The sequence below is a fragment of the Rhinopithecus roxellana genome, chromosome 8 (genome assembly GCF_007565055.1).
Source record: "Rhinopithecus roxellana isolate Shanxi Qingling chromosome 8, ASM756505v1, whole genome shotgun sequence".
NCBI classification, from domain to species: Eukaryota; Metazoa; Chordata; class Mammalia; order Primates; family Cercopithecidae; genus Rhinopithecus; species Rhinopithecus roxellana.
Genome location: NC_044556.1, coordinates 121,201,121 through 121,264,911, shown reverse-complemented (window position 1 = coordinate 121,264,911; position 63,791 = coordinate 121,201,121). Strand labels below are relative to the sequence as shown.

The window sequence follows — 63,791 nt, the reverse complement described above, 5'->3', positions numbered from 1 at the left end:
AATCAAAGTTAAGACAAATACAATTCCTTAACTCATAACTGCCTGCTCCACTCAAAGCATCAAAGTTCCCCTACCTACACAGGGCGTCTCCACAGATGCCTGTCACTCTAAGGTGTGAGTGTGTTTGTTTTTTAATGCCACGCATTAAAGAAAGTAATTCCCTCTGTTCCTTACACCTTGAGGTTATTATTTTTCTTTTTCTGAGAACACACCTTCAGAATGAAAGCAGTGAAAGTAGAGTTGGAGGGAGAAACACACCTATATAAGGCCAATTATTATGCTTGAAAGGAGTTTTCTAGTGCCAGTAGTGGTGATTCAGTGACTCACATATCTACCACCTGAGGACTGGAGGAAATAGCAGCCACTTTTATGTTTTTCTTTTTTAGAATTTCTTTAAACATCTTTATAGCTTGATAAACATTTGTGACAAAGCCTGCAACTGTAAGTTAGAAACTATCATATCTATCATATCACTTAGAATTCTATCTTGAGTTTGCCTAAGGGGTTTGTATTTAATACAGAAGATATTACATGGTATCATATATATATTTTATTTTTTCTAAAAAAAAGGATACATGTGCAGAATGCGCAGGTTCGTTACATAGGTATACATGTGCCATGGTGGTTTGCTGCATCAATTGACTCATCGCCTAAGTTCCCTCCCCTAACTCCTCACCCCCAACAGGCCCTGGTGTGTGTTGCTCCCCTCTCTGTGTCCATGGTTTCTTATTGTTCAACTCCCACTTATGAGACAGAACAAATGGTATTTGGTTCTCTGTTCCTGTGTTAGTTTGCTGAGGATGATGGCTTTCAGCATCATCCATGTCCCTGCAAACGATATGATCTTATTCCTTTTTATGACTGCATAGTATCCCATGGTGTATACATGCCACATTTACATTCCCACCAACAATATAAAAGCATTCCTGTTTCTCCACAGCCTCGCCAGTACATATTATTTCTTGACTTTTTAATAAATGCCATTCTGACTAGTGTGAGATGGTATCTCATTGTAGTTTTGATCTGTACTTCTCTAATGATCAGTGATGTGGAGATTATTTTCATGCTTGTGGCTCCATAAATGTCTTCTTTAGAGAAATGTCTGTTCATATCCTTTGCCCACTTTTTGATGGAATTGTTTGTTTTTCTCTTGTAAGTTTGTTTAAGTTTCTTGTAGATTCTGGATATTAGATCTTTGTCAGATGGGTAGATTGCAGAAATTTTCTCCCATTCTGTAGGTTGCCTGTTCATGCTGATAATAGTTTCTTTTGTTGTGCAGAAGCTCTTTAGTTTAATTAGATCCCATTTGTCAATTTTGGCTTTTGCTGCAACTGCTTTTGGTGTTTTTATCATGAAGTCTTTGCCCATGCCTATGTCCTGTATGATATTGCCTAGGTTTTCTTCTAGGATTTTTGCAGTTTGTGGTTTTACATTTGAGTCTTTAATCCAACTTGAGTTAATTTTTGTATAAGGCATAAGAAGGGGTCCAGTTTCTGTTTTCTGCATATGGTTAGCCAGTTTTCCCAGCACCGTTTACTGAATAGGAGATCCTTTCCCCATTGCTTGTTGTTGGCAGGTTTGTCGAAGGTAAGATGGTTGTAGATGTGTGGTGTTATTTCTGAGGTCTCTGTTCTGCTCCATTGATCTATATATCTGTTTTGGTACTAATACCATGTTGTTTTGGTTACTGTAGCCTTGCAGTATAGTTTGAGGTCAGGTAGTGTTTCCTCCAGCTTTGTTGTTTTTGCTTAGGATTGTCTTGGCTATACCAGGTCTTTGATTCCATATAAAATTTAAAATAGTTATTTTGATTCTGTAAAGAATATCAATGGTAGTTTGATGGGAATAGCACTCAATCTGTAAATTACTTTGGGCGGTGTGGCCATTTTCACGATAGTGATTCCTCCTATCCATGAGGATGGAATGCTTTTCCATTTGTTTGTGTCCTCTCTTATTTCCTTGAGTAGTAGTTTGTAGTTCTCCCTGAAGAGGTCTTTTACATCCCTTGTTAGCTGTATTCCTAGGTATTTTATTCTCTTTGTAGCAATTGGGAATGGGAGTTCATTCATGATTTGCCTCCCTGATTGTCTATTGTTGGCGTAAAGGCATGCTTGAGATTTTTGCACATTGATTTTGTATCCTGACACTACTGAAGTTGCTTATCAGTTTAAAGAGTTTTTGGGCTGAGATGATGAGTTTTCTAAATGTACAATTATGCCATCTACAAACAGAGACAATTTGACTTCCTCTCTCCCTATTCAAATGTGCTCTATTTCTTTCTCTTGCCTGATTGCCCTGGCCAGAACTTCCAATACTCAGTTGAGTAGGAGTGGTGAGAGAGGGCACTCTTGTCTTGTACTAGTTTTCAAAGGGAAAGGTTCCATCTTTTACCCATTCAATATGATATTGACTGTGGGTTTGTCATAAATAGCTCTTATTATTTTGAAATATGTTCCATCAATACCTCATTTATTGAGAGTTTTAGCTTGAAGAGATGTTGAATTTTATCAAAGGCTTTTTCTGCATCTATTGAGATAATCATATGGTTTTGTCTTTGATTCTGTTTATGTGATGGATTACCTTTATTGATTTGCATATGTTGAACCAGCACTGCATCCCAGGGATGAAGCTAGCTTGATCATGGTGGATAAGTTTTTTGATGTGTTGTTGGATTCAGCTTGCCAGTATTTTATTGAGGATTTTTGCATCGATGTTCATCAAGGATATTGGCCTGAAGTTTTCTTTTTTTGTTGTGTCTCTGATAGGTTTTAGTATCAGGATGATGCTGACCTCAAAATATGGGTTGGGGAAGAGTACTTCCTTTTCAATTGTTTTGAATAGTTTCAGAAGGAATGGTACCAGCTCCTCTTTGTATTTCTAGTAGAATTCAGCTGTGGATCTATTCGGTCCTGGGCTTTTTTTTTGGTTAGAAGCTATTAATTACTGCCTCAATTTCAGAACTTGTTATTAGACTATTCAAGGATTCAACTTCTTCCTGGTTTATTCTTAGGAGGGTGTATGTGTCCAGGAATTTGTCAATTTCTTCTAGATTTTCTAATGTTTTTGTGTAGAGGTGTTTGTAGTATTCTCTAATGGTAGTTTGTGTTTCTGTGGGGTCCGTGGTGATATCCCCTTTATCATTTTTTTATTGTGTCTATTTGATTTTCCTCTCTTTTCTTCTTTATTAGTCCAGCTAGCAGTCTATCTACTTTGTTAATGTTTTCAAAAAACTAGCTCCTGAATTCATTGATTTTTTTGAAGGATTTTTTTTTTTTTGTGTGTGTGTGTATCTGCATCTCCTTCAGTTCTTCTCTGATCTTAGTTATTTCTTGTATTCTGCTAGCTTTTGAATTAGTTTGTTCTTGCCTTTCTAGCTCTTCTAATTGTGATATTAGCGTGTTGATTTAAGATCTTTCAACTTTCTGATGTGGGCATTTAGTGCTATAAATTCTCCTCTTAATACTGCTTTAGCTGTGTTCCAGAGATTCTGATACGTTTTCTCTTTGAGCTCATTGGTTTTAAATAACTTCTTGATTTCTGCCTTAATTTCATTATCTACCCAGGAGTCATTCAGGAGCGCATTGTTGAATTTCCATGTAATTGTGTAGTTCAGTGAGTTTCTTAATTCTGAGTTCTAATTTGATTGCACTTTGGTTTGAGAGACTGTTATGATTTCAATTCTTTTGCATTTGCTGAGGGGTGTTTTACTTCCAATTATGTGGTCTATTTTAGAATAATTGCCATGTGGCACTGAGAAGAATGTATATTCTGTTGATTTGGGGTAGAGAGTTCTTTAGACGTCTACTAGGTCCACTTGATCCAGAGCTGAGTTTAAGTCCTGGATATCCTTGCTAATTTTCTGTCTTGTTGGTCTGTCTAATACTGACAGTAGGGTGTTAAACTCTCCCACTATTATTGTATGGGAGTCTAAGTCTGTTTGTAGGTCTTTAAGAACTTGTTTTATGAATCTGGGTGCTCCTGTATTGGGTGCATATATATTTAGAATAGTTAGATTTCTGTTGAATTTTTCCCTTTACCATTATGTAATTCCCTTCTTTATCTTTTTTGATCTTTATTGGTTTAAAGTCTGTTTTGTTAGAGACTAGGATTGCAATCCCTGCTTTTTTTCACTTTTCATTTGCTTGGTAAATTTTCCCTGATCCCTTTATATTGAGCCTGTGTATGTCTTTCCATGTGAGATGGGTCTCCTGAATATAGTACACAAATGGGTCTTGACTCTTTCTCCAATTTGCCACTCTGTGTCTTTCAACTGGGGCATTTAGCCCATTTACATTTAAGGCTAGTATTGTTATGTGTGAATTTGATCCTGTCATTATGCTGCTATTTGGTTATTTTGCACACTAATTGATGCAGTCTCTTCATAGTGTCATTGATCTTTATATTTTGGTTTGTTTTTGCATTGGTTGGTACTGGTTTCTCCTTTCCATATTTAGTGCTTCTTTCAGGTGCTCTTGCAGGGGAGCCCTGGTGGTAACAAAATCCCTCAGCATTTGTTTGTCTGGAAAGGATTTTATTTCTCCTTTGCTTATGAAGCTTAGTTTGGCTGGCTATGAAATTCTCGGTTGCAAATTCGTTTCTTTAAGAATGTTAAATATTGGTCCCCAATCTCTTTTGGCTTGTAGAGTTTCTGCTAAGAGGTCCACTGTTAGTCTGATGGGATTCTCTTTGTAGGTGATCTGGCCTTTCTCTCTTGTTGCCCTTAACAGTTTTTCCTCCATTCTGACCTTGGAGAATCTGACGATTATGTGTCTTGGGGTTGGTCTTCTCGTGGAGTATCTTTGTGGTGTTCTCTGTATTTCCTGAATTTGCATGTTGTCCTGTCTTGCTAGGTTGGGTAAGTTCTCTGGGATAATATCCTGAAGTGTCTTTTCCAGCTTATTTCCATTCTCCTCGTCTCCCTCTGGTCCTTCAGTAAATCATAGGTTTGCTCTTTTTATGAAGACCCATTTTTTTGAGGCTTTGTTGATTCATTTTCATTCTTTTTCTCTGGACTTGCCTGCATGCCTTATTTCAGCAAGGCGGTCTTCAAACTCTGATGTCCTTTCTCCTGCTTCATCGATGCAGCTATTGATACTTGTGTATGCTTCATGAAGTTCTCATCCTATGTTTTTCAGCTCCATCAGATGGTTCCTGTTCCTCTCTAAACTGGTTATTCTAGTTAGCAATTCCTCTAATGTTTTACGAAAGTTCTTAGTTTCTTTGCATTGGGTTAGAACATGCTCCTTTAGTTCAGTGTGGTTTTTTGTTACCCATCTTCTGAAGCCTAATTCTGTCAATTCATCCATCTTATCTTCTGTCCAGTTCTGTGCCCTTGATGGAGAGACTCTGTGATTATTTGGAGGAGAAGAGGCACTCTGGCCTTTTGGGTTTTCAGCATATTTTTGTTGATTATTTCTCATATTTGTGCATTTGTCTAGTTTTGGTCTTTGAGGCCACTGACCCTTGAATGGGCTTTTTGTTGTTGTTGTTGTTGATTCTGTTGTTGTGGCTTTCTGCTTGTTTGTTTTTCTTTCAGTGGTCAGGCCTCTCTTCTGTAGGGCTGCTGCAGTTTGCTGGGGGTTCACTTCAGGTCGCTGATTCGCTTCTGTGCCTAGAGATGTCACTCAAGGAGACTGGAAAACAGCAAATATGGGTGCCTGCTCCTTCATCTGGGACCTCTGACCTCTAGGGGAATCAACCTGATGCCAATAGGATTGCTTCTGTATAGGGTGTCTGACAATTGCTGTTGGAGAGTCTCACTCGTGTGGGTGGCATGGAGAACAGGATCCCTTTAATGAAGCATTTTTTCTCTTGGTGGAGGGGGTTGTGCCTCACTGGGGGAAACCCACTAGTCTGGACTGCGTGGATTCCTCGGAACTACCAGGAAGAAAGGCTAAGTCTTCTGGTCTGCAGAAACTGTGGCCCTATCTCCCCCTGGTGGCTAAGGCCCAGGGGAATCCGCGTTCTGTCCCTGAGCCTCTGGCTGGAGTTGTTGGGGTTCCTGCAAGGAAGCCCCACCGATTGAAGAAGGATGGGTCAGGGTCAGGCCTGAAGAGGCACTCTGGCTGCAGACTGCCACAGCTGATGTGTTGGGCTGTGGGGGCCAAGTCTTGGGACCAAGCTGTCCAGCCTCCCTGGCTCCAGCAGGGGAAAAGCACAGCCTGGAGCTATAGAGATGGGTGCTGCCCTTCCCCCACCCAGGGAGCTCAGTGTGTTAGGCAGTTGTGAGTCCCAGTGCTGGCTGCTGCCCCTCCCACAAGGAGCTCAAATGGTTTAGACAGCAGGCAGCTGCAGCCATGATGCTGATTGCCCCTCCCTCTGGGAGCTTGGTAGGCTTAAGCAGATTCCAGCTGCAAGGCTGTTAACAGTCTGCATGTTCTGGGGTTGGGATGCTAGACCCAGGTAATGTGGGTTCATAAGTGAAATTTTTTGATCCTTGGATTGCACAGTTCCGTGGGAAAAGCACAGTTTCCCCAGCTGGGTAGCACACTCACTGCCCCCCTTGGCTGGGCAGAGGGGGCTCCCTGACCCCAAGTGGCTCTCAGGTGGGCCGCCACACCACACTGTTCTTCCTTCTCTCAGTGGGTCAAACCAGCATCCTAATCAGTTCTGGTGAGAGAAGCTGGATACCTTGGTTGCCAGTGAAGGATTCACATGCTTATTATGGGTTTTTCGATGGTAGCCTTCAAATGCCACTGTTTCTAGTTGTCCATCTTGGCCCCGTCCCCTTGGTATATTTAAAATAGTATAGTATAGTGGAGTGAAGCAGACAGGATACTAGTGAGGAATCAAAGTTCCTTAACACCCTTATCTGTAGAGGGGGTTAATCATTTTTGCTTTGCCTAACCCATATTGTCATGGTGGGGATCAGGTAGGATAAAATTTGTAGAAGTTCTTTGTAAATAGTTGCAGAACTCAATTAACTAAAGCTCAAAAGTTTGCATTTATCTTTTTCTTGTGCATTTTTGTATTCCCAGACATAGCACAGTGCCTGACATGTAGTAGATGCTTCATACATGTTTAATAAATGAATAAACTGCAAGCCATATGTCCTTGATTGAAGAGGATATCTAGGTCTTTCTATGATACTATGAGTCTTGTAAAAGTAAGAACTCCAAGCTGGTCTCTTATATGATACAGAATTTTTATCAACTTTTCTAAGGCTTAGGCAACCTTAGGACTTTTTTTGAGATTCATGTAACTTGGATGGCAGCTGGGATCTCCCAGAAATTTACATGCTGTAAATTTCACAGCTCTCCCCATGACTTCTGCTTACTACTTCATGGCTTTCTCCATGTCTGCATTGGCCTCAGATTGTGCTGTTATTGTTTTGCCTCACACCAATCTATGTATAGAGCTTAGCTCCTTTTCAATTCCACAAAAAGTCCACCTCCACTGCATTTTTTTTGTGTTTAATAACTTTACTGAATATTCAAAGGGCCACAGGGAGATGTCACATTGAACCTACACAGCATTCTGTTATCCCACTCTCTCTATTCTTTCTTTTTGTTCTTAATTTCTTTCCTTCATTCCTCTTCTAAATTACTTGAACATTCTTTCTGTTATCCTGAGGAATGCAGTTCTGCCCCAAACAAGGTCCTTCAAAGTATCTACTTTTTTCTTCAGGCACTTATGAGGATATTTTTACTGAACAAATGCAGTTCCCTTTTTTATACAGATGCCTGAATACCTAAATCATTACAATATTTATTAATGTGGACACAAACAAATTAAAACCATTCTTTGAGGGGGAAACAGGGTCTCACTCTCTTGTCCAGGCTGGAGTGCAGTGGAGCAAGCATGGCTTACTACAGCCTTGGCCTCCCTGGGCTCAGGTGATCCTCTTACCTCAGCCTTACAACTAGCTGTGACTACAGTCATGCACCACCACACCCATCTTAAAATCATTTCTGAAATTTACTTGACAATTTGTAGTTCATCAACTTTTCAATATTGTTGAGGATCACTTGTAATTTTTGTATATAAAGAGGGAACAAAACGTTAACATAATATTTCATCTGGGATATAAGACACACACTGAAGAATGCAGAGATAAAACATGATTTAAAAAAACAGTTTAACCATCCTATATGACAGCATTTACCACAGGGCTGAGAGTCAGACAGTCCTGGCAGTAAAACCCATCTGGGCCCACTTGTAAGTCATATAACTTGGGAAAGTTGTTTACTCTGTGTATTAGTTCATTTTTACACTGCTATAAAGATACTACCTGAGACTGGGTAATGTATAAAGGTTTAATTAAGTCACAGTTCCACATGGCTGGGGAAACCTCAGGAAACCTACAATCCAGGCAGAGGGTGAAGGGGAAGCAAGGCACATCTTACATGGTAGCAGGATACATGGTGGCAGGAAAGAGAGATAATGGGGGAACCAGCCCCCAGTATTTCAATGTAGGTTCTTTTCTATTTTCCCTAAGTGTTGGCAGGTCTGAGAAATAAAGAGAAAGAATACAAAGAGAGAAATTTTACAGCTGGGTCTCCGGGGGTGACATCACATGTTGGCAGGTTCCATGATGCCCACCTGAGCTGCAAAACCAGCAAGTTTTTATTAGGAATTTCAAAAGGGGAGGGGTGTATGAATAGGGAGTGGGTCACAGAGATCACATGCTTCATAGGGCAATAAAAGATCACAAGGCAAATGGCAGAGCAAGATCATAAGGCCAGGACAAAATTAGAATTACTGATGAGGTTCCACGTCCCACTGGGCACGCATTGTCATCAATAAGCATAGTAACAGGAAACAGGGTTTGAGAGCAGACAACCGGTCTGACTAGAATTCGTCAGGCTGGAATTTCCTAATCCTAGCAAGCCTGAGGACACTGCAGGAGACCGGCATATTTCATCCCTTATCTTCAACTGCATAAGACAGACACTCCCAGAGCGGCCATTTTAGAGACCTCCCCCCAGGAATGCATTCCTTTCCCAGGGTTATTCCTTGCTGGGAAAAGAATTAAGCGATATTTCTCCTGTTCACTTTCTGTAAGAAGAGAAATATGACACTGTTCTTCCTGGCCCTGCAGGCAATCAGACCTTATGGTTATCTCCCTTGTTCCCTGAAAATCGCTGTTGTTTTGTTCTTTTTTAGGATGCTCAGATTTCATATTGTTCAAGCACACATGTTTTACAAACAATTTGTACAGTTAACACAATCATCACAGGGTCCTGAGGCAACATACATCCTCAGTTTACAAAGATGACAGGATTAAGGGATTAAAGTGAAGACAGGCATAGGAAATTATAAGAGTATTTATTGGGGAAGTGATCAATGTCCATTAAATCGTCACAATTTATGTTCTTCTGCCATGGCTTCAGCCGGTCCCTCCATTTGGGGTCCCTGACTTCCCACAACAGAGAGAGAAGGGTGAAGCACCAGACACTTATGAAACAACAAGATCTTGTGAGAACTCGCTCACTCTCACAAAAATAGCATCGGGGAACCATCCCCATGATCCAATCACCTCCCATCAGGTGCCTCCCTCAACATGTGGAGATTACAATTTGGATTACAATTCGATATGAGATTTGGGTGAGGATACAGCCAAACCACACCACTCTGAGTCTCTGAGTTTCCTGATACATAAAAGAGGTTATCAGAATTAAATATAATTAAATAAAATTGAATTGTTTATAATGTATAGTGGCTTTTAATATTTTATCCAGGTTACTTAGGTTGCTAAAACTTGAAATAAATCAACATCAAGAGAAACCGATGCTCTTTAATAATCAATTACTCTATTAGCCAGCAGCTCAAAGTGTAGGGATGTCTAACAATAAAACTCTTTTTACTAGTTATAATTAAAATCCTCCTCCCAGAATATGTGGAGCATACAGATGGAAACCTAGGTATTAAAGCACAAGTTTTAGATATACAGCAGTCATCTACATGATTTGAGTAGCCAGTTCTTACAATGGTTTGTTTGGACTGGTAGTAGAAGCAGCAATAGACAATATTCAGAAGACTTGACTGGTCATGTAACCCTGGGCAGTGTCTAGATTTCTCTGAGCTTCTGTTTTCTTTTCTAAGAGCATTCTGTTCATTCCCTTCTACACCTAAAATGATCCAGTGACTTATAGTAATGATTTGGTGGCAAAGTATAATTGTTATTACTGTGTTGTTAAAATTAATAAATTATTAATCTAATAAGTTAATTTAATCAATAAATTTAATTAGTTAATTAAATTGGCCTAAAGATGCCACTGTAGGAAGGTATATTCTAACTTAAAATGTAAACAAACTATGACCTAACTTGAGAGTGCATTTTTGTAATTGAGTTTTGCCCAATTATGGTAGCTGAGCTTTCAGCCAATCACAGGTGAAAACTTCTCAGACATGTCCAAATAAGGCAAATGCTGTGCTGTGACCAATCAGGTTCTTTCTGTATATAACTTCCTTTTTCTGTCTATAAACACTGCCTGCTGATCTTGCTGGGTGAAGTATTCTGGACCTTTATTGGTTCAGGGAGCTCCCTGATTAATACTTTTTTTCTTTGTTAAAATAAACTCTGCTAAATTTAATTTGTCTACAGCTTTTCTTTGAACAATTGGTGTCAGAAGTTGGATTTGGAGCAGACCTTCAGGGACCCCCAGGAGCACTGAGTGACAAAGTAAAAATACTAACCATGGCTCATTGTGCCCATTGATCTCTTGTAACAACTGGAGTCGTGGGTGAATTCTGTCCTGAATTTGAGCTCCGTGGAGTTGTGTTATAAACTCTCCAACTTTATTCGAGCACTTTTTAGTTGACTAGGTCTAGGATCAAATTGGACTTAGTAATTAACTAGATTGGATCTAGTTAGAAGCCTTCAGTAGGTACCTTTCAAATAAAAAAGGAGTCTGGGACTCTAGGATTCTGACACTCCACTTTCTGCAGCACTGGCTACTTTTATGTACACAGATTCTGGGCCCAGAACCTGTATATTTTGGGGAAAATGGGTTAACTTTACTAGTGACTACAGTGGGGATCTTTTAACCTAGATAAAATTGTTCACTTGCAAAGTGCATTAGAAAACAAATGCAAAAAGCCAAAAAAAAAAAAAAAAAAAAAAAAAAAAAAAAAAAAAAAAAGAATGCCTTCTGTAAGTGGTACAAAAAGGCATCTGAAAGATTAAATGGATCAAAGATTCTCTCTTTAAAATGTTCCTTACAGAAGGCAAATGAAAAACATCTTAAAAGTATTTTTCATAAATATTAGTCAAAAACTTTAGCCATTGGGCAAAAAATCCTAGTTTTAATGACCAGAAAATGTTTGGATTCAGATGTTCTTTTAAAAAAATTGTGTAATTTAAAAAATTCGTTTGTAGAGATAGGGTCTTGCCATGTTGCCCGGGCTGGTTTTGAACTCCTGGTCTCAAGTGATCCTCCCTCCTCAGCCTCTCAAAGTGCTGGGATTACATGCATGAACCACTGTTCCAAGCCTAGACCTAGATATTCTTAATAAATTAGTGAGCTTGTTTTATTGCGCTTGGCACATGGCTAAAATTTTAGAATGAAAGCTGCAAGATCTGTTTCTGTCTATAGGTTTATATTGTCTCTCTATATAATATATATGTGTGATATTTTTCTATCTACTTATGATATTGCTAAATTAAGTTGTAAAATAACTCTAATTGGCTTTAAGAAAAATAAGTGTTTACATAAATGAAGTATTTGTTCAGAAAAATAAGAACTAACCTAAGTAGTTTTCAAGTTCACATGATTTGGGTAATCTTTGATAAATTAGGATACTGTTGGTTTAATTAAAACAGTCATGTGTTCAGATTTTTCTGTACTAAATATAATGCATGACTTTTTCTACCTAGGGTTACCAATAAAATACATTTATTTCATGTCTATATTATAAGACTTATCAGCAAGAAAAATAAGATGATGACTAGCCGCTTAATATTTAACCTTTACAAGCAATCCAAGTGAAATTGTTAAAAAAGAGAGTTAAATGTATGTAAGATAAAGTTCTCATGTAAAAAATATTCTTTCTGCACCAGAAAGTTTTGACATTCTTATCAAGAATTAAAAGTTGAGGCTAAGGGTAAACTGTAATAACAACAATTTAATTCTCAGACCTAGCAAACAAACAAACAAAAACAAACCATTAGGAGAACAGACAGGCAATTTTGCCTCCTCTACAGGTTCTTATTGTAGAGAGACTAAGGATATTTGGGAATGTTAGTAAATATCTTCTAGGACACACTGACAAATTCTACTATGAGAAAGGATGTGCTTCTAGAAACTGATCATACATTTGCCAATTTACAGATTGCTGGTGTGACAGACTGTTCACAACTGCTTGCTTCCTAATGTTCACTGGAAATTAAAGTCACTGAAGATTAAGAATTCTGATTAATACATGTAAGTAAAATTACTAGAACTAATCATGGAAACAATTCTATATGCAAGAATACAAGGAAAGTAAGATTTACTTTTGATAAGGAAAAGCTGTAAGATATGAGAATGTTATGTTTTGTTAAGGAAAAAGGAATAATTTTTGTACTAAAGTAGAATAACTGGTTTTTCCAAAATGAGAAGAGGTAAAGTACAGGACAAAAACTGAATGGATGTAAATGTTGTAGAGAGTTTGTGGAAGATAAATCTTTTTTTTTCTTGTATGTTCTTTCAATGTAGAAGATGAATCATGTGGAATAAATTTTATGTGTGACCAGGCTAGCTAGGAGTAGAAAGAACTATTTTCAAGTTTTTCTAAAAATTTAGTATTAGTATGAGAAGTACACTGATACAAAACTAGAATCTGGTGTTTCTGTTAAAACAACATTTTTTTGGTCTGCTCCTGACAGGAAATTATGATAGGTTTTTCCTTCCCTTTTACATAATTGGCGTAACAGATAAATATCCTGTATTTTACTAAGATAATGTCCAGTGCTTCATGCTGTCTTTATTAGGTTTTTGATTTCATAAGAGAACTGAGTCCTCTCTATTAAGAGAGCTTAAGTTTTTCTACAACTATGTAACTCTCTATATTTGCCTTTGAAGTCTTTTAATTATCACTTTGGTTAAATAAATTACTACTATTCACAGTGACCAGTGATCCTGTTAAATATTTTGCTCAAGTGTTTCAAACTTTTGACATTTTGGACAGACTTCTCAAAAATAAAGTGTAAAATTAAACCTTTTTCTCGACCTTGAATTAACTTTGGGGTTTTCCACATGGGCCCTTGGAACACATCAAAAGGATACCCATCCTTACAAAGATAGATAATAAGCTATTTGGGCTTATTTGATACATTAAAGTATATGAATAGTACTGTCAAAAATAAGCAATGCTTAACCTTCTTTGGGTTATTTTTGTGTGTATGTGTAATTACTATATGGTTTGGAGAGTGTGTGAAATTCATAGAAATCAAATAGTCCTCGTATAATGCTGGTATTCATAATTCTAGTTATTATCTTAAAATGTTGTATGAAACAGAAGTAACTTCATTTCCTTATCAATTCTATCATTATTGTAGTGAATTTTCATTAGGTCTTTTTCTTTTTCTTTTCTTTTCTTTTCTTTTTTTGGAGGCAGAGTCTCACTCTGTCACACAGACTGGAGAGCAGTAGCATGATCATGGCTCACTGAAGCCTTGGGCTTTTGGGCTCAAGCAATCCTCCCACCTCAGTCTCCCAAGTAGCTGGACTACTATGCACCATCACACCTGGCTAGTTATTTTATTCTTTGTAGAGACAGGGTCTCACTATGTTGCTCAGCCTGGTCTTGAACTCCTAGGCTCAAGCAACCATCCTGCCTCAGCCTTCCAAGGTGCTGGGATTAGAGGCATGTGCCACCATGCCTGGTCTCATCAGGTTTTTGACCATGGCAATTTTAAGTCTTGTCATTCACAGATGGCTAATCGTTTACTATGGTACTTTCCTGGGCAACTATAAGCCTGAAGTGTTTCATCTTCAAGGAGATTCATGAAAAAGACACTGACAAATATAGGTTTCTGATAACTTTAAGATCATACCATCGGGCTGGGTACAAATCTAATAAAAAAAATTGACTGGTTCATAAAACTGTGAACCCAACATATGTCAGGACAAGAATTAATTAGATATCAGTGAAATGATTTGGCAGACTTTTATGCTAAGTCAGCCAGTACTAAAATTGTTAAGATATGTGATTTGAATAAACTTTAAAAAATTGATCACTGTTATATTACCTATGATAACCCATTTAATGAGCAGTGCTATTCACCTGAATTGGAGAAACAAAATTGGTATTTAAAAAGAAGTAAATGCAATATTAAGCATGGACTCATGAAGAGTCTGGACAGCTGCTTGGTCCTTCTCGAGTCCTTAAAGCTTCCATTAAGAGTTCTGCATTCCATATTCATTGTGAAAGAGATAAAATGATTCAAATTATGAAAAAATATTGATGGGATGACTCTTTTAAAATTGCTAAAATTTATAACCAACTTTGGCTATAAATTATCAAACTCATAGATCTGACCTTTTCCACTAAATGTGGTTATGCACCCTTACGGCATACCCTTTGAGTAAGTTTCCCACTGTAACTTACTCAGGAGCTACGTGAACTTGTGGACAAATTTAACTGACTGCTGCTCAAACACCACTAGGTGGCCATCTTTCCTAGCCCCTGACGGCCTACATTGGGACTACAGAGAATTTACCTACATCCTCCTCACTGGTTCAGATTTTGCTATATGGCCTGACTCCCTCCTACCTTCTGAATAGCTTTTCCTGAAAGTTCCCATTATATCTTTCATAACCAGAGGCCAAAGCAATCAATAGCCAAACTTAGCACAAACCTTGAAATAGATGGATGGAGATAAGTTAGTTTCCTTGGAGGAAATGTTCCAGTGGGGTTATTGGGGGCACACTCTTGGCAGTATTGGGGTGCTGGTTGTATAGAATTTGAAGACAGTCTCTAAATTAGGAAAAACCTTAGATTTTGTAGCCAATATGACCTCCCACAAGTTCAGATGCATAGAAGCTGCTCTTTGAAAGGTGTATGAAAACATGCATGTTCAACAAAAACAATTAATGGAGCATGTCATGCAGATCTCTTTGCCTACATTCAGGACTTGTGTATAGTGCTAAACAAAACTGAATATTGTACTTATCTTTCTCTTGATTTTACTACTACAAAAAGCTTAATTTAAAATGTGGTTGATACTGATGTTTCTCTAGACACTGTCACCAAATATATCAAGGAAATTTCTCAAGGGAAAGGAACACAAGATGTGTTTACAGGAGCAGCTAACAGTTGATTTGCAGGTATCCTGAATGGTGGAATGGTTGATGGCAGGCTTGGCTTTGGAAGGTTTTTTATTTTTTAATTTTAAAAAATTAAAATTTTTAAATTTGGGGCTTTGGGGCTAATATTCCAAGGTTTTAAAATCTTTATGTGTCTTTTAGTAGGTCTTCAGACTAGTATGACTTGTGTTACCAGGCTAACTGCAGAAAGAGGCACCTCTTTAAAGGAGGCCATTTTACTACTAACTATGTCCCTCAATCACCGTCATGCCCTGAACAAAGACTATAACCAATAGGATTTGAATACTGTTGAATTGTCTTTATTATTGCTTGAACTTTAAATTGTTTAATTTGATTATTGCTTATTTTGGTTTGTAGAGACTATTTTGGTTTGTAGAGACTCCTGTTAAGTAGTGTACTTTAATTTGTTGTATTTTTCCTCCTGATAACCATTATAATATTCTTCCTAATGTATTGTATCCATTAAGAGTCTTTCTCTCTCTTTTCTTTCCTTTTCTTTTCTTTTTTCTTTTCTTTTGACAGGGTCTGGCTCTATTACCTAAGCTGGAGTGCAGGGGTATGATCTCCATTCACTGCAACCTCCACTTCCTGGACCCAAGCTATCCTTTCACCTCAGCCTCCAGAGTAGCTGGGGCTACAGGTGTGCACCACCATGCCCAGCTCATTTTTGTATATTTTGTAGAGAAGGAGTTTTGCCATGTTACCCAGGCTGGTCTTGAACTCCTGGGCTCAAGCAGTCCACCCACCTTGGCCTCGCAAAGTGTTGGAATTACAGGCATAACCCACCATGCCTGGCCCCTTAAGAGTCTTAAATGTTCATATGGAGCCATCCGTTGTACATCAACTGATCTTACTGTAGTTAGAAGAACAAAAATATCCAGATAGCTTAAAGAATAATCCAACAAATCCAACATTGTGAATTGTGTATTTTATACTGATACCAAACAAGTCCATTATGATGGTGAAAAGAATTGGACCTAGGTTATGGTCAATTTCTCAAAATTGAAAGGCTGATAAAAGAGGGGAATTGTTAAATTAAACCTTGGCCTAAAGCTGTCTCTACATGAAGCAAACTATAACCTAATACATGTATATATATCATATATAACCTACCTTGAGACTACATTCTTGTAACCAGCAACTGAGTCTCAACAGTAGCAACTGAGCTTTTGGTCAATCACAGGCTGGAAACTGCTCAGACATGTCCCAATAAGGCAAGCGCTAGGCTGGAACAAATCAGGCTATTTCGGTATGTCACTTCCTTTTTCTATCTATAAATATGGACTGCTCACATTGCCAGGTAGAGTCTTCTGAACCTTTACTGGTTCAGGGTACTGCTCAATTCATGAATCATTTGTTTGCTCAAATAAATTATGCTAAACTTAACTTGTCTAAAGTTTTTATTTTAATAGCATCATACTGTTTGAAATGCTTGTTCCTTGGTGCCATAAAGAAATAACACTTGAACATAAATTTAATTTCCTCAGCAAGGCCACTTCTATACTTTCTGCAGAAAGGGTACGCTCACCAGCAGTTTTGCCATGAGAGTACCCTGAACAAAGGAGACAGGGTCATTTATAACTTGACACATCCACCTTACTGCTGTGTCCGGTTTCCATTGGCTAGAACAGGGCCTCACATTCTGTATTTGTCCCAATTGGCTAACAACTTAGAACTTTTTAAAAGAGGCAAAAGCAGAGGAGAACAAAGGAAGGAGGAAGTAACTTGTAGAATGCTGAGAAAAATAAAAGCACCTTCAAATAAGGAAGAGAAACATGCTATGACCTAATGCTCACTTGGACTAGTATAAGCATGCAGGGCAAATATTTAGGCTAAACTGTAAGAGCTAAGAACATAAAGTATGTTGATTTCTTTATTACGGCTAGCAGATATTTAAGAATGTTAGTATAGGTCTTTGAATAAATTTTGCTTTTAAGAGAAGTTACTATTTATTCCTAAGCAGATGGGGAGAAATGTCTTTTAAGAGGAACCTCTACTTTTTACAATTCCTCCTCTTCTTATTTCACAATTCTTCTTCAAACTTGTTTAATATGTTTTGACTTAATTGCTTTGTTTGTCCTTTTAAGAGAAGTAATTTTTCTGAATCGGGTGGAGGAGAGTTAGGAGTTAACTCTGTAATCATGGCAGAGACAAGTTTTTGTATAAAACTTCGAAGGTAGGGAATAATATAACAGCGTACAAGAATAAGTACACCAATAACAAGAGCAAATGAGGTGAGAATTGAAGTTAAAATTTCTTTTTATCTACTGAACAAATGTACTATTATTTTAGAAAAAGGGTTATTTATAATTTTTGGCAAGTTTATTGGATAGGGGTGTTAATTCTTGTAGCACTTTTGTTATAATTCTGTCAGAGGCAGTATTTTTAGGAAAAAAGGTATAACATTAAGTTTTAATTGACACAAATGTCTTCTTTTTCTGCTGATATTATATTTAAAGTTATTTTATTTTTCTAGGCCATCTGGCTGGTATGTCCTAATCTGGACATACCAATCTGGGCCTCTGGCCTACCATGCATACACGCATAATAATCGCTTTTATTTAAAGTGCAAATAGAATATTTAATTCATTCCAGTCAGGCATTTGCATCTTGATATTTTTGTCTTGATGGCTAAGGTCTGTCTTATATCTCTCATTTTTACAATAGACACCTTAGTTTTATTATTAGATGTAGGAGCAACTGGTGTGGGATCTAGAGGCTACTGAAGAAGGGGAAGATGGGGGAATAATGCATATTTTAAAACTACTTAGGGGGTCTTTTCCATTTATGTAAATCTTCATACCATAGAAGTGACTAAGGGCTGGTCTAGAATTAGTTAAGGTGGAGGTGGTAATAAAGAGGACAGGGTTACATTGATAATGCTGCCAGTTAGACAGGGTAGTCCTTTTGGTGGAATAGATGAGGGGTTTTAGATCTGCACAAACCTTTTTTGTGGAAGTCCAACTTTGCTCCTAAGTGGTTTAAAGGATGTAGTCCTATTTACTACAAGGTTGCCAGGCTGCAGGAGCAGAAAATCGGTGTCTTGGCTGCAGGTGATCACAATGATGAGTGCTAGGGGTAACTGTGTCCATTAGAGGGCCGGGTCATAAATATTTATGTGAAGAGGCTAACTGTCATTGATCTTTTACATCTCCACAAGGTATGGCAGAGCAAGCATTAAAGGCAATGGTCTGAGGTAAGTCAGATTTAGTTACATTAATAACAAAGGAGTTAGTAACAGAATAAGGAAAGGAAAGGAAGCAATATAGAAGGTATATGAAAATTAAGCTTTCTTTAACTTTATCTTAGTAGGGCTTGATCTTAGTACAGTAACTTATGATTCTGAAGAGGTCAATGTTTTCTTGACTCGGGTATGGTGGGTCCATTCTTTCTCAGCTGTGTGGACAGCAATCTCAGTGGTTAACAGCATAAAATAGGGTTCTTCCCAGGCTGGTTTGAGTGTTTTTCTTTCTATCTTTTGATGAGAACGTGGTTTTCAGGCTGGTGCTGGTGTATTGGAAATTCTAGGAATGGTACTTGTGCTAAAAGACTTTTAGTTTTGAGGGAAGGGAGAGTGGAAGATAAATTAAGTATGTAATTTCTGCTGCATATCCTGGGGCTTGAGGCCTCATGGTGACACCTCCTGCTCCATCCCCACTCAGCACCACCCAGGGGATGCTGTGGCCTTGCCCTCTCTTAAGGTCTTGGCCTTCTTGTGGCCTTCACTGCCCCTGTGCGCTGTGACCTTGGGGATGAAGGGCCTTGTGACTTACCCAGCCACCTTTGGGCCTTTAGAAAGCTAAACACCATTTTATATTTGACAATGTTTTTCGTATGATTTTATGCCAGATAAATTAAATTTAACTTTTATATTAATGTGCTATTAATGTTAAACTTAATTTTAATAAAATCTTATAGACATTTATCTAATTTTAATGTCTGACTAGAAGGTAAGACTTTTATAGACTCTTTTTAGCTTTTTATAATTTTTGTTAAAGAGCAGGTTAGTGCTTAAGAAAAATCTATTGTGCTTTTATTTTAACATCCAGTTCACAGAAAAACTGGATGATATCTCTTTAACTTTAGCCATCATGTTTACCCACAGAATTTCCTTTACAATTAACATTTTAAAACTTGCTTAAACTTTTAAAACAAAATATATATTTTTTAACTTTTTAATGTAGGTAAAAAATCTATATTCTTATGCCTCCTTATAATCCTGTTATTAAAAGTATATTTTATTTTTCGTACATACCTTGTACATAAACTGTTTTTAAAATAGTTTTACATTCAGGAGGCCTAATTACTCTTAAATTATACAATATTTCTTGCATAAATTCCTTTCGATAACTTTTCTTACGACTTTTACAGACGATCTTCAACTTGTCTTAACTTTCTGCCTTCCTTTTACACTATTTCTTTTCCTGGTTTCACTTTCTGTGTCTTTCTTTGATTTCTGTCTCTTCTAGTTTCTCTCTTACTTACTCTTTTCCTCTATTTATCTCCCTCCTCTCATTTGGACTCTATTTTCCTCTCTGTCATCCTCTGTTTCCTTTTCCCCTCCCGAGTTCTCCAGCTCCTACCACAGGCAGGTCCAGGCCACAGTATGGGCTCCACCCCTGCGCACGTGCTGTCATCTGTTTCTCCTGTTTTTTTCTTTCTTTTTTTCTTTTTCTTTTTTTTTTTCCGACTTCCCTTTTACTTTTTTTCTCCCCTTTCTTCCTAGACTTAGTTTCTTGGGCTGGGTGGGTTTTGCACAGCTGCAGTCCTGACCCCGGGCTGTCCCCCATGCTCTCCTCCTGGCGTCAGTCCCTGCCTTCTTTTTCACTTAGAGCCTGGCTGGGGAGAGGGACTTAACTCTTGGTGTGCCTGGCTGTCTGGTGTCACACCTGCTGTTTTTGCTCTCTTTCTCCTTTCCCTTCCCCTAGGGGAGTGAGCAGTGGGAGTGGAGCTTAACCTTTTCTTTCCCTGAGAAGAAGGAAAAGGAGAATGTTGAATATATATGTATATATGTATTTTTTTTTACTACCAGAGGTTTTTGTGAGGTTCAACTCCTCCACCAATGGGGATTTCTCACTTCTTTTTGAGATTGAACTTCTGATCAATGGGGATTTCTTACTTTTTTTTTGAGGTTCAACCTCCTCTCAGTGGGAATTTCTTACTTCTTTTTGAGGTTCAACCACCCATGGTGATTTTTCACTTCTTTCTGAGGTTCAACTTCTTTCTTAATGGGGATTTCTTACTTCTGTTTAACTTCTAAGACATCTTGACTAAGGAATTCTTCACCACCCCCGACAGATTTCTTTCCTTAGTCCTGACTAAGGAATGCTTTACCCCCCCCACCCTGCTATGGTCTTTTTGGTATGTCTTAACCAAGGACTGCTTTACTGTCTTGTGGCTTTTTCTTTAGTCTTGACTACTAAGGAAATACTTAACTGGCTTTTCTGTTTTTTTTTTTTTTTTCTTTTTTGTCTGTGTGCAGAGTTTCTTAGTTCACATGATATGTGAGGATCCTTTATTCCAGGTTGCCAGCCAGGTTTTTTTGCTGTTGTTGTTGTTGTTATTTCCTTCCTTCCTTTCTTTTCTTTTCTTTTCTTTTCTTTTCTTTTCTTTCTTTTCTGCAGAGATTCTGGTTTTATTCATCACACTGGATGTATCTTGAGTCCTTATCCTTGAGGCCACTGCAATGAGGCAGAAGAGTGTGCTTCTTCATGACAGAGGACTGGAGACCGCCTCTGTAGGAGAATGTATCCCCATACAGGTCACCAAATTATTTGAAATGCTTGTTCTTTGGTGCCGTAAATAAATAGCACTTGAAAATAAATTTAATTTCCTCAGCAAGGCCATTTTTATATTTTCTGCAGAAAGGGTACACTTGCCAGCAGTTTTGCCATGAGAGTACACTGAACAAAGGAGACAGGGTCATTTATAACTTGACGTGTCCACCTTACTGCTGTGTCTGACTTCCACTGGTTGGAACAGGACCTCACATTCTGTATTTGTCCCAATTGGCTAGCAACTTAGGACTTTTAAAAAGAGGCAATGGCAGAGGAGAACAAAGGAAGGGAGAAGTAACTTGTGGAATTCTGAGAAAAGTAAAAACACCTTCAAATAAGGAAGAGGAACAGGCTTTGACCTAATGCTTGCTTGGACTGTAGCAGGATGAGCCGCAGACAAAACTCCTCAGGCACTGAGTTAAAGAAGGAAGGGGTTTATTCGGCTGGACGCATTGGCAAGACTCCTGTCTCAAGAGCTGAGCTCCTTGAGTGAGCAATTCCTGTCCCTTTTAAGGGCTCACAACTCTAAGGGGGTGTGCGTGAGAGGGTTGTGATCAACTGAGCAAGCAGCGGGTACATGACTGGGGGCTGCATGCATCAGTAATTAGATCAGAACAAAACAGGATAGGGATTTTCACAGTGCTTTTCTATACAATGTCTGTAATTTATAGATAATATAACCAATTAGGTCAGGGGTTGATCCTTAACTACCAGGCCCAGGGTGTGGTGCCAGGCTGTCTGCTTATGGATTTCATTTATGCCTTTTAGTTTTTACTTTTTCTTTCTTTGGAGGCAGAAATTGGGCATAAGACAATATAAGGGGTGGTCTCCTCCCTCATTCCCCTCCTTTGAGACTCTCAATAGTGGGAGTTCTCACTTTCATTTTTACTACCTATGTCTTTTTGCAAGACAGATTGATAGTGATTCATATAGTACACTTGTGCTGAAGCATTTTGGTGAACTAAGGTAGCAATGAAGCTTTTTATCATTTGAAGAAGTACAGGTAGCAAACAAGGGAGCAGTAAGCAGGTTCCTATTACTATTATAACTCTTATTATAAGAGTTTTAAATCCTCTTAGTGCTGGGAACCATTTTCCAAACATGGCCCCAGGATCAAATCCATGCCACACTTGCATGTGCACATATGCCAGTTTTGTCATATCTCTAACTATGTCTTCAACTACTTGCCCTTGATTATCTATGTGTAGGCAGCAATTAGTAAGGTTAAATTTCTTACAGACCTCTCTTTCAGCTGCTAGCAAGTAGTTGAGAGATAATCTATTTTGATAGATAGCATTTCTCATCTGAGTTTCTTGCCAGGCCAGAGTAGTCAAGGCTCTGCTGGTTTTATTAGTGATTATTTTTAAGACAGTTTATAACCGTATGATTTGGTTGATCATGTAAATGGGGGTCTGGTATCCCCATGAGTTGTCTTGTGCCCAAGTAGCAGGCCTATAATATTGTATGAGTCTCTCAGGGGGCCATTTATCATTTTTTCAATTTCCTATAGCTATGCTTCTTTTTTGCGGGAAGCATAGACAGGGAAGCCCAGGAGTTCACCTGTTTTTATGGGCAGTAGGAAGAAAGATGGTTTAATAGTGCCAATAACACAACTACCTGCCCACCGCTCAGGTAATTTGGCGTAAACTCTATGCCCACATATCCAGTATAATCCAGTGGAGACTGTCCAGTCCTGGTGGGACTCCAGGTGGGTCCACACGGTTTGCAACTTTGGGAATTTACTAAATGGATTTCTCTCTGTGTGATTTGAACTCCACCAAGTGACTGTTTTTGTGGTACCATTATACAGTTTCTGTCTCAGACAACTAAGTTGTCCTACAGGGCGAGTGAATTCTTTTCCTTTGCTAGTTATGCAATATTGTCCAATAATTGAGGTTTTCAGGGCCCAGAAATTTTCAGGGTGATTCTTTTGAGCCAGGAATTCATCAATAACTGGGTCTGTAGGTACTAATTCTCTGGCTTCTCATGGCCATTGATCTCCTATTATATTCTCTCCACATACATAACATAAAGTGACATTGAGAGACTGGGCTACATGCTCGGCTAATTGCAGAAACAAATTTCTTTCCTGGAATTTCTGGTACTGGCACATTTAGTTCATCATAGAAAGTTTGAAACACTGGCTCAGGAGAGTGTTTGTAAACTTCTTCTGGAACCAAGATATTTACTCGAGGATCCAGTCCAGCCCCATAGATTCTTAAGATCACATGCTCCTCTTTTTTCTAGTGAGGATCAAGGGGATTTGTTATTACTAGATCTAAAGGGCTACATTGTCCCTTAGTACAGGAAGGGTCATTTTTTCCTTTCTGAAGGTGGACTGGATCCTTTTCATTTTTTTTTTATCCAAGTGGCCTAAATGACAGAAGACCAGTATTTATATTTATTTCCACACAGTCCTAATTTATGATAGATGTACTTATTTTGTGCTATATAGCCTCTTTTCTAATTAAGAGAACCACACCTTTTTTCTAACTTATTACTATTAATGACAGCACAGGCATCAAATTTTAAGGTGACTTGTTTGGCCACCCCTTTTTCTTCTGTTTTGGCTAACACTTTACTCATATCATTTCTGAGCCCCACCAGTCCTCAGTCCTTAATCTTATTTTAAAAACTGTGGTCACAGGAGGCTCAGATGGGTCTTGACACACATCAGGTTGGTCATTTCCTGGGCAACATAGCTTGAATAGAGTTGCATTACACAAAAAAGTTCTTTTTAGAGTTCCAGTACACTTATAATAATCATAAAATAATAGGACCGTAGCAACCTTTTGTCCTACGTCAGTGACTTGATGTGTACACTGGGAACAGTCCTCAGTCTGAGGAAGGTCAGTTGAAGTCCTTACTGTAAAAGTCCAAATTTTAAGGAAAATGAGTCCTGTGCTGAGTTTTCTCATGCTTCAGCCATGTGTGGACCAGTCAGCTGCTGGGTGTGACTGGAGCAGGGCTTGTCGTCTTCTTCAGAGTCACTTTGCAGGGCTTGGCAAAGCTGCTCCCATCCACATACTGCTCATGGTCTACTGATGTTTAAGATGGTCTCAGAGGTTGGGCCTGCTAGAAAAAACTGAGTCCAACACCTCTACACAGTTATGTTCAACTGGGCTCTCTGATACCAAGAGCAAGGTGGTGGGGTTTAGGGTGCTGCAAACTTCAATGGTTACGTGGGGATTTTCACATAGCAAGCTTTGATACTGAGTTAATCTAGCATTTGTTAACCAATGATGTCATTTGGTATTCATTAAAGTTACCACAGCATGGGGGGGCCTTTATATTCAGGTTTTGCCTAAGGGTTAGTTTATCTGCTTCTTGTGTTAACAGGGCCATTGCTGCTAGGGCCCTTAGACCTGGGAGCCAGCCTTTGGAAACCCTGTCCAGTTGTTTTGAGAGATAGGCCACTGGCCTTGGCCAGGGCTCCACAGTCTGGGTTAAAACTCCAACTGCCATTTTTTCTCTTTCTGACACATATGGCGTAAAGGGTTTTGTCAGGTCAGGTAGCCTCAGGGCTGGGGCTGACATGAGTTTTTCTTTTAACTCATGACAAACTCATTGCTGTTGGTTGTAATAGATGTAGTTTATCTAATCTACATTTTTATTAACTGTCACCTACCAAAATATTGACTCAAATCCTGCAGCTGTTTGATTTCAAGCTTTAAATTGATCTGGCATTCCTCGTCGGACTCCAATTGCATCTAAATAGACAGGAGAATCAAAAGACGTATAAGGGGCTTCTCTTGCTTTACGATGTTTTATTTTATTTTTTTCCTTCTGGTTGATGAAATGCCAGGGTGAAAGGGATAGCCAATTGAACTAAAGTACAAGTGCCACTCCAGCTTTTTGGCACATTGCCCAGTAAAGGTCCACCACAATACCACTACACATCTGCTTGGGGATGAACAAGGGCTGATTGATTGATAAGCTCTTGAAAATTCTTAAACTTGCTGCGTCCTTTCAGGTCTCCAAGGAATGCTAAGTTTCCTCCCTGTCGTGAGAGACATGAAGTGAACTTAGTGTTGGGAGACAGAAGCTGGATGGCCCTCGGGGGCTGACCTGTAGGGTGCCAGAATTTGGTTTATAGCGGAGAGAACTTGGCATGACTTATTACTCCAGGCTGTAGAATCCTGGAAAAGAGATACCATGCAGCCCACACCTGGTCGACTGGAGGACCACCTTAGTGGAAAGGGGACAATCTGGGCCTCTGGCCTGCCATGTGCACAAGCATAACATTTGCTTTTGTTTATCATGCAGATGGAATATTTGATCTATTTTAACCAGGCATTTGCATCTTGGTATCCTGTCTTAATTGCTAAAGTTTGTTTTAAGTCTTTAACTTCTATGATCCTCTAGTAAAATGAATGTATGGTTTTAGGAAATTACAAAAACTGTTTGGGACAGTCCATCCTTGCTCTTTAGTGGTCCACAGAATGTTGGACCAACTATAGTATGAAAGCTCCACATCGGGGGGCAAGACTCCTGGTTGTCGCTGGGGTCTTTATCAAAATCTCCCCAGATTAAATGGTCCTAGTTTACTAATGCCCAGTCTGAGGAGAGTCAGGAGGGACAGAAATACTTTTCTGAAGTAGAAAGTTGTATTTGACTTGGCAAGTTCCCACAGGTTATAACAAGGCAAGCATTAAATGCAATAGTTTGAGTCGATATTGACTTGGTTATGTTAATAACTCTGTCAGCAACAGAACGAGGAAAGAAGAAAGAGTAATAGATTAGATGAAAGAGTTAAATTTTTCTTAGCTTTAGTTTGGTAGGGTTTTCCCCTGGGTCTATGGATCACGACTCTGGAGGGGGTGATGTTTTCTTGAGTCAGGTGTGATGAGTCAATCCTTTTTTTTTTTTTTTTTCTTCTGTACGAACAACAGTCTTGGTGGTTAGCAGCGAAAGGTAGGGTCCTTCCCAGGCTGGCTCGAGTTTTTTTTCTTTCCACCCTTTGATGAGAACATGATCTTCAGGCCAGTGCTAGTTTACTGGAAATTCTAGGGTGGTACATATGCTAAAAGACTTTCAGTTTTTGAGAGAAAGGAAAGTGGAAGATAAACCAAGTATATAATTTTTAAGAAACTGACCTTTCGTTTTAAATGAGGGGACCTTGGCAGGGGATTTTATAGTCCTTAGTGCCTTTTTACTGAGAAATTTCCTTTAGTACCTATTTTTATTAGTTTTTAAACCAAAGAAAGCCAAATACCATTTTACATTTAACAATGCTTCTCGTATGATTTTTATACCAGATAAGCTAAATTTTATCTTTTTATTAGTGTATAAATGTTAAACCTAATTTTAATAGTAGACATATTTATCTAATTTTTAATGTTTGATTATAAGGTAAGATTTTATAGACTCTTTTTAACCTTTTATAATTTTTGCTAAAGAGCAGGTTGGTGCTTTAAGAAAAACCTGTTATGCTTTTACTTTAATGTCCAATTCACAGAAAAACTGGATGATACTTCTTTAACTTTAGGTAATATGTTTACACACAGAATTTTCTTTACAATTAACATTTTAAAACTTGCCTGGTCTCCTCCCTTAGGCCAAGTATAAGCAAGCCAAGGCAAATATTTAAGCTAAATTGTAGAGCTAACATAAAGTACATTGATTTCCTTATTATGGCTGGCAGATATTTAAGAATGTTAGTATAGGTGTTTGAATAAATTTTGCTTTTAAGGGAATTTACTATTTATTCCTAATTAGATAAAGAGGCAAGTCTTTGAAGAAGACACTTTACTTTACTTTTTACAGTACTAAAGAGTGGTAATGTGGCTTCTAGGTACAAGTTCCAGTTACCATGATAAAATGACATTCAATTTAACCACCATAAAAGCATTGACAGTGGATGAATTAGGGTTATAGAATATTGGATTTGATAGACTGTAGTCATTATCTGCCCTCTATTATATGCTGAAATCAGAAAACTAAGTCCCAGAGAGGTAAGGCAACTTTTCTAGAGACTGCAAAGGTAACCTAAGAGTAGAAGGCAAGAGGGTAAACATTATTGCAGAGTTAAAACAAAATGGTTTGGTAATACAGAAGCAGAGGGGACTATTTTTAGCTGGAGGGACTCAGGAAAGCTTCAGGGAGAACAGCATTTGACCTAGGCATTGTAGGAAGAATGGAATTTTAACTATTAGAGGCTGAGGAGGCAATACTGGAGTAGCATTGAGACAGCCAGGTGAGAGGAGATCCACAGAAAAGCTCCAACTGGCATGCACACAGGGGTGGAGCCTCAAAAATTTGTACCATTTGTGTGGGGAAGAGCCTGGCCCCTCCTCTTCCTGTGTGGAATTTGAATGGCCAGGTGGTAAGCACTCTAGCAGGGGACTCTGGCCTTGTGGAGAGTCACTGTTTCCTTTTTTTCTTCCTTTTCACCCAATAAAACCCTGTCTTACTCACCATTCAAATTGTCTGAGAGCCTGAACTTTTGGTCTGTGGGACAAAGAACCCATTTTTAGCTGAACTAAGGAAAAACCCTACAACATTTTTGGCACCTAACATGGGGCTTGAGAAGTGGCAAGTGAAATGGAGACTCAAAACCTCTCACCGTTGATTCTAAGCCTTTTCATCTTCAGACTTCTGAGGGTAGGGGGAACCATTCCCCAATCCCCTGTTGTTCCCAGGCCTTTTCCTTCCTTTTTTGAGACTGACCAGCAAGCAGCAACTCCCCACTGCTCTCCCCTCCCTTCTGGGGCTGGAACACATGGCCCAAGGGTCGTGTACAGCCAACTGGCTGGTGTTTTCCACCATGTACCACCAAAGTCTTCACCTTCCCCCGCTAAGGCGTTTTACTCCATTGAACAGTAATTAAGCTTTTCTCCTGTTGCAGGAACCAGTTGTATAAGAATAAAAGGGTCTTTCCCAGACATTTTGAAGCTTTTTTCTTTTCTCTTCCCCACCCCATCAGCAGTTAACCTTTAATTTGTTTTTTCTTTTAGAAGACATTTTTTACTAGGCCAGGCCCCACACCTGTCATAGTTCATATTTTCTGCAAAGATTTTGTTGTGAAATCAAGCCTCCATTTTGTTTTACATCCTGAGGGCATGGCTGGTAACCACTTGGCAAGGTTTCACTTAGCAATCTTGCCTTAGGGGATGAGCCCTCTCTGATTTGATATCTGCATGTTTTCCTAGTCACGTCTCTTAAAAGTCCCCACCCAGTGACTGGGTTTTCTTCTGCTTGTCTGCGTGTGTACTGTGTGTAATGTCTGTAAAAAGGACTCTAATTAATCTGGCCCAAAGAAGGACAAACACTTGAATCTAAGATTTTTTAAAGGAAAGATAAAATCTCTGGTGCCTTTCAGTTCACTTGACCTTAATCTTTTATAAATAAAAACAGCCTTTAAGACTATTGGTAAAATGCAGGTCAGATGAAAGGTTTGCTAAGTTTTTTGAGGTTACAAACTGCTTTTTGGGTTTTGAGACCTGTCTGTCTTGCCTGCTTCACAATTGGTAGTGCCTGGGGATATATCGAACTAAACATGCCCTAGATTAAGAAGGCAAACCTTGGCAGCACTTACCACACAATTAAAGCAATTTAGCAGGTTTTACATTAAAGTTAAAAATTGCCAGGAGTTACCATTATATCACATAATATAAAAATAGATTTACATGCAAAATGCATAAGAACAGTAAAATGTGTTTTTTAGTAAAAGGTTATAAGAAGGCATGGAAATGTAAACTTTTGTCTTGGGTTAAATGATTGTTTTGAGTTAGATAGGAAAAGCTGAGCATTCAAACAAGTGGTAGAAGCATTGTGGAAGTTAATCTTGCTGAAGAGGTTCTCTATGTGAACATACTGACTAAATTCAAAGGGTTATAAAAGTTTTTGCTTCTTTAAAATTTATCAGTCATCACTTTGGCAAAATAAATAATTTATGGTAACCTGGAATTCTATTTCATAATATCAAGTGCTTTAAACAAATTTAATAGGCTTGCCAAAATCAAACTTCAGTTTCCAAATGGTCTTTCCTGACACTTAACTCTTTGGATAGTCTAGAGGGCCCCTAGAATGTCCAGAAAAGAGAGGTAAACAGGATTATTTGACGTTTGGGTACATGGTATTGCCAAAATGATGTTCAATCTTCTTTAGGTTAAATCTTGGTAAATAATGCTAATATATGTTCCAATATTGTATGGGATTTCTAAAATTCTAATGTCTAAGTGTATGCTATCAATCGTATTAAGATTGTAATGTTATTGTAAACCATGGAGATAACCAAACTTCTTTGTCAATTTTGTTTGTAACTGTAACTACCCTAGACATTTTATTATTCACAGACAATTGTTGTCTTGCTTTAATCCTTTTCAAAAGATTCTTTATAATAAGCTACAGAACTTTAACAGGTGTTCTCAAAAACAGATTTCTGGTAACTTTAGAGATTGTAACATTGGAATAAAAGAAAATGTACAGGACTCATAAAGAGTTGAAATGTTCACAAATATCAAGCAAAACAAGAGTTAACTAAATGGACTGAACTGAGAAAGCTGAAGCAACCTTTTTGACTTTTGCTTGTAATATTGCTGACCCTTGTTTCGTTTTTCAGTCAAGGAAACTTATTTTGAGCTATTTATGGTCTTTAATAATTAAGCAATGTGTACTCCTATTATTAAAAATTGGAGCATGTTTGTTTCTGTCTGTCCTGTTCCTCCAGAATTTAGAACCTATCTGTGAGTATTCTTAACTTATGGCAATATAGTTGTTTGCATCCATGCAATAAGAATCCAGTTTTCTTTTGCAACAGGACACAATTGGAGAAAGCGGTTATTGTACCAAGGCTTTGACTGGAAGGGTATGCTTCCTTTTAAGGAGTTAATCTCAACTTACAGAGCCAATGAAAGCCCAGTGGGGAAACTGGTCTCATACCCTTGTCTACACAGTCCCTGTACAGGGTTCCTGACCTGTGGTCAGTAAAGAATGTCACTTTCTAACAGGTCTAGGAGCTCCAAGTTTATCTTGGGACCTAAGAGGAGAGGATCACCCAAATCACAGGTGTTTAAGGACACAAACCCATGGATGGGCTCAGCTTTAAAAGGTCTTATCTGAGACTCCTTGTGGAACAGACTTCCATCAAAGCCAGTCTAAAAGACCTATGTAAAAATAATTATTCTTGCTGCACTTTATGCAAATAATCAGGCCAAGTATAAAACTAAAGTCTATTTAAATAACTAATTCCTATGATTTCTTAACAAAAATGAGGACTGGAGAGAGAGAAATTATGTTCTAAAACTTATCATACATTTGTCACTAAATTCTAAGCTCATTAGTTGTTTTTGAGTTTTTGCCTATGTTTTAGACTAACCCTGCTTGCTCCTGTGAACCAACCAGCAATCCCTGGCTGCAGCTCAGAAAGAACAAAAGGGATGGGTGACATAGAAATCTGGATCAATAGTTTAGTTCTGAGCAATTATCCTGCAGATCCTGCCAGGTGATGAGAATAGATAGCATGCCCCGGACTCGGAGGTTTTCTTTTTGGGAAAGTAAGACCAAGGGAGCTAACCAAAGCAGAGCGCCATGAACTCCAATCTCAGCAAGCATAACTACAGCTACCAGTTTCTGGATGTGTCACAAGACGTCCTTTCCTCTCCCTTGTTCGAGGAGGACTTAATTCCACAGCCTCACTTTAGCATTTGCTTATGATAAGGAGTCCATGCAACCCCCAAGATACATTCTTGTCCCAGACTCAGTTCCAAGTGTTGGGTCAAAGCCCTAGGAAGAAAACTGGATCTAGGGAATCCAGAGGCAGAGAGCAACAGATGTTAAAAGGCACACAGCACAGGTGAGTGTGGCTCATTCCTGCTGATTAAGCCAAGCCCAAGCTTCCTGTTTCATGGATAAAGGCTACATTAATATCCATAGCATAAATGCGATCTAGGGAACTCCAAGGCTACTGACAGCAGGGGAAACAGGGCATACGTGGGTAAGAGTGGATGACTCCCCTGCCAAGCCCCCCTGCTTCATGGGTGCAAGCCACTTTAAAACCCATGCAGCACCTGCCAAGGTCACTGGAACTTGGGGATGCAAGGATGGAAGATGAAAAGAGGACACTCTTCCCTCTCTCCCTCATGCATCCCATGTATCTGCTAGGAAAAGAACGGAACTAGGGATGCCTGCTCTTCTGTTTCTAGATGGGCAGTGATTCATCTTTAGTCTGTACCCCTTTCGAATGCATCCTGAACCTGGGACTCCTTTAAAAATTGCCTTATTTTTTCCTTTTTCCTCCTCAGTTCTCTCTTCACAAATAGGTAATTGCATCTATATACTATGAGACACTCATATCAGACGCATCCTCCAAACTGGAAAGAGTTAATTTCCCAAACCTTAAACTTGTTGGCTTAGGATTGGACTCAGGGGAAGGAAACCCAGAAGCCCAACATTCCGGCAAAAAGGTGAAGTTTTTTACTTTTTAACTTTTTTTTTTTTGTTTTTTTTTTTAAGCAGTCAGGCTTTTGGCCTCCCTCTCCCTGTGCAACCATGTAAAAGGCCTTGGAATTTTTGAGCTGTCTTTACCTCTCCCTTTGTTTTGCTTAGATATATGTTTTCTAATAACCTGGTTTGTCTGTCCTTGCCTTCAGGTCATCAAACTCCAAATGGTCATGCACCCAGAGCATCTGACAATGGCCCCTTTTGCCAGGAACCCTTAAATAGGCCTCTGAGGAAGCTCTGTCTGCAGTTTCCCCAAAACAGCGCCTCCTGTCAGCAGGAAGCAGTTAAGATTGGTCTTTGTCTTTATCCTTATTCTAATCGCAGTTAGATGTACTTCTTTAGAGGGGGAATGAGACAGCCAAGTGTGAGAAGGTCCCTGAAAAAACTCCAACCAGGCTGTGCACTGGGGTGGAGCCTCAAAAATTTGCACCATTTTTAGCAGGGAGGAGCCTGGTCCCTCCTCTTCCTGTCTGGAATCTGGAGTTTGAACTCCAGGGCAGGAAGCACCCTAGCAAGGGACTCTGGCCTTGCGGAGAGTCCCTGTTTCCTTTCAATTCTTCCTTTTGACTCAATAAAGCCCTGTCTTACTCACCATTCAAATTGTCTATGAGCCTGAACTTTCATGGCTAGGGGACAAAGAACTCCATCTTTAGCTGAACTAAGGAAAAGTCCTGCAACAGCACAAAGCAAGAACAAGTGCAGCCATCTCTGTAGAATAGTGAGTCATGTGGTTTGGCCGGAAAGCAAGTATGGTTGGCATAGCAGTAGGAGGTAAGGCTGGGAAGATAGGTTACGATCAATTAGAGAGTTTTGATTGACAAAGAAGGTGATAAACCTGTGGCAGTCATGAGAATGTGCTTCACGGATCTCTAATATAGTTAGTATAGGCAGTATGATTGACCAAGCTCTTTAACTGCTGTACTTGAGATACACTTCTGTGCTTGTGCTAAGTCTTGCTTTCCTATGAGCTGTTTTCAGCCAGTGGCTAAGTATGTTAGAGAGACTTGGGACACTTTTGGTGGCTTGAAGACTTCTCAGTGGTGAATCTTCCTGCTGAATCTTCCTTAGCCTACATAGCAGTCTAAGATGTTTCTACCCAACATTTCTTCCCTCTCTTTTTCACTCAGTATCAGACTTGTATTGCAATCTGACAACTCTTCCAGCGTTTCACTCCTTTATTTTAGTCTTCTTTCAGTTACTATAGCAGAACATATAAAGCAAAAGAAATTTATTTCTTTTACAAAGAAAATAAATTTATTGCTTATAGTTGTGAAGGCTGGGAGGTTTAAGATTGAGGAGCTGTCATTTAGTTGGCCTCTGGTGAATGTCTTGATCTGCAGTATAACATGGCAGAGAGGTGAAAGCGGAAGTGGACATGTGGAAAAGGAAAGATGTGGCTGCATGAATTCCTTCGTGATGCTGGAACCTCCCTGACCCAAACACCTCTCACTAGGCTCTACCTCCCAACACAGCTGCATTGAGGAATTAAGGTTCCAACTCATGGACTTTTGGGGAGACACACTCAAATCTTGGCATACTCTCTTATTTTCCTTCATATGGGTATTTTGCTTAATAAAATCCTTGCATATTTAGTCTTATTTTGATATCTGACCTGGATTAAGTAGAATCCAGTCTTAGAAGCCTTTTACTTAGCTTCATTAATCCATTTAGTCACCGGGCATAATGGACAAGAAAGTGAATCCTGTTCAGTGTTAACACATTCTGCCCCCTTGGAAACAGCCAAAGTTGCAGGTCAGTAGCGGCAGCTTCCAGGATGAAAGACTGATGATACAAAAGAGGCTTCCATTTTTATCCTCATTATAATGTGGATGCTGGATTCTTTCTGGGTTAAGCATTTTCAATCTTTATTATTTCAAGTTATTGTTTCAAATTGTATTACATACCATGTCCCTAGTATTTTATTTAAAATATCTTTATTTTTCTGTAAAGAACAAGTGTGCCATATTTAGCTTTTGATAGAAAAAATTAAGAAACTATCATAAAGAGAATAGTTAAAAGAAAGGCTAGTAAAGGGAGCCAATACAAGGACAGATTTTGGAAAAGGGTGGTGTCTTAGTCCATTTTGTGCTTCTATAACAGAATATCTGAGATTGGGTTATTTAAAATAAATAGAAATTTATTTGGCTTAGTTGTAGAGGCTAGGAAATTCAAGACCAAGGGGCCAGCATCTGATGAGGGGCTTCTTGCTGTGTCCACCCACCGCAAAGGAGAAGGCAGAAGGGAAAAAGAATGTGTGGGGAAAAGAGGGAGCCAAACTTGCTTTTATAACCAACACACTCCTGAGATAATGGGATTGATCTTTTCATGAAGACAGAGACTTCACCTAATCACCTCATTAGGCCCCACCTCCCAATACTATTGCCAGTTTCAAACACATAACTTTGGGGGACATATTGAAACTATTGAAGGTGATAACCAGTTAACATTCTTTACAGGAGAACAAAAATTGTAAACTGCAGCTAGAGCATTAAGACTGAACAGAAGGAGAAATTTGTCCTTGAAGAATGGGAAATTTTGTGGGCTACTCTCTGAAAGCAGTTTAATTTTTATTTTTTGAGAGATTTCAAACTAATGGTTTCTAGATTTAATGTACAAGGAATCTTCTGGGGGAACTTATGAAAACTGTGGATTTCAGCAGAGATGTCTATTCAGCAGATCTGAATTATTACTATATTTATATTCAGGAATCTTCACTTCTGTAAGCTCCCTGAGTTATTGTGATGTAGGTGTTCTGTGGCTAACAATTTGGAACAAACTACTCTAGATGGTTTTCCTGGGATAGTTTGATGGTCAGGATATATGGAGGCAGAAGGATAGATAGATGAGTCTTCTTTAACCTTTGAGTCAACCTCAGAGGCAGGGTTCTCTATAAATAAACTGTTTACATTTTTCAAAGATACCAGAACATTTTGAAAGATTTCAAGAGATTTCTAAAAATTTTAGGGATATAAATTTAATAATATTTTCCTAGTGGAGCTATATTTCCTCAATGATTTAGCATTAACCTGACAAATGCTTTTCAATCTCTTCCCCTGTAGAAGTAGGAAAACAACCATAGCTATTAAATGGGTAGTGATAATGACAAAATAAGGCAAGTTATGCAAAACAGGACAATGCCTTACATATTATAAAGCAGGAATTGCCAAAGTCTTCCTGTAATGGTGAGAATGTAAGTATTTTAGCTTTGTGGGTCACATAGGTTCTGTTGCGACTACTCAACTCTACAAGTGTTGCTTGAAAGCAACCACATAAAATAAATGAATGAGTGTGGCTGTGTACTATTATAAAAATTTATTTACAAAAACAGATAGTGAGCTAGATTTGGCCCACAGGCAGCAGTAATTCACTGACCCTTGCTATAAAGGCTTGATAAATTTTATTAGTATTATTAATACAATGGCTTACAAAAAATCTTTAATACTTAACAAAGCAATATATTTTTTAACCAAGAACTAAGTATATACCTAATTTACAATTATTTTAAAACAAATTTGCTTATGGGAGCAGTGAAGAAAAAAAATCTTGCTTGTAAATCCTGGTATAACTTAATTGAATTTTAAAGAAAAAGTTTTAACTACAGAGACTGACATTCCATTGTTCTAGGTCCCTGAGGGAGAAATCCAGGCCAAAATGAAGAACAATGTTCACAAAGGCTTGGTAGAAATAAGAGGAGAAATTTGTTGAAATCTTCAACATCTCTGACCTTTGTTCTCTCTTGGAAGGGTTTGGTTTGGACTCACGACAGAGCTCAGTTTACAAAGCACAGTTCATGGAAGGAGCAGCTGTAACAAATGTTCCATTAGGAGATGTTCGTCTATTACGTCTATTACGTTGCTCAATGTCTATTGACATTGAATTGCTTTTGTTTGTTTAGACTTCAATTCTAAAAAAAATGTTTGTCTCTCCTAACAGACCAGTATACTTCCTTTTACCAAATGTTAGAGGTTACATATTGTTTATTTAGCTTTTTGCCTTGGTTATCTGTAAGACTGGAGTTAGATACAAGTGTCAATCAATATAATGCTTTGCATCTACTTGGGAGATACACTTTTTTTCCCTCAATTCTTATTTTTCCAAAATGTCAAAGGTTATCCTAAATGTTATTGCATAGGTATCTTTCATTGTAAATTCCTTCAGATGCTTTTTAGATCTAGCTGAAATATAAATCAAAAATTATAAATAAAAGTAATTTGGTCATATTTGGCAAAAAGAATGCTGTTTTCTATGTAAGGGGCCTCCCAAAGTAACAGATATATGAGTATAAATAAGATAAACTGTTAATAAATTCTTTATAAATAATGAAGTGTTTTGTAAATAAATATATTATAAGACAACATTATGATCTTTAGTTCTAGAGTTCAACAAACCTGGGTTCCAATTCCAGCTGCCTCACAATATCAGCTGCTCTGAATCTTAGTTTCATCATCTGTGAAATGACTATAATAGCTGTAACCATCTCACAGAATTGTTGTGAGAATTAAATGAAATAATACATATGATGCGCACATAGCATAATGTCTGGCCTATGATAAGCATTAAACATTTATATTTGTTAGGTAGCTATCATGACATTTTAATTTTAATTTTTCCAGCAGAATTTCTGTCAAAATATAGGAAATGTGGCTATTTGCTTAGCTCTAAATATGAGGTCCTAAAAGTTCATCTGAGCAATTACTGATGTTTTCTAAATCTATCCTCTCACTTTTTTCTCTAGTAGTTTGAGTGATCCCCGACTGAGCAGATGAAACATGACCTAACATCTGAGAACTTTGTTACCAAGTAGGGTGGATAGAAGACCATCAAAAACATTGTTCGGGAGTTTTAAATATTTACCCACAATTTAAATTGTCTAATAATTTAAACCATGGGCTGCTTTTCATGCTGTGTAATTCTACTATTTTTCCATACAACTCCCGTGTATCAGGGCTGGCAGCACTATTTACCTGAGCTAGTCTTATTTTATTTTACTTTTTGGTAACTTTCGTGAACTGAGGGAAGCGTGGAATGGCAAAATTGCGTGACACAATTTGGTTTTGTACATAGACCCAATTCTGCTAATTCTCTACAATTTCCCCCTCCTGTACTACTAACTCCTGTACTACTAACTCTAAAATATATTATTAGAACATGAATTTAATATTTTTTCTTCCAGTGTTTTTTTTCTTTAGGAGGTAGTGACTGACAAGATAATAAAGCCCAAAGTGTTATGCTCACTAGGACCACTGAAGTTGGCAGAAAAAGGCCACAACAACAGCAAGAAGGCCCAGGATTTTCAACAGAAAGGAAACTGGGAAATTAGATGAATCCTTCAGGACCCGAGTCTTTAGTGGCTTCAGTATCCTTTGTTTCTGGGTGAAGATGGCACTCCTGGCTCCTTCCCATTGCCCAGGCCCAGCCAGGCGATACTGATAGGAGTTGCAGGGTCCGAAATACAGTCTCACAGCCAGTTTAGGATCTTTGAACAAGAGAGAGCAGAAATCTGGCTTCGCACCTATCTCTAAGGCGAGCTCATCCAAGTAGTCAACATAATTGGTCTGCAACGTCTGGCTCTGGCTTTCTCCAAACCTTAGTGAAGAAAGTAAAAAGGGAATATTCACAAAATGTTCTCAGTTTTCTAGAATATTAGGCATTCAAAACTGCTAAAGGAATGAAGGAATGAGTGAATACATGAATGAGTTTTGAATGAATCTCTGGTGGAAAGTATGAGTTTATTGTTCCAGGAGGCTCATATCTCGGATTGAGAATAGGCCCTCAAAGAGCCATGAATTCATGGATGCTCTAGAAATGTGACAAGATGATCACCATTGTTTGGCATTTTTTAGGCAGTGGGAAATCTCCAGGCAAGTACATACTAGTCAGGATGGTGGCAGGGATTCACGAGATAATGCGTATGAAAGCATAGCTTGGTGTCTTGCTCAGAGGAGATGCTTAATATTTGCTTGTTAAATTACTAAAGTACCTGGCAGTCTGGATGACATATAGTAGATAATCAATGTTAGGTAAAATTGAATTTGAACAAGAGAAAACTCCCTACACCTGATGTAATCCCCAAATCAACTTTCCAAGGGTACACAATCACTGTTGAACCTCATTTTACCTCATCACAAAGTACAAATCCTTGAACCTTCATACCGACCCCTTCCTAATTTATTTTGATGGGGATTCTCCAGCTAACTTTTCACAGCTATTCAAGCTACTATCACCACCACTGTCTCATCCCATTCCCTCTCTAACCACAGAGTGTAGGTGGCTTGAGAAGTTATGGAATCTGACATGGGCATCATATAGAACTGAAATGAAATTAAGCCAAGGAGAAGTGCTCTGATTTGGTACAATTCTTATCTTTAAGTATTTGGTTCTTAACCTAGTATGTATAAGAATCGCTTAGGAAAAAGATAAAAATGCAATTTTTAGCCTCACACACAGAGTTTCTGATTCAATCATCTGGGCTCTAGCCCAGAAATTTGCATTTTATCAGGCAGTTAGGCGGTTCTTGTAAGTAGCTAGATCACTGTACTTCGAGAAACACTGCTTCATGTAAAGAATTAAAAAATATTCTTACAGGTCAATTCTTTTTTCATTCCTTTTGATAATGTCCATCATCATAGTTCTCTCTGAGGGCAGGCTACACAAGCCTAAGGAATGAAAGGTTGGTTTGAATAGTAAGTTTGAGTCAATATCATTACTTTATCTAGTTGTTGATTCTTAAAATTAAACTCTGGCCATTGAACCATGTCATACCAGTCAGGGCTTCTGTGCTGTTGAACTTCATGGGGTGCCACTCCCAAAGCACTCCATGTGATGCTGTCCAGGGAGCACAGTCTACAGCATGAACTACAAGATGGAGAGGGCCAAGAGAAGAGGCTGGAAAAGGGAAGCATGTCTGGGAACCTGGCAGCCATGACTAGCAGTTTGGCCTCTATCCTAAAGGTGACAGGAGGCTGTGGAAGTTTTCTGCATGAAGTGAGAAGATCAGATTTATTTTTTGGAAAGATCTGTCTGGCTGCAGAATTTAGGAAAATGGACTCCAGGGACGCAAGCCCATGGGGAGACCGGTAAAGAGGCTGTTGAAATAAACCTGGTGAGAGATGAGAGTCGGGCAGTAGAGATAGGGAAAGATCGATGCAGGAGTTATTATTGTGTGCTCATGATTACATTGCCTGCCCACAAATGTACCCTGAGCTTTGAATGTGTTGAAATATGGTGAAGTCCCCTTGCCTAGAGTCATCAGACATCTCATACTCAAGCAGTCTAGGCCTAAGTTCCTCACTGAAGCCCTCCTGTCCAGACTTGCATCATTTTCTGCACACCTCCTTTTATTTACAGCACTACTGTTTACCTGGTTTCCAATGCCGGAGATCTGTAAGCCCTCCTTGATTCCTCTCTATTTCTCTGACTTTCCCACACTGAACCAATCATAATGTCCTGCTGATTTTTCCCTTAATGCTTTCTCACACTTATGGCTTCCTTTCCACTTTGAATCTCTGCCCTGGCCCAGGATGCATCATATTTTAGCATAGGTTACTTCAGTAACTTTCTCTTTTATCTGTGAGGCTGTAGTCTTTCCCCACTTTCAAATCTATATTCCACACTACTGCTGAAACAATCTATCCAAAGTGTAAATCTGCTAATGCCTGTTCCTTGCTTATAACCCTCCATTGGTGCCCCGGGCTGAAGAACTTTCTAAAATGCATATTTCAGGTCCCTTGGCCAGTCTTACTTAATCAGGGTCCCTAAGGATCCATCAGATGATTTTCATGTGTAGCCATATTTGGGAAGAACTGATCTATAATTTATAATCTAAGCGCCACAGCATGTCTTACAAAATTCCTGTGTCCTGTCTCCTTCTCCAAGAGTAATCTCTTTTCTCTCTCTGCCTCATATGTCATGCTCTAGGAATGTCAAATATAATGTACCTTTCCATATGCATCATTGCCTGTATGCTTTTGTTCAGGCAATCCCCTTTTCTGCCCCTGAGAAATGCAGTTATCCAGGACGTTTTCCTTTATCATGTGCCCTCTCCTTTTTCTACCATGATAAGTGCCCTTTCTCTCCTTCCCTGAGCACTCCATATATTACTCAATCAAAGCATTTGTCATATTATGTTGAAATGGTCTGTTTAAATTTCTCTCAGTCCCACCAGTTCACAGCACAGGGCTAGGTATTCAGTAATACCTAGCTGAACAAAATTGAACCCTGGAGGCAGGGAGATAACACTGTTCTGAGGAGTATGAAGTGCTACACAGGCACTCAGAAATAAACCTTTTAATAATTTTATAACTTGTAGGGATTTGTGAAGTTGAGCTACTCAGGTATTAAGAGTTAAATTGATTTGCACATATGCTGAGGACGTTTTAAACACCATGTAGGTAAAACCAGGAGACACAGATGCTTTTCTTAAACTTATCTCTCACGATTCAAAGGAAAGTTAACATGCTCTTAGCTTTATGCCAGTTGAAATTCTCTTGACAGTCTAATAGTTTAAAGGGATGATTGCAGGTATTTATTATTACCAGATTCCTGTATTTGTTATTCTTTGAATTCTCCAGTAACTTTTCAGAAAGCTAGTCTTGTGAGAACGGCCAAGGTTGTCAAACTTTTTCTTGGCAACCTTTTTATCTCAGGCAACATTCTTATCATTATTGATAAACTTCACCAGATCTGAAACACTTAGCCACTCCCTTGCCCACACACTTACCTTTGAAAACTCTTGTCACCCAACGAGCTTGAAGTTCAGCAGTTGGGAAAATGGAACCTAGGGGCTGGATGAGACCAATGCATGCGAAGGTTGACTTCTCCAGGTGAGCGGGGAATATGTACTTATACAGTGAGACCATATTATTCTCTACTTTAACAAGTGAATCTTCAAGGAAGGGAAAAGAGAAACTATATCCTGTTGCAAAAATGATGACATCAATGTTCTCCTCCACTGTTCCATCCTCAAAAATGGCAGAAGTTTCTGTGAGCTCTTTCACTGTAGATTTCACCTTAATGGCTCCACAGAGTAGACGACTTGGGACATCATCATTTAGTACAGGTTCCTTCATAATGTATCTGAGACATACAGAAGAAAAACATTCTGAAGGATCATTTCCTGAGGAATCTTGAACCCTCTTGACATTTTTGGGGTATGGCTCTGAAAATAAAATGGCTTTTCAAATATCTGTAAAACTTGAACTTAACTGTGCCAGTCCTTATTTTCTGACTTAATTCTCATGTCACGAATACCTCCCATCAATAAATAAGGGAAAACACGTAGGTGATGTGAGTGAAAGAGATTTTAAAGAAGGAAGCATCCCCTAGGGCTTAGACAAAAATCCCTGAGTATTATGGTGGTTATTATGCCATCTCTGTTTTTAACCTTTGCCATGCTATCTAGCTTTTATTATTTTGCTGTTTTATTTAACTCCTATTTGATCATAAGTAAGAAATAAAAAATTTGCTAAATTTCCACTAATTTTGAAACCTATGAAGGGATTAATGTGAAAATTAATGTATAAAATTAGGTTTGGTGATATTTGTTAATCCCAAATATCCATGGAGTCTCTGTTAGTAATAACATGAATGTTGATGCAAAGTCTGCTTATTTTTTTTGTAGATTTGAGAACATTTTCTTTTTCTTTTTTTAATAGACAATATATGGCACTTATGTCAGATCTTAGACTACAGTAGTTACATGGCAGGCATTTGTTAAAAGATTCTAAAGCTCTTCTGTTTTTTAAGGGAAGAAACCTGTAACAACTAAAGCAAAAGAACCATTCATAACATTTGCTTGTGCTTAAATCAGTGACGTATAACTGACATCAACAGAGATTTGTCTTTTTAGCAAAGCAAAAGGAATGTGTTTCCAAGGTTGCTCATAGGAAGAACCTTCATGGTATAGGGTTAGCAAAGCATAAATTATTCGATGGAGAATTACATGTTTCCCACCACATCCCTCTGAAAGGCAGGTCATAGTCTCTTGAAACAGTTTTCTCCAATGTTAGATAACTCTGGGCATTAGAAAGTTCTCCCCTAGTTTTGCTTTCTGGAGCAGCTTGTAACACTTTTGTTTCATCTTCTTAAGTGTTTTTTAAAGGTATACAGAACAAATTTAGAATCCAAACTCCAGGACCTATAAGGTACTCATATTGTTAGATTGTAGTTTGAAATACCGCGTTAGCAATTTGAATCTTTGTTAAGGGAGACACCTTCAGACAACTTTGCTCACCAACGAGTATACCATTAAAGCAAAATAACTCTACTTGTTTTGAGGCTCAAGGCCATAATTTTCATGGTTGAACCACCGATTCATCTGTTGTTCTATCATCCATTTTACAACTGTTCGTGGCAGTACATTGCGGAGCATAGAACGAAACCGGGTGTGGAACACCGAGTCCCAAGGATAACCATCTTCAGAGACACGACTCACGACCCAGGTGCCATGCCTGGTGCTGATAAAAACCTGGCAAGCAAAAAGAAATGCAGTTTAAATTAGGGCATTGTCCCATTTAGGAGGAATCTACTACGAAGGTAATGTATCACATGTGTAGCCCCAGAATTTACAGAGATTCTGTTTTAAAGATGATTGACCTCAATGTAAAGTACCTCCTAAACAGGGGTACCCCATGGTATTTACACTGATATAGGAAGACTGTAACAAGGTCTTGAGAACTTCATGCAGACATGAGAAAGTCTTTGGGCTAATTCTGATGATGAAATCCACAAGACTTTCCCATGTTTACAGTTGTGGTTTGCTGCTCCTTAAGAGAAAGTTCCTCCCTCCTCTCATGTTTTCCACCCACCTACGTTTCTTCTATAGTGCAGGTAGAATGATTATAATCCTTGGAAACGTGTGATTATAGCCTAGTGACTACACAAGTATAAGTGTATGCTTCTGCATATCTCTGGATGGAGAATAACAAGGGAAATAATCTTCCTTCCATACTTAAAAGGCTTTATTATTGTGTGTGTGTGTGACAGGGTCTTGCTCTGTCACTCAGGCTGGACTGCAGTTGTGAAGTCATGGCTCATTGCAGTCTTGACCTCCTAGGCTCAAGTGATCCTCCCACCTCACCATCAAACATGACCACCACATCAAGCTAATTCAAACAATATTTTTGTAGAGATGGTCTCACTATGTTGCCCAGGTCAGTCTCAAATTTCTGGGCTTAAGCAATCCTCCTGCCTCAGCCTCCCAAAGTGCTGGGATTACAGGCATGAGCCATAGTGCCTGTTATGTATTTTAAAAGTTAAAAACTCTGAACTTACACTGTGATTCTCTGTCTCTTAAAGTGCACATCTGAATCCTCTTTCAGATGTATTCTTTACCTTGTTCACTAAGATTTCTCGTTTCCAAAATGTACATTTAATGTCTTTTCAAATGTATATTTTGCTGTGTTCACTGTTACTCCCCCATTGTCCAAATGCATATTTGAACCACTTCTTAAATTTTCACATACCATCCAATGAGTTTTGTTTAAGGCTATACTTGATAAACACATAAGATTCACTTGCAAGGTAACCAATTTACTTAAGAGAATTGGATACAGGCTGCTTGGGTACTACTGTGGGTGAACTATTTCAATCTGTGTTGCCATAGCTGAATGATTTCAATCTCTGTGCCTCAGTTTCTCTCTCTGTAAAATGGGGGTATAAAAAGAATGCCTACCTCATGGCATTCTTGTGTAGATTAAATGAGGTGGTATATATAAAGTACTTGAAATATTGCCTGGCAAGTGATAAGTACTGCTAGCTGTTATTTTGTAAAGTTAGGCTGGAAGAGAGGAGTTTCATACAGTGCCTTATGTCTGGAGTGAACCAGAATTTGGAGACAAATTTTGTGGGGATGGGCCTTAAATTCCTAGCTTGTGAAGTAGCACCGACACCAAGCATTCCTGCATTGCTGGTCTGTGTGTGGTATATACCTATGTTCTGAATTTCTCCTGCCGTTGCCCTTAGGCTGACTTGGCAATACTTTGATTAGATATTAGATACAAAAATATTTCCATTAGTGTCTCCGTTACTTACTGTCCCCTCTTCTTCCTCAGGATCAAGTGGAATGCTCTGCCTGTTTGATTCACTCTTTTTCTGTTGTGACCCTCCCTACAGCAGGGGAGTCTAACCTGCCTTAGTGACACCAGCTGCAACAGCGAGAGAAACATGAGGATTTAGGCTCAGTCTGCTTTATCTGAGATTCATGCTTTTAGGTCAAAGGCCAGAGATTTGGTTTTTGGTCAGAAGTATGTAAATGACTGATACGGTTTGGCTGTGCGCCCCCACCCAAATCTCACCTTGAATTGTAATAATCTCCACGTGTAAAGGGCGGGACCAGGTGGAGGTAATTCAATCACGGGCGAGGTTTCCGCCATGCTGTTCTCCTAATAGGGAGTAAGTTCTCACGAGATCTGATGGTTTTATAAGAGGTTCCCCCTTCGCTCTCATTCTGGTTCCTGCCACCTTGGTAAAGAGGTGTATTCCACTGTGATTGTTGGTTTCCTGAGGCTTCCCCAGCCATGCCAAACTGTGAGTCAATTAAGTCTCTTTTCTTTATAAATTACCCAGTCTTGGGTATGTCTTCATAGCAGCCTGAGAATGGATTAATACAATGACGCAGCACCATCCCATATGATCTTGAGTGGTGCTTTTGGATTGTGGTAGAGAGTGCTGTATCCTTATAAAGGTGAATTTCTTTTAACAGAGCAGTGCACACTCAGAATTTTGGTGAGTTCAGGTGATAATTTCAAGTTATGCAGATGCATCTAGTTCTGTTCCTAGCATATATAGCTCCTGTAAAGTCTCTGGTTAGTCTTTTCACAGAAGGTTTGGGAGTATATTACTCTGTGTAAAAGGTTTTACGATAGTTATAGATTTATATTGTTACTCTAATAAATATTGAAGAGATTAGTGCAGATGAATGATTATAATCCTGGAAATGTATGATTATAACATATTTAGGAGGAATCTACTATGTAGGTGATGTATCACATGCACAGCCCCAGAATTTATTGAGACTCTGTTTTAAAGATGATTGACCTCAAAGTGAAGTACCTCCTAAAAAGGGGGCACCTAGTGGCATTTACACTGGTAGAGGAAGACGGCAACAAAGTCTTTTGCACAAGGAGCTGTAAGGCATACAGATAGAGCCAAGGTAGTTACTTAATACTGGATCTGGCACCATAAGGCTTTCTGTAGGGCAAGACCCATACAAGGAACTGGTTTTTGCCATCTAAGATTTGATATCTTTGGAATGAAGAAGTCTAAGTCCAAATCACTGGTCTGACAACCTGTAGTAGTCTAGGATGGATCTTCACTTGGCTGACTGCTACATCAGCTCCTCCCATACTGCCCCATTATACACTAGTAGGCTTTATGGGTGTTCCCAGCATGAAAGAGCCTAGAGCTGGTACTCTCACTTTCCAGCTCTGCTCCTCTCCAGGCTGTCACAGTTCCTGCCCCCTCACTTGTTCTTCACACTGAGGTGATAAGTGACAGAGGTTTATTCTCACAAAGTGAAGACTTACTGGGTCTAGTAAACCTCTTTCTGGTGTTAGTGACCTGCTCTGTTCCCAGGCTGGCACTGACTAACACTGACTGATAGATGACTCTGACAGGGCCCAATGCAACCCCTTCATTAACCTGCTGGGCAGGCGTCATGTTTGCTTATAACTTTTGCCACTGGGTATCTAGAGTCCTGAAAGTGTAAGACTCAGAATGAAAATGATTTGTTGGTTGTGCAGAGGGCCATGGTAAGCCCTGGGTGGCCAGAGATACCAGGCTGAGGGAGTTAGTGTAAGAGTGATTGGGCATCTTGTTCAGGCCTTCTTGAGAGGGGATGCTTTGGGAGAGGGCCTTTAGCAATTTTTCTTTCTTTGCCTAGGTCTATCCTTGCAGGAGTTTATTTTTTTGCTATCCCTTACCACCACTGTCAGCAGCAGCAGCGTGTAATGTTTGACTTTTTGGCAGCTAAGCTGGTGTCATTCCTGAGCAGGTGCTAAGAGGACAGTAGTTAGAAGGCCTCAGGAAGCACCTAAATATCTATGATTTGAATTGAGAGACTTACTATCTATTTAATCTTTCTTTTCATAATATTTGGGTAACTGAAGATTACATTTCAAATATAATTCAAATGTGCACTAAATTTCTAAAAGCCACTCTCCAGAATATGAACAGATTAACCTCTCATTAAATATCCAGGTAGAAACAAGGTGTCTTGGCTGGTTATGGTGGTGCATGCCTATAATCCCAGCACTTTGGGAGGCTGAGGTGGGCAGATTGCTTGAGTTCAGGAGTTTGAGTCCAGCCTGGGCAACATGGTGAGACCCTCATCTCTACAAATATATGAAAATTAGCTGGGTGTGGTGTGGCATGTGCCTGTAGTCCCAGCTGCTCAGGAGGCTGAGATGAAAGGAAGCCTGGAGCCCAGGAGGTCAAGGCTGCAGTGAGCCATGTTGATGAAAGGCCTCTTTTTGGAAAATCATCTGGTCAAAAGTTCCCGTTTTAAAAATGGGGGAGCCATCGCCCAGAGAAGTGAAATGAATCACTTTAGGATACATGGCTGGTTAGTGACAGAGCTAGGAGATAAACTGGTTTCTTGACTTCCAGATTTTCTATGATGCCACAATGGGCTACCAACCAACTAGTTAATGAGGATTAGAGCCGTGATTATATGGCTGGGGTTCTCCAGTATAGCATCCCCACTTCCTCCCCTCTAGGTACATGGTAAGCAGAGAGCATCGCACCTGAGCAGCATTCTTACTCAGCTCAACAGCAATATCGGAGCCTGAGTTTCCCATTCCAATCACCAGGATGCGTTTTCCCTCAAATCCATCTGGATGCTTGTATTGGCGGCTATGGAAATATTGGCCTTTGAACCTCTCAATACCTTCAGGGGGAAGAAGAGAGAAGTCTGAACTCCAGAGCAACTATGTCAAGCTGATTTCAATAAAACTGCATTGTCAGCTTTTCCTTTCTGTAGTCAATTTGTTTTGCCTCTTCTCTATAGGAGTAAAGCACATAAAGTTTAGGTACCAGACCAGGTGGGGCCTATAATCCCAGTGCTTTGGGAGGCCTAGGCAGGTTGCTTGAGCTCAGGAGTTTGAGATTAGCCTTAGCAGCATAGTGAAACCCTGTCTCTACAAAAAAATACAAAAATTAACTGGGCATGGTGGTGCATGCCTGTGGTCCCAGCTACTCAGGTGACTCAGGTGGGAAGATTGCTTGAGCTTGGGAGGTAAAGAATGCAGTGACCCCTGATTGCATCACTGTACTCCAGTCTGGGTGACAGAGTGAGACTGTCTCAACACCAAAAAAAAACAAAAAAACAAAACAAAACAGGACCAAAGGGGTTGATTTTGATTTCGGAGGCTCTGATAGAGACAAACAAATGGTCATGAATACAGCAGGACCAGATACTGTCTTTTGGCTTCCCATTATACTATTTTGGACTATATAATGACACTTGACACTTTAATATCGCATATTAGGCAGGGTGTGGTGGCTCAAGCCTGTAATCCTAGCACTTTGGTAGGCCAAGGTGGGCAGATCAACTGAGGTCAGGAGTTTGAAACCAGCCTGGCCAACATGATGAAATTCTGTCTCTAGTAAAACTACAAAAATTAGCTAGGGGTAGTCATGTACTTGTAATCCCAGCTACTTGGGAGGCTGAGGCAGGAGAATCGCTTGAACCTGGGAGATGGAAGTTGTGGAGATTGCAGTGAGCCGAGATTGTGCCACTGCACTCCAGTCTGGGTGATAGAGTAAGACTTCATCTCAAAAAAAAAAAAAAAAAAAAAAAACCACTTATCAGATACTCTTAAATATTTCTTAAGCACATTATGAAGTGCTATTATAATTGTGTAATAGTTAGAAAACAATTTAGCAATCTTATTTTCCAAAAGTAAACAAAAACTAAAACTAAAAACCAGGAACATAGGAGTTGGTTTCTATATTGTATAAGTCAGTGACTTGCTGGTGGTTAATCACAGACAAGCTTCTCTGTGTCCTTTCCTAGTTACTATTACACTTCCCACAAACATACGACTTTATAAAGGATTTGCCATTGACGGCGGGGTTGCTTGAAAGAATGAGATTATTGGTTCTCAAAGCGTGGTCACATGGCCAGCAATATCAGCATTGCCTGGTGTTAGAAATGCAAATTCTCAGCCTCATGCCAGACCTACTGTCTTAGTTTGTCTTCTATTTTTAACAAAATATCTGAAACTGAATATTTTATAGTGGAAGGAAATTATTTTGGCACACAATTATGGAGGCTGAGAAGTCAAGGTTGAACGGCTGCATCTGCTGAGAGCCTTCTTGCTGGTTTGGACTCTGAAGAGTCCCAAGGCAGCACAGGGCATTGCATGGTGAGGGAGCCAAGCATGCTAACATGCTAGCTCAGGTCTCTATTCCTCTTCTTATAAAGCCAGCAATTCCACTCCTGTGATAACCCAATAATCCATTAACCCATTTATCCACAAATGGCTTAACCCATTCATGAGGGCAGAGCTCTTATGACTCAATCACCTCTTAAAGGCCCCATCTCTTCATACTGTCCCATTGGGGATTAACCTCAATATGAGTTTTGGACAGGACATTCAAGCCATAGCACCTATTAAATCAGAAATATGGAGGGTGGGGCATAGCAGTTTGTGCTTTGAAAAGCCCTCCAGGTGACTCTATTTGGGAACAATTGCTTTAGATGGGCAGGTCTTAATCCTGACTATATATTAAAATCACCTGAGCAAATTTTCATTGCTCTAACACTACATAGTGTTTGAATCTGGGGGGGGGGGGGGTAGGTCCCCAGGCCATCAGGGATTTAGAAGCTCCCCAGGTGATTCTAATATGAAGCCTGGCCTATGAACCACTATATTACCTATTTTCCTGAGGGCCTTGGGAAAGAAGTGTGTTCTCTGAGGAAAGACTTGGGTGGACCAGAACAGGTGGATGCAGGGTTCTATTCTTGCACTTCTCTCCCCATCACTAACTTGCAGAAGCATTTCTTTCAAGGAGTGCTCCCCTTGTGTGTGAGAATGGACCTGTGGAAAAGGCTCGGTGTTTGACAGGGTAGAAAAAGGCCAATGCAGGCACATGACTAGAAGGGCCTCTCCAACAGAGAACCAGTTTGATGTGCATTCTCTAAAATTCTGCTGAGGACTTAGTGACTTCCAAGGAAGTTGGCTCTGAGATCTATGTGTGATGAAGACTCAGAGGCCGATAGAAACAAAGATGCTGTTTGGTGTCTTTCATCTTTTTAGCTCTATCTCAATCTTTTTGAGCCAAGTTGTGCCTAGTTGCAGCAATGAATCCTGCCTGTCAATCTAAACTACATATAAAGTACCTGTAAACCTACTCCAAAAAGCTGGGAATCCCTGTGGGTCTCACCTGGAAATGACTTCAGTGGGATATGAGGTAGAAAGTGGTGGCCACTGCAAACCATAACTGCATCAAAGACAGCACTCTGCTCCTTGCCGTTGCTCTGAGTAACAACCTTCCATTGGCCAGAGGATGAGAAATCTGGACATTTTCTCACACTAAGGACAGTTGTCTTGAAGAAACAGAGAAGACATCATTGAGAATTACTCCAGGATAACATGGGCCAAGTGTGTCCTTCTCATCGCTGCTTCATGCAAGAGGCCTGACTCAGCAGTGGGGCCAGTCTATTAAGGGTGTTGAATACTGAGTAAGGACTTGAGAGAGAAAAGAAAAACAAGTTCTTATGAAAACTGTCAGAATCCAGATGGAGTCACTAACGTTAAGAAACCCGACAAATAGAACTGGGAAAGGCCAGAAAGAGCGGGTTCTCATGGTGTGTGCCTGGTAACAAAAAAGACTACAAAAACCACCACCTTGCAGAAAGATCATCATAATCTTACACAAAAATGACTTCTACAAGACCATCTGCTCAGTAACTGTCTAATCTCTGGCATCACCCTTGTTATTGCTCTTTATATTATTTATATAATTATTTCAAAGCAATTATGTAATTGTATTTTCCCCCCATTTAAAAACCTTTGTCTTCCTTTAACTCGCTGAATATACACATAGTTTACCATGGCATGTATATTCTCATTACAATGCTCTATTACCAAATAAGTTTCTTTTAAAGAACTTCTGTTTGTTATTTGATAGTCTGAACAAGGAAACAAACCAATAATTCAAGTGATCATGCAATTGGCATATGTCAGGAACGTTTTATGTAGCCACCTCTTTGTGGACTTTGTATTAGAGAAGATATTTCATGAAAAACACTTTGCAGAGTGCCTGACACATGGTCAGCATTCCACAGAATGATAGTTTTTAACATTTACTATTTTTAAAACAGCACATCATGTGAGCAAGACAGTTCGTGATCTCATTTGAATAAAATGATTTATTGGTTCATTGATTTTTAAAAATGTAGCTCACTGGAGGTCTGTTAATTTTTAAAATTGTACATAAATGTTTCATATCTGCTGGATTAAGAAACAATGTCAAGTGGAAGCAAAGTTTATAATGCTAGAGGAATTGCATGCTTCTCATTTGCAAGTATTTTAGTCTTTTATATATTTCAGATCTTCAGATATTTTTCAAAATGCTGTGTTGGTAATTTTTAAGCTGTCTCAATTTAAAAATATATATGGAATATTAGTAGAAATCTTGTGAAAGGGCTTTAAATATCTGGGTAATTTTCAGACGAGAGAAAAGATTTCAGATTGTAGTTCAAAGTAGTATATTAACTGAAGTGCTGCAGATCCTTGCTATTCAAAATGTGACTTGAGGACCAGGATCTTCAGTATCACTTGTGAGCTTGTCAGAAGTGCAGAATTTCAGAACTTACCCCATACCTATTAAATTAGAACCTACATTTTTAACAAGATCTCCAGGTGATTCATGTCCACATTAAAGTTTGAGAAGCACTGGGTAGATTACATTGACAATCATAAGCAACAGGGCTTGTTACAGTTTGCCTGCTTCTCGAGTTGAGCCCTAACACCTATGACTTGTACCAACTCAGAGATCAATAAAAAACTAGTCTTCCCAACCCCTCTCACTCCGAGAAACAAAAGCAGCAGTAACACCATAGTCAAGAGAAATGACTCCCTTGCAACTCTAACATGATCTTTAAAAGAATGGAATAGAAGTTATATATCATAAGAGGGCAATATGTTTGTTAAGTAGATTGATAGTTAAGTGTACAAAGCTACAAAACCTTCTGGTATACATAATCTGTTATTCACAAGTTAGATCTAGGAATTGGGGGAAAACTACATTAGGTAGAACTAGACGTTTTAATGGAATTTATAAATACAAATTTTCATCAAAATTTACTAAGTTGATATTATATAAACCTAGTATTAGAATTACTAAGAAAATGAGATGTATTAAAAAAATAAGCCTCACAAACAGTTATTTATCCAGAAATGTTACTTACTTTGAGACAGGATCTCTCACTGTTGCCTAGGCTGGAGTGCAATGGCACAATCACCACTTATTGCAGCCCTGACCTCCCAGGCTCAAGTGATCCTCCTTTCTCAGTCTCTCGAGTAGCTGGGACCACAGTTGGGTATTAACATGCCTGGATAATCTTTTAAAAATGTTTTTGGAGACAGATTTTCACCGTATTGCCCAGGTTGGTCTCAAATTCCTGGGTTCAAGTGATCCTCCTGCCTCAGCCTCCCAAAGTGCTGGGATTACAAACATGAATCATCACACCTGGCCAGGAAATGTGATTTATATTTTATTTTCTAAGCATAGTAGCTATTTCTCAAAGTATAGACTATTGATAAAAATTCAGCATGCTTAATGAAAATATTGTTTTTTGTTGATTGTTTCTGAGGAAGCACAGGAAAAGCTAACTCCAAGTGTATTTAAAAATAATCTGGCCATCTTTAGGTTGCAAGAGATTGCATTCAGAAAAAAATGGTAAGTAAAAATACTTTCCACAGCCTTCTAGTATGGACAGAGAGCAAGGAGTTTATTTAATACACGTCTAAGAAATCCCATTTCTATGAAGAAGCTAAGAAAACAAAACAGCAATTTAATTTTGGTATATGTCCTTTCAAGGCAAATGAAGCTAGGCATACTCAATGGTAACAGATATTAGTTTAAATGAATTTTTCAGGCCGGGTGCAGTGGCTCACACCTGTAATCCCAGCACTTGGGAGGCTGAGGCAGGTGAATCACTTGAGGTCAGGAGTTCGAGACCAGCCTGGCTCAAATGGTGAAACCTCATCTCTACCAAAAATACAAAAATGAACTAGGTATGGTGATGTGTGCCCGTAGTCCTAGCTACTACGGAGGCTGAGGCGGGAGAATCGCTTGAGCCTGGAAGACAGAGGTTACAGTGAGCCGAGATTATGCCACTGCACTCCAGCCTGGGCAACAGAGTGAGACTCTGTCTCAGAAAAAAAAAAAAGAAAATGTTTTGACATCAATATCATTCAAACCTTTAACAGATGATTTTCCTCTTCAATAAATGTATATAATCTATAATATCAAGGGTAATAACACTACTTTTTGGGTTTCATATCAGGTTGTTATATTTCAACAAACACTTAGAATGGAATACTTTATTCATAATCACTTTCATTATCAGAGTAACTTTTCTATTTAAATAGCTGAACTAATGTAGAGAAACCCATTTCCCCAAAAATACAATACCTGGAACTGAATATATTTTAACAGATCAAATTTTTTGGCAAAAATCCTGAAATATTCCAGAAGTTTAGAATTATGCAGGAAGTTTGGAAAATCTTCAGGCATTGGAAAGTCACTGAAACAGGACATTTCTTTGCTGGTGTTGGTAATGACAGATTGATAGATGCTTGCTCGGCCATCTTCCACCTTCTCCTGAAGGATCAAATAAAATAGTGATAATTACACATTCAATTTTTTTGTTTGTTTTTTACTCTTCCTACATCTAACCCCTGGGTGATACAATTGTCTTTGGTTGCTGTGGTGTGGTGACAATGTTTAGGTGATGAGTGCAGTCTATGTGTTCCATCAATCATTCTGTGATGACACCAGTTTATTGCCTGCCTGTAACGCTCACTGTGAGGGGTAGGGGTGATGTGGCAATGGTGAGGCTGGGGTCAGGGACAATTATTTTGGCACATTGCAAGATATTAGCATCCTGGGTCTCTACCTATTTAATGTCAGTCTTTGTGACAACCAGCTTGCTTCCTAAATTCCCCTTGGGGAGGCTGTATATAGCTATTAGCTCTTTAGAAACCAGTAAACCCTGGGACACTGGGCAGAGAACATAATAGAGAATTTCAGTATTCTAAAATGAGTACTTTTGGAGAAAGGGAGTTTGCACATTTTGACACATTTTGATTTGAATCCCTTTACACAAATCAATCATTGTCAAGTGATAAAGGTGAGTAGCACTGATATCTTATTTTTTTTTGGAGACGTCGATCGGTCACCCAGGCTGGAGTGCAGTGGCGCGATCTTGGCTCACTGCAAGCTCTGCCTCCCAGGTTCACGCCATTCTCCTGCCTCAGCTTCCTGAGTAGCTGGGACTACAGGCGCCTGCCACCACGCCCGTCTAATTTTTTTTTTTTTCGTATTTTTTAGTAGAGATGGAGTTTCACCACGTTAGCCAGAATGGTCTCGATCTCCTGACCGCGTGATCCGCCCGCCTCAGCCTCCCAAAGTGCTAGGATTACAGGTACCACCGTGCCTGGTTCATTTTTGTATTTTTGGTAAAGACAGGGTTTCTTTACCTTTTGGTTTCTTTACCACATCCATTTTGGCCAGGCCAGTCTCGAACTCCTGACCTCAAGTGATCTACCTACCTCGGCCTCCCAAAGTGCTGGGATTACAGGCGTGAGCCACCATGCCCAGCTCCTCTCTATTTTTTTCATTCATTCATTCATTCATCATTTATTTTGTTTACTCATGCCTACTCTAGGACATTTTTCATGAGTAGTGTGTTTATGCTGGTCTAGAATCAAGATTTTATTTATTTATTTTGAGACAGGGTCTCATTCTAGTTGCCCAAGCTGGAGTGCAAGGTCACAATCTCAGCTCACTGCAGCCTCAACCTCCTGGGCTCAGGTATGCACCACCACACCCTGCACCTGGCCAGAATCAAGATTTAAATGGTAACTTTGTTATAATTTCAAGTAACTTGGTAAAAGCTAATCAGGTTAAGGTGTGCTAACTTTCTAGGTTGTTAGAATTTAGTATGGCATTATTATTAACTATACATATTAATATCCAAAGAGTTTGCACTAGAATGCAAGGGGGTTTCTGTCTCATATACAAGGATATAATGATCTGAACTCTGTATAAACAAATAACGGTAGAGTGTTTTTATTTTCACACACTGGCTTCAAATTGCATAATACTGAAGTCAAACTGATGTGTAAACTATTTCTAGATGTTTCAGTATGATTGAATATAATATCATTGGCAAGACAATGAGTTTCTTAAATTCTCAAAATGGGAAATATTTTATGAAGCAAAAAAGACTATTTTTCTCAAGACCAGATAATCTTTTTTTTTTTTTTAGACAGGGTCTCACTCTGTGGCCCAAGCTGGAATGCAGTGGCATGATCATGGCTTACAGCAGCATCAACCTCCTGGGCTTAAGTGATCTTCCCACCTCAACCTCCCAGGCAGCTGGGACCACAGGGATGTGCCACTACATGGGCTAATTTTTTTTTTTTTTTTTTTTTGTAGAGATGAGGTCTTAACTATGTTGCCCAGGCAGGTCTAAACTCCTGAGCTCAAGCAATCCACCCACCTCGACCCCCAAAAGTGCTGGGATTACAGGCATGAGCCACTGCGCCCAGCCCCAAGACAAATAATTTTATGAGTAGTATAGAGTAGAGATAAATAGGAGGGTTCTGGAGTCAGACTGACTGGGTTGATGTCCTAATTCTGCCACCTTTAATGGCTTCGTGACCATGAGCAAGTTACATAGGTCAGTTTCCTCATTTTCCTCTATAAAACGGGGCTCACTAATAACTTAAACATGCAACAATTGTTCCAAGGCTTTAATGAGAGTGAATAAAGTACTTAGCAGAATGCCAGGCTCGAAATACTTAAGAATATTGATCTCTTTTCTATTATTGGCCACTAGAGTTAAATTTACTAAGCCAGCCACAGTTTTGAATCAGTTAAACTAAGACAGTTATACTGCAGCCAAAATGCTAGTTTTTAAAAAAGCCAATAATTTGGCTTAAAAATGTGGTTGGCTCCTCTATCAGGTCAATTTTAAGGGAATTTTGAGTGATGAGAAGAACTGATTTGATGTCTGAGGCCCTACGGTAATCTTAGGGCCAGGGCAAAACTTTGGGAGGTTTCATTTTACTTGTGTAGTCTGTGAGCAAACAATAATGACCTCACAATTCTTTTTCTGAAGATCAAGTGATAATCCTTTCTTTCTTTTTTTTTTTTGAGACAGGATTTTACTCTTGTTGCCTAGGCTGGAGTGCAATGGCATGATCTCGGTTCACTGCAACCTCCCTCTCCTGGGTTCAAGTGACTCTCTTGCCTCAGTCTCCTGAGTAGCTTGGATTACAGGTATGCACCACCATGCCCAGCTAATTTTGTATTTTTAGTAGAGGCAGGGTTTCTCCATGTTGGTCAGGCGGGTCTGGAACTCCCGACCTCAGGTGATCTGCCCCCGTCAGCCTCCCAAAGTGCTGGGATTACAGGCATGAGCCACTGCGCCCTGGCCAAGTGATAAACTTTTATTGTTGGGTTAATTGGTAAATAGCAGCTAAAAAAATCCCCTTGTCTTTATATGTGCTTCTTTCTACATTTAGTTTGCTAAAGTAGGTGTCTGTGTATTTAGAGAAATCTGGGTAAAATTGGCCTAGTTTTCCTAGTTATGAAGAGATGATTAACATTGATTTAATAGACAAGTATGTATCAAATACTTATCCTGACCAGGGCCTGGGCTTGGAGTTAGGGATAAGATGCTAACAGTACAAACATAGTTTATATCTTTATGGAGCTTATTGTTATATTGAATTAAAATGCACTTGAACTTTGGAGACGTGAAAGTGGAGACAGAGGGTTTATTGTCAATCAAGAGGAGGACAGAGACACAGTTTTCAAAACTGATAAATTTAACTCACATATTAAGTACTCGTACTGCCTGGATAATATATTTAAGCATAAATATAGATAGTCTGAATTTCCTTATGTATAGAATTTGCCATATTTTTTAACATAAATGATCACATAATAAAGAATTCTTCTAATATAGAATTTTCAGAATGTCAGAAAACTCTAGCAAACCAAGTTAATTTAGATAGCACTTATTTAGAATTTATGATCTTTTGATCACGATCTGAATTGAAGTTTATGTTTGACTTCATGACAATAAAAAGGTTGTAAACTGAGTTTAAAGAAGATCATAAGGGTAATATTTAATCTACTCAAGGGTGCAAATTTATAAAGCAGAAACAGATTCACTTATTGTAAATGTGAATTACAAAAACTTACAAATTAAACTTTTTGTTTGTGAAACATCATTATATTGACCCTTACCAATCAATAATTTTGCTTTAATGGGTAGTTATCATAAGCAGTTAGAAGTAATAAAATGCTTTTCTTTAAAAATATTCTGGCTGGGCGCGGTGGCTCAAGCCTGTAATCCCAGCACTTTGGGAGGCTGAGACGGGCGGATCACGAGGTCAGGAGATCGAGACCATCCTGGCTAACCTGGTGAAACCCCGTCTCTACTAAAAATACAAAAAAACTAGCCGGGTGTGGTGGCGGGCGCCTGTAGTCCCAGCTACTCGGGAGGCTGAGGCAGGAGAATGGCGTGAATGAACCCGGGAGGCGGAGCTTGCAGTGAGCTGAGATCCAGCCACTGCACTCCAGCCCGGGCGACAGAGCGAGACTCCGTCTCAAAAAAATAAAAAAATAAAAAAATAAATAATAAATAAATAAAAATATTCTGTGATTCTGTCATTTCACTCTTTCGGATGGACCTTACATCTATGTGCTCCATTACCTTAATTGAATATGATTGAAACTCTTCTTACTTCCTTGTCCTACAGTTAGAGGTAAAATTGCAATTCTCAAATGCCAGTCAGTGGGCCAGTTGCATTAGAAGATGGGTCCAGATGTGTGGTGGCACAAGGCTGTAATCCCAGCTACTCAGGAGGCTGAGGTAGGAGAATGCTTGAAGCCGGGGAGTGGAGGTTGCAGTGGGCAGAGATTGCACCAGTGTCCTCCAGACTGGGCGACAGAGTGAGACTCCATCTCAAAAAAAAAAAAAAAAAAGGCCCAGATTCTGTATTTTAGAAGTGCTCCCTAGCTGCTTCTGCACAATGAACTTTGTGAACCACATCTCTGTTAGAGTATTGCTATCTTCTGTCATCTTTCATTAGGCTGGTGTCCCCCTTGATCACTGGCCTTGATCACTGATAGAGACCCCTAATTAAGCTCCCTGGCTCAGGTATTTTCCACCTTTTTTTCTGCTGCATTCAGGGTAAAGGGTATACACTCATTGGCAATCTGTTTGGAATGTTGGATCTTGGGGGAACCATATTTTAAGAGAGAAAATGATATTTCAGATTGAACTTAGAGGAAGAAAATCAAGATTGAGATATGTCTAGAGAGTATTACATGAAAATTAAAATAACTAAACATATACATCTGGAAAAGGAGGAGATCCAAATATTAAAAGAAAACCCACAGGGAAAAAAAAAAAAAAAACTATACATGGTAACTCCCACGTGACTACAAGGTATTAGGAACAATAAAGGAAACAGCGAAGGTTAGTGACTGAAAGATGATCATGTTTTCCTCTATCAATACTTCAGCAAGGTTATTAAGTGTGAGAGCTCCAAAATTGTAAACCCTCATTTTTTTCCCACCACCTATGTTCCCCTGAGCAAATTCTTTATCTAAAAACTGTTTCTTCTTAATATGTAAACAAAGGTAATCATAATACGTACTTCCTAGCAGTATTGCGAAGAAAAGAAGGTGATGCTTGCCAAGTGCTTCCCATTGCTAGAAACAGAGCTAAAAATATATGCTAATTACCTACATGTCCCATGGTCCATATGTGCCACTAGGGGGTGCGGGAGAGTTTGGAAGAATTCTGTATTGTCTGGGTTGGGCATAGGACGATTCTTAAATTTACTTATTTGTTAATTTATCACCACCAAATATGTTAAGTAATCTCAGAAGGATTTGTGTAAATATAAAAATTAATAACCCATTTTAAACATTGCTTCTGGATGGTAGAGTAGTGAAGAGGCAAAGTTTCCCAGGGAAGAGCGTGGGGCTCCCAGCAACCTTCCTGAAACTCAGTCACCTGGTAACCAAAACCCTCACATAGCCCTCCTGCAGGCAGCCTGTGAAATTTTGCTTATTTTATGTTTCACTCTGAAGGGAGACTCTTTGACTTCATTGAGTGGAGACAATAGTTTATATTCCTCTATTGAATATAGTTTTAAGAGGAATTTGAAATGTGATACTGTTACAAGTTCCACAGTTATATACTTAACCTTTAATATTCAATAAAGCCTAATTATTCAGGTTTTAATCCAGTTTTTCTAGTGAATAGGAAGGTATCTCTAATCTGAAATTTTAGATACTGGCAATAGGATAGTTGGAGAAATATTTTACTGAAGAAAATACCTTCCTAGAATTCATCAAATCATATTGTTGGCAGACTATTCAAGCTAACTCTCATCTCTTTTGCTGACAATAAGTCCGTGGGATGTGAGCTTGCAAGGATTTTGGTATACTGGGGGAGGGAGGTTGTGGAACCAATCTCCTGCATATACCAAGGAACAACTGTAATTTCTACATTTCTTGTTTAGGTTAAGAATCTACCGGCTGGGCGCGGTGGCTCATGCCTGTAATCCCAGCACTTTGGGAGGCTGAGGTGGGAGGATCACAAGGTCAGGAGATCGAGACCATCCTGGCTAACATGGTGAAACCCCGTCTCTACTAAAATTACAAAAAATAGCCAGGCGTGGTGGCAGGCGCCTGTAATCCCAGCTACTCAGAGGCTGAGGCAGGAGAATGTTGTGAACCCGGGAGGCGGAGTCTGCAGTGAGCCGAGATTCAGTCACTGCACTCCAGCCTGGGCCACAGAGGGAGACTCCGTCTAAAAAAAAAAAAAAAAAAAAAAAAAACTCCCAACTGAAGTCTACATGTGAACCTAGAGTGGACAAAAATATCTTTGGTTAAGACAGGAATGACCAGCACATATCACCATCCCAGGAAAAGCTAAAATGATGTTAGTTACCAGGTTTTAATAAGAAATGAATGTGATTTAAGCTGTTTTCCTTTTTGCAAAGCTACCTGTCTTACAGAAGAATACATTTCTCCCTTCTCCATCATTAACTCTGAGTGTGTTTAGATAGTAGAATGATCAGATTTTTAAATTAGGTGTTTGTGTAACAATTACCAAACTTGTCTTATAGGATTCATTTGAGATATTTATTAAAAACTCCCAGAAGATTTTGATTCAGTAGGTCTGGGATGGTGCCCACGAATCAATTTTTTTTTTTTTTTTTTTTTTTTTTTTTGGTGGCAGGTTTGTTTAACCAAAGGAATCAATATCTTTAAGAAACTCTGCATGGCTGGGAATGGTAGCCTGGGCGACAGAGTAGGACCCTGTCTCAAAAAATATTAAAAAGAAAAACCCTCTAGGTGTGGCTTATGGTCATATGTAGTTGAGAAGTCTAATGTTGAATGTTAAAAAAGATCCCTGTTGGCATGAGATTAAATTTGAACTGACAAAGCACGTGCAGGTCCTGGGTCACCTTGCCATCCTCCTAACTAATCAGCCTGCAATGAGAGCCCTTTGTATGGTCTCTGCTGATATGAGTTTGATTTTCATGTAGTCAAACCTTTTGCTCCCATCTGGAATATTCTTATGTGTTTTAATATCTCAGAGATACCTGATTACATAATTAAACTTTTGAACGTAAACTTTTGTTTAATCTTTTACATATGTGTTTTAAGATCTTAAAACACATGTGTTTTAATATCTCAGAGATACCTGATTACATAATTCTAAAGTCATTGCTTTTGGGTTCTGAACGTAAACTTTTTGTTTAATGGTTGTAAGTCAGGGTTTATCTGTTTAGAAGTCACAGAGGCCCTGGTTTGAAGGCCAGTTCCTCCAGTTGTGTGGCCCTGGCCATCTCACTTAACCTCCCTCACTTTCAGTTTGCTCATCTATAAAATATATAGTTATTGTTAGTAGCTAACATTTATTGAACTCTATTATGAGTCCCAAACTTATCTGAGTTCTTTATATGAATTATCTCCCTTAATCTTCAAAATAGCACTACGAGATAATCACACTTTCCTGTTATATCCATTTATAATTGAGTAAACTGAAACACAGGATGTAAATAACTTGCTCAAGATCTCACAGTTAGAAGGTGGTAAGCTACTACCTATTGAGAGGTTGTGGGAAGGAATAATTATAAATCCTTATAGCTGTCTGTCTATGCAACTTTCTAATTTTTATACAAATTGTGAAGGACAGCGATGTGGGTTGACTGTGTCCCCATCCAAATCTCATCGTGAATTGTAGTTCCCACAATCCCCACATGTCATGGGAAGGACCCGGTGGGAGGTAATTGAATCAAGGGGGCAGCTACCCTCATGCTGTTCTCACGACAGTGAGTGTGTTCTAATGAGATCTGATGGTTTCATAAAGGGCTTTTCCCCCTTTGCTCAGCACCTCTCTCTCCCATTGCTATGACTGTAAGTTTCCTGAGTTCCTCCCCAGCCATGTGGAACTGTGAGTCAATTAAACCTGTTTCCTTTATAAATCACCCAGTCTCAGTATTTCTTCATAGCAAAGTGAGAATGGACTAATACATACAAATAGCATTATCAATATTTGGTTTGATTAATAGAATACATTTAATTAGTAAAACATATTTAACAAAGAGTTTCACAGCAGTTAGAATGTCATTGATAAAGCTCAGTAAACAAACATGGTTCATTTGTCAGAGAAAAATAGTAATGATAAGAGCATGTTCTCTAAAGAAGCATTTGGTTATAATTGAAGCAGAAGTGATATCTTGAAGAATCCTTGTTACTTCTATTTTTGTAAAATGTTCTCTAATATTAGTGTATTACAGAATGACAAAAGTATGGGCTGTAAGACAATTGCTGAATCCAAAAGAAGACATATTTTACATGCCTGGGTCAGCTACCTAGGTTGGGTTAGTATTGACCAGGGGAGAGGTGCCAGCCTATGACTTCACTTCCATTATGGCCACGTCAATAAATAGAAATAAAATCTGATCAAAGTTGTTTAATAACTTCTCAATATGGCCCATGAGTAACTATGATTCACCCTGAAATAACACAACCTGTTCAAGACCCAAGAAAATCTCACTTACTTTGAACCTCCACACTCCTCCAATATCTTCAGTTCTCTCAAAGCAAGTGGGCTCAAGTCCCTCATCCACACAGCACTTCAGAGAAATCAGGCCACTGACCCCAGCTCCGATCACAGCTACCTTCTTTGCCATCAGTTCCTGTCAAGGAGTTGATCAATCGACATTACTTAACTGGGACAACGGGTAAGAGAATCCTTATGATGTAGTCAGGTAGTTGGCTTTAAACATTGTAGCAGTGGTAATTTAATAAGTAGCACTATTGAAGAAAGAGCCAGTCAAAAATCCTCTCTTCTTGCCTTTGAGAAAAGCTGAGTTGTCTTATGGACTTTGTTGCACACCTTGCTTACATCTAGCTTTAACATTTAAAAGCGACCCATTCAACAAAGCCAGTCTATGCAGTAACATACTAGGTATGTGAGCCAAATTTCCAGCTAGAGTTCCAAGCTTTTCCTTTTCAGCTGCTTTCCCCAGCAATCAACCTTACCTTTGTTTTTGCCTTTTGGCACCGTCTCTTGACAGAATAGTTTTCTCCCTTGGTTGTGTGCTGGGAGGCAGTTGGAAGTGTTTTTAAGAGTAGGAGGTGGCTGTGAGAAATGGGAGGAGCTCCGTCTCCTCCAGCATTCTTCCAGGTGAAGCTCCAAAGACTTAGCTAGGAGTCCTAGAATTAGGCAATAGGTGCATGTTCTGAGGTCAACAGTAGTGATGCAATATCTTTACAGTAACAGCATATACTCTTACACAGTAGCAACATATACTCTTATACATACAGATAGCTTAAAAATCCTTTTTATAATGATGGAATAAATATTCACAAATGAACATACAGGGATAAATAACAAGAAGGTTAAGATTACTCCTAACCTCACCACCCAGAGGTAACTGCTGTTGATGTTTTGGTGTATTCTTCCACCTATTTATAGATATACACACACACAAACAAAAGCGCAATAGCAGTCGAATTTCCAACTTGATTTTTTAACTTTCCAGTATATCAATATTGTGCACCTATAGCAGGATTTTTCATGGTTGCATGAATCTCATTTAGTTGGTGGTTTAATTATCTAACAAATATTCAGTTCTTATAGTTAAGCACTATTTCTGGCAGATTACCATGCCTGGATGAACAAGACAGATTATGTCCCTGATCTTATGGAATTCACATTTCTGTTCTGGCTTAGTTTTCACAGACTTGATGATTTCTGGGTCCTAGCATACTGTGTTCATCTTTTCCTAGATTGCTCACCCTGTTCAGACTCATACCTTATTTTGATTTTTCTGCCTGTGTGTATGGTGGCTTGGATGAACCTAGTGGGACTTCTAAGATCTTTCTATCCACTGCTCTCTTTTTGCCTTGATATAGAACTAAATGATTACCTTTGCTAACAATTTCAGTTATTAGCATACTGAGGAGACTAGCAAGCCCTTGTATACCTTACGAGTCTAACTGATGAGGTAAAGAACTTTATTCTCCAAACCGAAAGACCAGTTTCTCTAAGGACTCTGAGACATTTTACATAAATTTATTCAACAAATATTTACTGAACACTTCCTACATGCCAGAAACTTTCTAAGTACTGCAGGTACAACAATGAATAAAAGAGACAAAACACTGCCCTTGTGAAATTTACTTTGCAGTTGAGGGAGCCAGACAGTCCCTCAATAAAACAAGTGGTGATGACCACTATGGAGAAAAAGAAAACTGGAAAGGAAGGTCTGGAGTGCAAGAGCGAAGAGTTGTTTTATAATGTCAAATAAGATGTTCTAGAAAAACATTTTCCCTGAAATTTCCCAAAATAAATTTGGTCGTGATAAAAGGCCTTCTCTCTGTAATAAGTGCAGTAACTCTAAGACAACACTAACAGATACAACAAAAGTGATGATCAATGACTAAGGAACAAAAGAGCTGAACACATTTCTCAGTTAAAATGAAAAAAGGTCAGGCACAGTGGCTCATGCCTGTAATCCCAGCAGTTTGGGAGGCCGAGGTGGGGTATTGCTTGAGCCTAGGAGTTCAAGGTCAGCCTGGGCAACATAGTGAGACTTCATCTCTACAAAAAACAAAACAAAATCAGCCAGGCATGGTAGCATGCACTTGTAGTCTCAGCTACTTGGGAGGTTGAGGTGGGAGGATTGCTCGAGGCCCTGGAGGTCGAGACTGCAGCAAGCTATGATTGTGCCATTGTACTCCAGCCTGGGTAACAGAGTGAGACCCTGTCTCTAAAAAATAAGTACAAAGGATACAAAAGAAAAATTTTAAAAGAAAAAAAGCAACTTCACTGACAGTCGGGTACACATTTTGTTAATAACCTGTTAACAATTCTCCAACTTTATCTTTGCAGTGTCTTCTCTAGTTAGTTATATTGATGGAAGCCCTGTTAAAAATAATTGTGCCTGACCATCATATAGAGAAATGAAAATACCAAGGTATAGAAGCAAGTTTTAAACTGACTGAACCCTTAAAAGATGATTGAGGCAGATGGCTTAGTTCTCCTCCAGGGATAACCGATGTGGGGATATTAATGCCCTTTTGTGTCAACTAAACATACATCTGTGTTCATGGTAGCATGCATCGGCTGAGGAGCAGGCATCTTCTAGGCACTAGCACCAGCTGAGAAGAACCAGTTTGCTTTATAGAGTTAGCCTTGACTGGCAAATGGTGTATCCATAGATGAACCATAAAGCACTTTGGCCAATTTTCTATTAGTAGACCTTTAAGTTCTTTGTAAGCTTTTGCTGTTATAAAAATGCTGTGTACGTAACCTAATCATTTTCTCAGGATAAATACCTAAAAATGAGGACTGCTTAGTGAAAGTGTTTGCACATTTTTAAGCTTGCAGAGCTCCTCAGACTTTAATGTGCAAAAGAAACACTTGGAGATCTTGTCAAAATGCAGGTGGGATTTAATGGATACGAGGTGGGCTTGAAACTGTTTCTTGCAAGCTTCCAAGTGATGCCAGGTGTATCCTTAGACCATATTTTGAGTT

The 63,791-nt window shown here is 39.0% G+C and overlaps 1 protein-coding gene across 2 annotated transcripts; it reads right to left on the bottom strand.

Moving 5' to 3' along the window:
* Positions 1-34,768: 34,768 nt before the first annotated feature.
* Positions 34,769-61,395, bottom strand: FMO2 (flavin containing dimethylaniline monoxygenase 2). Of its 2 annotated transcripts, XM_030936976.1 has the most exons (10): positions 61,292-61,395; positions 60,808-60,945; positions 52,115-52,303; positions 48,857-49,019; positions 46,213-46,355; positions 43,765-43,851; positions 41,737-41,936; positions 40,191-40,546; positions 38,055-38,127; positions 34,769-37,057 (listed from the first exon to the last, which is right to left on the bottom strand). In XM_030936976.1, exons 2-10 carry the CDS (start codon positions 60,937-60,939, stop codon positions 36,706-36,708), a joined length of 1,695 nt encoding a protein of 564 aa, XP_030792836.1. In that variant the 5' UTR covers positions 60,940-60,945; positions 61,292-61,395; the 3' UTR covers positions 34,769-36,705. The 2 variants fall into 2 exon arrangements, with proteins under 2 accessions (XP_030792836.1, XP_010369608.2); XM_010371306.2 differs by lacking the exon at positions 43,765-43,851 and having other exon boundaries at positions 36,656-37,057.
* Between the last annotated feature and the right edge of the window lie 2,396 nt (positions 61,396-63,791).

Excerpts from the sequence above, each read along its gene's own strand:
- FMO2 (XM_030936976.1), bottom strand. The coding sequence starts at position 60,939 with ATGGCAAAGAAGGTAGCTGTGATCGGAGCTGGGGTCAGTGGCCTGATT. Across the intron at positions 49,020-52,114 it reads TAAAATATATTCAGTTCCAG|ACAACTGTCCTTAGTGTGAG; the intron begins GTATTGTATTTT and ends TGTTTCTTCAAG. Across the intron at positions 46,356-48,856 it reads CCCACTGAAGTCATTTCCAG|GTATTGAGAGGTTCAAAGGC; the intron begins GTGAGACCCACA and ends TTCCCCCTGAAG.